General features: G+C 46.3%; 1 protein-coding gene across 1 annotated transcript; it reads left to right on the top strand.

The window, feature by feature from the left end:
• Positions 1–28641: 28641 nt before the first annotated feature.
• On the top strand, positions 28642–71355 carry LOC119159437 (protein Wnt-6). The gene is made up of 6 exons (XM_037412192.2): positions 28642–29089; positions 33026–33981; positions 58269–58361; positions 64697–64917; positions 67006–67265; positions 67826–71355. The coding sequence occupies exons 2-6, from the start codon at positions 33914–33916 to the stop codon at positions 68279–68281; spliced, it is 1098 nt and encodes a 365-aa protein (XP_037268089.1). The 5' UTR covers positions 28642–29089; positions 33026–33913; the 3' UTR covers positions 68282–71355.
• The last annotated feature ends 734 nt before the right edge of the window (positions 71356–72089 follow it).

The raw sequence follows: 72089 nt of genomic DNA, 5'->3' as shown, positions 1-72089 counted from the left end.
CCACTGGGGAAGACAAATTTCCAGAGTCCAATTTAGATGCCATGGTTAGCAAAGCATCTAGGACACTTGGCTTCAATCGGCGAAACCTATGTTTAGCGAACACCACCACTAAACTTCTCGCTTACAACACGATGGTACGTACAAAAATTGCATATGGATCACTAATCTGGAACCCGCATCAGGCATACCTAATTCATAAAATAGAATCTCTACAAAATAAGTCTGCTAAATTCATTGCCAAGAACTACCTACAAACATCAAGTATAACAAAAATTATATCTTCAGCCCAACCGCGGTGGTCTATAGTGGCTAAGGTACTCGGCTGCTGATCCGCAGGTCGCGGGATCAAATGCCGGCTGCGGCGGCTGCATTTCCAATTGAGGCGGAAATGTTGTAGGCCTGTGTGCTCAGATTTGGGTGCACGCTAAAGAACCTCGGGTGGTCGAAATTTCCGGAGCCCTCCACTACGGCATCTCTCATAATCATATGGTGGTTTTGGGACGCTAAACCCCACATATCAGTCAATCAACATTAAATCTTCAATTTATCTTGTTTCTCTGGAAACGCGTATTTGTCACACTTCTTTCCTTTTGTCGTAAAATTTATCACGATCTGCCATCACGTGTTGCTTTCCATATCAAAGATGCTGATCGTGTATCGTCGTGACTTGATCATCAACAAAATGTCGAGTCCATCTTCGCCCATACCAATATTTTTCTTAACTCCACGCTATTACGAGCCATCCATTACTGGAACCAGCTTCTTGGTGACATCGCTGTTATTACTAATTATAATGCCTTTGTAAGCAGTCTGAAATGTGCAGGGGTGCTATCGCCCCTGTAAAGTTGTTTGCGCCTCGTGGCGCACGTGTTTCGTGCATAGGCCACAATTCAGGTTCACGACTATCGAGCGCTAGGCGGCGTTGTGCTCGTGAGCGTTTATCACCACCACCATCATCATCATAATGTTTGTTAGAGTGGTAGCGCCGGTGGGGTCGCCTGGCGGTAAGCCTTGGTGGTGGCAGAGAGTCGCCGTTCTCCTCTTTGGCGGTTGTCTCTCGCGTGGGTCCCCGGTGAACGACACCGCGGGCTGCGCGCCGAGTGCCCTCGTGGTAACACAGGCGTTGGCGAAGCCGCCTTGTGTGTGTTCCTGTGTTTTGTTTTGTTTTTGAGCGTTCTGTAATATTGTGCAAGGCTGTTTTAGCGTGTTGATCACAAGTGTTGCATAATAATGGCAGCATATCCACGGGGTGAATGATGAAGAGTGGGGCGAAGCATCCGTCCGTCCATTCGTTCTTGCTTCCGTCCGTCCATGCCTCCATCCACCCGTCCGTGCGTGCGTCTGTTCGTGCGTCCGCACGTCCATCCGTGCATCCATCCCTGTGTTCATCCATGCATCCGCCCCTGCGTCCATCCATGCGTCCATCCGTCCGTGCAGCCATCCATGCGTCCGTCCATGTATCTGTCTGTGTGCCCGTTCGTCCATCTAGTCAACACTCCAAGTACCACCATCTCGCATATTTTCATCATATATTCCGCATATAGAAGCACCGCCATACAGCGGACATTCCAAGGACTAAACGAGAGGTGGCACACGCACACTTTCTTGCGGCTTGCTCTTTGTGTCTACTTCCCACCTTTAACCACCTCGAGCTCATGGTATATACTAGTTCACTGTATTCATGGCACTGCGGCCCAACGCTCGCTAAACCTTTCTAAAACCAAAGAGGTTACGCCCAGCGAGTATAACCTAGCAACCCTTTCTTGTCAGCCTATAGCGCTCAATGTACATGTCAATGGCTGCTAATTGGGAATGAGAGACAGGAGAATTCGGCTTCTAGTTAACGTGTACGCTGCGAATTTTTGTCATTGTTCAACAACGCACAGGAGAAATCTCCCACCAGCACCACCTTGCAGGTCAAAGCGTAATACTGGTTACGCACTAGGACTACGACAAGGGACGAACGGGTGCTGCTTTAAGGAGCTTTGCCCCTAATAATTTGGCGGGCGATATCGTTGATCTGAAAGTGGGTAAACAAATTGTGCAGTTTGATTCGTTCCAACCACGTCTGCTGTGGCCATTCGCTCCAAGAGCGTGGCTCTCTCTACTTCGAGACCCCACTTCGAGACCCCACAAATTTTCGCATGACAAATTCCGCCCACTTCTCCTTTTCCCCTCTTTTCCCGACACATTGCAGATTTAGGTGCAATTCGTAATTTTTTGTTCCTATTTGTATTTTGGTGTCATATGTATTTTGCTCAAGCATTTGTATAACCTCAGATGTTTGGATTACTGCCATTTTCAATATTTGCACATTTATCTACTTTTAAAAGACATGTTGTTATTGCTGGAACCCAATAATACCGGCACCAACTTTTTCTCCCCGCTTAGCTCTGTTAATAAGCGGTGTCAGTCCTTCTGTGGTTGCTATGCCGCTTTGTTAGAGCGTTTTTAAGCGTCTCACGCGTTTCATTCATTTAGCTTCATAGGACATTGATATTACTGCCACGACGATATTTCTTTACCAGCTTAGATGTCTGTTTTGAACTTGTGATACACTGTATTGTTCATAGCTCCCCCCCCCCCCCCTGATTGATACCTTCGGGCCTTTAGGGTACATAAATAAATAAATAAATAAATAAATAAATAAATAAATGTGAGAACATAAAAAGAACTCGTATAGGGTGCTTGAGCTTCACCTTCAAGAGTGCAACGCAACCATGTAGTGAGGCGCTGTGCGCTTCGCGTTCAACTGTGCTGCAAAGAAAGGAATGTGTACTAAAATTGTCTGTTTCAAAGCAGCTATATAATGCTCCCTGTATCTATAGTTCAGTGCCCACCACGAAATAGTTATTCTTTTTGCAAATCGGCGAAGCACCCCTTGCGCGTTCGTAAGGTGCAAACCATGCACTCATTGCACAATCAGCTTCTCCTGAAGCCCGGTTATATTCCACGATTTTGCCGCGCAATATTGCATGCTGGAAGGATACTGCATGCAGCCATTACAAGACATTCCTATATTGTTTTTTTTTTTTTTTTGAAGAAGCGGTTTCAAGCAATGAAGTGGCTCCATGCTAGAACGCCCGACTGCCAAGCAAACTGGGCGTAGTGTAATTCTTAACCGGATCAAATATTTTATTTATTTAGTTGCATCTATTCCAAATGTTCGCTTGTGCACAGCGCCGAGTTTTCGCTCACAACCAAGGACGCGGACGACGACACTGACCACGGAATCTCCACGAAACGAGCTCTTTAACGCTAACGCGTTAATAGAACAGAAATAATCATGTTAAGCGCAGTACAATGCCGCTTTCATAGATACATAAAGATGTTCATTCGTGAAACTCTAAATGCTACAATATTGACGATGGTCGGGTGTGAGCAACACTTAAGGCGTTTCTCGCTCCGAGTTAATCCACCCAAATTAAGGTAAGGTTTCGATCCAGAGGCGCGTGCAGACGCATCTTTTATCGCCTTGAGATCTGACCCCCGCTACGGTGATTGACAGAAGAATCTATCGGTCGCGAGCGCATGCATAAGCACCGAAAGTGCGCAGGTAAGAACTTGTCAACGCGACAAACAAGTTAAGCTGGACGAAGAGCACGCATGCAGAGCGGAGCGTTTCGAAAACGGCCGCCACAATGCGCGGAATGCTCAAAGAAAAGCCCATTAGGGGAAACGGACGGTTTACAAAAAGAAAAAAAAAAAAACGCCACAACCACACGTTTTGAATAAACACTTTCTTTTTATTCTTTTCTTGAATACCACAACAATCGGCCACGAGTGCAACGGAGGCACCGAAAAGGATTAAAAAAATAAGAAGTAAAGGCAGGTCTACAGGGAGAAGGATAACCAAACCGACTCTTCACAACGACATCGGCAACAACGGGAGGGGAAAAAAGAGATACGTGACGCCCGTATGAAAGTGCTGCTGTACAAAACGGCCCAAGAATGGAAGGTAATAAGGATGCCCATAGGCAAGCTCACAACGGAACCGCCGCGAGCTGTATACCCACAGAAGAAGGGGAAATCTGTTCTTTCCTGCAGTATGCTGCAGAGCTGCCCGGCAGTGCAGCACACGGTGGCGCGACGGACCACCGAAGGTCTGCAAGCCTCCCTTCGTTCGCCGCCGCGGGGGGACGCGTTGTCCACCGACGATCATCGCGGTCATTATACGCACACTGTCCGGAGCGCTTGCTCGCCGAGAGAGGGCAGCAGACGGCGGGAGTAAAAAGCAAGCTCGCAAGTCATGCTTTTCTTGTACACCTCAGCGGGGCCACGGATCGGTGTGAGGTCGGAATCCTCGTGCTATTCCTCTTTTATTTCTTCCCGCTTGTCCCCTTATGTGAAGCCGGTCGGCTGTGCCCTCTGCATAGGTGTTGCGGTGAAGAGTTTGGCAACAGTCGGCAGCGCTTGGCGCCCAGCGGGGGAGCTCGCTTGGCGCTCCGTGACGTCTCAATGCAAAAACGGCCGAGACGGGGGCAGGCGCGAACGAACACGCCTGGGCGACGCCTCTCTCCGATGTTTGCGCCCTCTCTCCGCGATGCCCACACACGGCGAGTGCTTGCTGTTCACCCTTGCTCCTCACCGCTTGCCGAGCTCTCTTTTTGCCAAGCCCGCCCTTGAGTGAACGATTGAGATGGACACCCAACTATGTGACGTGGACTCCCTATTATGGCGCGCACAGAGGAGAGTATCTCTTATCCCCGAGTAGTTAGTTTCTAAGCCCTCTCCACACGGCCTCCCATCGCCGCATGTTAAGCTCGCCTAAACCTGTGTCAAGAGGCCTCTATTACCCGCATGGACTGCGAGTTTTTTGAAGGGGAATACCTCTCATGGTCGAGTAGTTGTCTCTGGTGCTAAGTGGGCTTGGCCAGTGGAGATGGTCGGTAGATGTATTGTGCTCAACCCATTATTACTTTACTTTATCCTTCAATTGAGCCCCGGTTGGATGCAATAAGAAAAAAAAAACATACGTAGATCTTTAAGTTCACTTCACATCGCAGGTGAATGCGCACAAAACCAACGAAGGCTTGACGGGCACGTGCCTGAAAAATGTGACGCATCAGCACAACAGGTGCGTAAATGAATGAATTTCGTGTCTTTGTCTGTATACGAATGAAAGTTTCCCTCAAAACTAAGTGAGCGGTCACAAATTCTTGTTCGGTATATCGAACGCAATCACGTTGACCTTTGCTCATGCTGTTTCGCGCTGAAATTTCTGCCATGCAATCGCGTCATCTAGAACCGCACCGAAGCGTGTATATATACATCTACATAGAGCCCACTAGCCGCGCCACCCATAGCAGAGCGGCTTCTGCTGTGCACGACTGTAATGTACGAAACGTACGCCATGGCAAGGGTATACTCCCTGGGCGTCATGAAGACGGGATCCCCGCCCCTCCTCTCCATCTATAATGCCCCTCTTATTATCATATTCCATATTATAGGGGGTTAGCCGGTTATAACCCAACTTCCTTTGCCGCAAGCATGCGTGACCATCGCTGCAGCAATGTGTGATGGGGTCTATTTGCACGTTTATTTGCTCTTCATTGCTTACATAGTCTTTTGGCCAAACACCTCGCCCTTGCTCTTCAACACACATTTGCCAAAAAAATGTAGGTTCGCAAGTACCGTACTTTCGAGTGTACAAGTTGTACTTGCCTGCATGAGCCGATTAGAATGTTACCGATTTTCCATCTTGTCTATTCAATAAGGTATACCAGACTGGTCGATTCATAGATTGCCAGACATCTTGTTTTCATGATGATCATGATGCCTCTACTAATGGCTCATACCCCACTCAAAAGGATTGGCCAAGAATTGGTTCTCTGATTTTTAGGCCTTTCCCATAATAAATAGCTTTAAGAAAATTAGGGGAAAAAGTACTTAACAACAGAAAGAGTACAATAATTACTTTTTGCCATTCTGACCAGACAGTATAGTCTTTATGCCCCGCCGTGGTGGTCTAGTGGCTAATGTACTCGGCTGCTGACCCGCAGGTCGCGGGATCATTTCCCGGCTGCGACGGCTGCATTTCTGATGGAGGCGGAAATGTTCATAGGCCCGTGTGCTCGAATTTGGGTGCACGTTAAAGAACCCCAGGTGGTCTAAATTTCCGGAGCCCTCCACTACGGCGTCTCTCATAATCATATGGTGGTTTTGGGACGTTAAACCCACACATCAATCATCAGTATAGTCTTTATTTTGACTGTAAATTACGGTAGTATCTAACACGTTTATATTTATGTTTTGAGCTTGCTGATTAATGCTATAATAATACATATATCAATACGAATTTAGGGCCGTATTCGTTTTGTTTGGTGGAGATAACTGCAAACGGCATCAAAGGTGTCCCTGTCGCTGAAGCCCAGAGCCGAAACACCAAAGGTAAGTATATATGTCAATGGTGAAGGTCAGTCGTCCTGTGTTAGCGAATCGGATGAGAAGGAGTTGTTTTCTTAATAATCTGTAACGGCGACATGACAAAGTTGGTGCTCTGTTGATTCCACTTTTGAACAAAGCTACGTAGGGTAGATACGCAGTCCTGTGTGAATATATATTCGACGGAATCAGTTTATTCACACATCTTGTTTTTCGTCTTCATTGTTGCAGTTTTTTCATTGCAAGATACATTCTGCTGCCTCAAGTGTCAATAGGTACCATTCAAAACTGCACATACGTTTCTGGAAACAGGCGATGTTTCACAAAAACTTTCCTCCCGGGACACCTATACCTACGTCTCTTTTTAGTTTCTTTTTTTTTTTCTGGGTTTCATTCTGAGTTGATTTAAGTGCGCCGTAATGTCGCATGCAATAGCAAAACAAGACAAAAAAAGTTGCTCTATATGGCTGCCGCCTTTTATAAAACGAAGAAATGTTATTCACGGTATACAAAGCTGCCCTACATGTCTTCAGCTCGAAATTCGTGTGAAGAATGGCAAAGAACGACACAAAACAATTAGAGTGGGTATGGTGAATTTTAGCCCTACACTCAATCGCTTTGTAAATCTTGGGCCTTCATGCAGTGAAAAAAAAGGGGGAGGGGCACCGATAAAGAAAAAAAAAACATTCAGCCAGTTCCACGGGGTGGCTGACTGTGAAGTAGGAAGAGCGACAGGAGCAGCGTAGTAGTGGAGCGAGTTGCACATATCCGTAGTGGGATTCACCCCCTTTCTGATGGTAAATCGGACAACTATATCTGCGATCTACGGCCGTCACCCGGCATTAAAACATCGACCGAGAACATCTTTGCTGTTAATAAATAAAATGAGTTATTTCGCCCTGTTGAGTTTGGGTGACCAGCAAAGCTGAAGGGCGCACTCCTGGTGCTCCTCGGGCGTCTTCAACATGCGTGGTCGACTGATACATACCACGCACGAACACTCATGTGCAGCGCCCATAGACTGGACTAATGTGGCAGAACATGTATGTACGTGCGAAAGTTGTACCGCTCCACTGAAGTGTTCTGTACCTGCAGCGCTGGCTCGAGGATCGATTCACCCCTGACCAATTGACGATGTGAGTTGATGACGTGATGACGTGATGTCCTCACTTGCTGGGGAGAGGTCAGGTGGATTTCTTGTTGTTGTTCGCGGACAGGCGCCGCACCAAGTGTGTGCCATTTTAGAGTTTTACTGCGACAAATTGTGCGCTACGCATCCTCTTCCACCTACGGTGATCATATTATGCTATTGATTTTCGATTTTCGTAATACTTGAGGAACCACTCCGTGCGCATTGCTATTGCGCCTGCAGAGAATCGCTGGCCCCCGCCGGCTTCAGTGGCGGCCAGTATTTCGCCACGCGCCAACAAACGCCTGTGCTCACTCACACAAGGAAGGGACGGGAGAGTAGGAATGGGGTGGAAAGGGCAATGCGACCGCGGAGGTGCCTCTTGAGCTCTATTTAGCTGTGTCGTTAAAGTGTATGAAATGACGGTTTGTCTTGCGGCCCCCGCAATGCCGAAGCTCCCGCTGCTTCCCGCCGCTGCACACCCGCACAATGACGGCAACTCGAAAGACCGATGCGGTGCATGCGGTGTCGCTGCTGCTGCGTTGTTGGATGCCTGGGCGCGTTCGTGTCACCGAAACCGCGCACCACGCGGCTGAACTTTGTTGTTGTTGTTGTTGTTGTTGTTGTTGTTGTTGTTGTTGTTGTTGTTGTTGTTGTTGTTGTTGTTCTTGTTGTTCTTGTTGTTGTTGTTGTTGTTTGTTGTAGCACAGAACCATGTCCTGTAAGTGCCCGGCCTCTCCTGTGTATTTTATTCCTCGCACGCTCTTCGCGCCTTAATAACTATTTCCGATTGCATACGCCCAAGCTGCAACGAAATTATGCGGAAGCTATCCGCAAGACGTCATTTATGGAACCGCGACTTAGTTTTGTTTTCTCAAATTCAGGTGTGTTCTATTCGTTCATGACTGCCCAGGATGTTTGTCCGGACCTTCTCATTATTAATTCCTTTAGTTGTTATCTTCACCTATTTTCATACACTTTCTGTCTTTCTTGTGCGTGGACGACGTTGAGAACAATGGTCGCGTTGGAATCCGTTTACCAGTAGAAAGTACACCAGCAGCTTGAACAAGGTGGAGACTAAACTGTGGCGCTGAGCGACGAGCCCGACTACTTCATCGAAGGGAGGGATACTACCACTGCATGGTGTGATACTAGGGAATTTCAGAATGCCATACGCAAAGATAGCGCTACGGTTGCGGTTGCCTGCTATTTCAATCACTTCATGGGGGTCCTTCGCAGTAGGACCGCGTACAAGGTATGGGCAAACTTGAACGAAAACTTCTGCATACGCAATTCTAAAGCTGCGTTATCTACAGAAGGTGCTGAGAGACTTGCTGACGTAGCCTCTACATAGAGACGAAAGGATAGAAAGAAAAGTGCTTAAAGCGTACGACGAATACCTCTGACTGCGTTCATACTTGGCAGATTTCCTGAGGTGATCGATTCGTGAGCTGATAAACTCCTATAGTGAGTTCAACTTCATTCAATCATTACTACGACAGTTATTGCAGGGTGCCTTTCAGATGTTTGACTTTGGATCTATAGCATTCGAGCAAATTCGCATTGAAGGTGCAGGTAGCCAATGCGAAAGTTTTATTGCAATTGCGCCATTTAATCAAGATTAACCTGAATACTATATTTGACAAATTTTCACAAATGTTGATGCTCCTGAATTCTGGAACAACGAGCGCCGTTATATCCTACGACAGTCGTGATACGGCACAGGGCACAGTACTTGTAACTGCCGGATTCATACAAGACACAAGCAAAACCACCAACCAATAAAATGAAAGTGCGAGTAACGAGTGGATCTAAGAGGAAGGAGTGGAATTCGATGCAAGAATGCCACCATGACCACCGGAGGGCAGAAAATCTCTCTCTCTCCGCCTCATCCATTGAAGGGGGTGACTGCAGCGGTGGGGGAGTACGAAGATATACGCCGATGTGTATACAGCGCAAGGCGCCGGTGTGGTTGGGACGGGCCTTGCGCGCGGCAGCCCGCCAAGGAAGAATTCACCCGGTTCTCATCGCGGTAGACATCAAAGGCGAGAGTGTGGCGACATCTTGCTGCCGATCCCTGCACTACAGGCGGCATGCAGCTCTACCGGCGGCGGCGAGTCAGCCAGCCAGCCATGCAAGCGGCTGGGGAGAGGAGTCGGTTCCCACGGGGGATTTGCACAAGAGCGAGCTTAGCCGATGTGCTCTCCTGCCGCCGCCGTGTTTTTTGGTTCCGGATCTGCCGACTGCACTTACTTGTTCTTTCCTCCTCCCTCGCCCTTCGTGTGCATGACTGTTTGAAACAGAAAGAAGGAAACAGCCAGGTACACACACACACCTGGCTACGCCCACCACGCCGTGGCGTTTTTGTGGCCTTCTCGGCGGGCTTTCGGTCTAAACGCTCCGTCGGGCAGGAACACGTTGAATGGGACTGCAGCGGCCCCGGCTCTGCTGCGGCGAGTGCTATCACGAAGCATTTATTGAGACAGGAATACAAGTTCGCGGTACTCGGGTTGCTGCTGCTGCCCCCTCTTGTCGTAATCGGCTTTCTCTTCCCCTCTCGCGCGCCGCTCTTATCCGACGGCGAAGTAAAACACGACGATGACGACTCTCCCATATGCCGGCGTCGAATTCAATGTAACCAAGCAGGGCTCGCCCTCTCCCTTTACTTCAACATTCGCGATTTTTTTTTCTCGATCTCTCCTTTCACTCGCAGTTCCATCCCGCATACGGGGGCACCGCGGGAACGATTCCGTTTCGACAGAGGCCCCGAACATCATCTCCACTCGCTGTTATGGGCAAAAAAGCTGGGCGGGCGCGCACGCGCGCGTAGTACATATAAAACGAAGCGACCGCGAGCCCCTCGGAAGCGCATTGCCTTGCAGCGGCATCAGAATTGCCGGCATTGTGGTGGCAGTGATGCTGCATGCAAACGGGGGGAGGACACTCTGAGTGCTTCTGGAGGGGAACGAATGTCTATCGACACTCCCATTGCCCGAGATTACAGGCTCAGAATTTTTTTTTTTTAATGAGGAGCATCTTTTAGTCGCATGATGTCGCGCTTCGGCGTCGGTGGTAGCGCCATCCACTGTGCATGATCGTATCTCGTGCAGAGACACGCATGTTCACGCGCGAGAATGAGAGGTGGAGGAAAGGAAAAGACGCAACTTGCGCAGTCCTAATTGGGAGCACGGCTCAGCGCCTCTAGGGGTGGGGTGAGGGTATTAAAAATGTGGAGAAGACAAAAGAAGAAGAGAAAGGCGTCCATAACAGAGGACGTGGTGGTTGTCCAGCCCAGTGTCCCCAAGGAAGCGAAGAACCGCCTTGAAGACCGGGGTGTGGTGCCGTGCAGGGAAGAGGAGGTCCCTCTATGTAGTCACGGGCAGACCATGTCGACGGTGTGCGGGGAGCAAGACGTCTCGTTGCGTGCGAAGCGCTGGGCGAACACACAACAGGGACTCGATAGTTTCATCTGCCCCGCACGCAGTGCAGGCAGAGGACGAGGCTCTGGCAAGCCGACGACGCCGGGCCACAGGCCAGGAGCAGCCGATGCGTAAGCGAAGTAGAAAGGACATCTCCCTCCTGGTGAAACCCCCAGTCAGACAGCTGGGTCCCCCGTGGCTCTATCCTGGCTACACGATCGTGATGGTGGCAGCGTGGCAACAGCCTCCTCAATGTGAACCTCGAAACGTTTGAGACGACCGCGGCATGGCACAGATGCACTTCTTTCGCCAGGGCGCCTCGTGCCGGCCCAGGAAGGCACCCACAAACGTGCCGATCCCCTGCCACTCTCTCGCCTGGCAAGGACGGCGCAGGCAGCGTCTGTTAGTTTAAAACAAAAACAAAAAAACACGACTGCTCGTGCTGCACAACCGTTCCCTGGCCACCCGTATATATATGCAGGCACTGTATCGTGCATTAAGAATTCATTCAAGGGCGCGTTTACTGGACTTTCACTTGACGTTGAAGGCAAGGCTTCTTCTTCATTCAATAAATAAAAACAATAAAGACGAAACAACAATAATTACAAAACCATACCGCTATTCACACGATGGCCCCACCACTCTGCGACGCTTTTACTCGAGTTCACCCCATGGGAACATGCGGGCGGCTTTTTTTCGTATTCGAAGCCTTTTGCTCCGTTCTCTCCGTGTTCACTAAACACACTCTATGTCGGTGCGTGGAGCCACAATTCATTTCTCGGTTTTTTATTTCTCGTATTAACCCCCTCCCGTCCCCCACTTTTATTATGGCGCTTTTGTTTTGTCCACCATACTACTTTTATTTTGGCTTTTTTTCGTATTCGAAGCCTTTTGCTCCGTTCTCTCCGTGTTCACTAAACACACTAGATGTCGGTGCGTGGAGCCACAATTCATTTCTCGGTTTTTTTATTTCTCGTATCAACTCCCTTCCATCCCCCACTTTTATTATGGCGCTTTTGTTTTGTTCACCATACTACTTTTTTTTTTTGGTGTATCCATCCCTAACGGCCACTCCAATCTTACATCTACCTTTTGTTGCGCTGTGATCTGAGATCCTACGGAACGGAGCAGTGTTTTTTTTTTATGCTGCCTTCTATCTATTTCTATATTACATCGAAAGCTTTTATGAGATCACAACTCGGGTACCGAGCTACCGTAGTTGTCCGCCACCGCCGCCGTTGTCCGTAACCACATCGCGGTGTATTAGAAAAAAATAACCTAGCACAAATGTCCCAGTGCGGCTCGAACCCGGATCTGCTGGGTGCCGACCCAGTATTCTATCACTGAGCCACGCCGGTGGTTGGGGGCAAACTTGCCTTAGACAGGCTTCATGTCAGAGACGCAATGGCGTTAATACGGCTTAAAAGGCGTTTTAAAACCGCTAGCGTAACGAGTGGGTCGTCCTTTGTTCCAACCCATTACAAGGTCTTGTTTTTGTTCAACTGTGGTGCATACCCACTTCGGAATAATTTCTGATCGTCATCAGTCACTGCATGAACAATTGCCACAAAATTCCTCGCAATGGTTAAGCGGATACCACGCTTCTCAGTAGAATGAAGAAAAATAGCATAGCGAATGTAGGCCTACTACCCCCCCAAAAAATATTATTAATGTCCTAGTGGGTATCGAGGAAGTGTGCTTGCAGTAATTACCCAATGAGTGTTTTGAAAAGGCTCTGAAAGGCCGCTCTTCTAGCTTTCGCTGTGACGGTGCGGTGTCTTCCGTGGAAACCGGGCGTTTTTTTTCTTTTCATCCCTCATTCCCCTTTTCCCGTTGTAGGTTAGCAAACCAGACACGCCTGCGGTTGACCTCCCATGCCTTCCCATCTTTTTGCTCTTCCTTCATGGTTGCCTCATCTCTCTGTGCACCAAACCACAGAGCAGGCGTTGCCGCACATTTGTATCGTTCGAAGTATTCTACAGCGATTTCTGGATAGCCACAAGTTTCAACTGGCCCATTTATAGTGCCTTACTGAATGATAGCAATCCGGAGGAACTTCTGATATGGGTGTCCTTTGTATGGTTTAACGCTTTGCGTTGCTAAAGCTTTGTTTCGTCATGAGAGTAGCAGTGTGGGCTTACTCGCATAGCATCTTGACGCTGTTTAACAAGGACATACACGGCGCCGTGGGCGTCTCGATATCATTTCTGTGTATTAGTTTGTTGTCCAGTTCTCCTTCACGCCAATCAAACGTAGTCATCAACTTCCATTGCAAATATGGGGGAAGTATTCCCCCGGAAATTTGAAACCTGTTATGAGCCAATGATATCATTTCTGTGTATTAGTTTGTTGTCCAGTTCTCCTTCACGCCAATCAAACGTAATCATCAACTTCCATTGCAAATATGGGGGAAGTATTCCCCCGGAAACTTGAAGCCCGTTATGAGCCAATAATATCTCATACTAAACTATCAGCCATTATTAGAATGGCTATCCAGTCTTCAACTCTGGTCGCTCTGGAGTCGTTGTTGAAGTTTCTTCGAGAAACCGGACTGAATCATATAATAATAATATTGTCGCGGGAAAATCTGGCAGAGGATGACGTCGACGAAGTGCTGTGCAGAGCCAATGGGCTCGCACCATTGTTTTTGAAGACTAACAACCTAATCTATATTATTTTCCTTCTGTGTCGACATACGCACAAATTTTATTATTTTTTAAAGTTAGGTTTTTATCTAGGTTATTATATTTTGCTATAACAAAAGCTATATAGTTGGTACATTTGAGTGAGCTTCAAAATTTCATTCTAAAGTGTATAACGTTTTCGTTTTATAATTTCCTTTACTATAAAATTGAATAAAACTTCATAAGACTGCTCAATTATTGGCCGATCCCCCACAGTGGGTATGAGCCACAAGAGAAGGTCAACAAGAACAAGAAAAACACATAAAGCACGCCGAGACTGAGGCAGCGTTGTACGTTTTGTTGTTAAATTTACGCTGTTTATACAGTTTCTTTTCCGTAACATCTTTGGTGGAAGATGCGGAATATGACTCGCTGCAGGAACACGGATCTTCACAGTGGACGGCGCGTTGCAGCTACGACGGCCGACCAAGCAACCCAGTGTGTACAAAATCCGTCGGGCCCACAGCCGATCGTTTGAATGCAGCCCCACCACCATCACCCTCTCAACGGCACAAGTGTCATCTACATCGATGACTGGCTGGCTCTGTATGAGCAAATCAGTAACCACTGCTGAAACGTGCTGGCGAATATCCTCTTGGCACGGCAAAACTCTGGTACGAGACGCATGAAGAAGAGTTGAATAGTTGGAATGTGGGTAAGCAGAAATTACGTGATTTACTTGGGAAGCCCATCGGACGACAAGTAACCGCAAAGAAAGAGCTCGCAATCTGTGCCCAGAGGTCCACAGAGCCGTACATCGCTTACATCCAAGACGTATTGGCTTTGAGCCGCAAGGTAGACAAAGAAATTCTTGAAGAGGAGCAAGTCGGGCACACACTAAAAGAAGCTGCCGATGACGCATTTTATTCTCTGTTGTGCAAGGATTGCTTGACTGTGGAGTCGGTCATAGCAAAATGGCGTCGCTTCGAACAGGCCAAATGTAGGCGCATCATTCACCGGCTTGACCAACACGGCAGCTCCCCTGCCATATGACAATAGTTTGGGTTTAACTTCCTAAAACCGCGATATGAATATGAGAGACGCCGTAGCATTGACAGAACCAGCGTACCACGATAACTGCATGACATAGAAACAGGAGCTTTAACGAATGACGATAGAAATCAACGTGAGATATAGTGAAACGTATTATACACCAAGGTATTGCAATAAAACCTGATTATGTCGAACAGGCTATGTTCGTCCCCACCCCGAATGGAATAATAGCAAAATCGATCAATTGGACGAGGTTGAGGTTTCAGTTAGGCACGTTCTGGAAGACAGACTCTGTTTCGCACTTAACAATGAATTTTGCACTGACGCTCTCGCTTATGACAGTGAGAAAGCTGGTTAGTACGCGTAATTTCGGGCGTATGAGCATTTTACACCGTTTACCACAACGATCCCAGTTTCTGGCGCCTGATCTCTTTGTTCTTTTTTATCGCAGTAGCTCAATGTTATGTAAACTAACTCTCAAGCTAGAAGGTGGTTATTTTTAATATTCACACTTATTCTGCGTTTATCAGTATTGTAATAGAGAAGCGAAACTTTTTTATCGCAGTAGCTCAATGTTATGTAAACTAACTCTCAAGCTAGAAGGTGGTTATTTTTAATATTCACACTTATTCTGCGTTTATCAGTATTGTAATAGAGAAGCGAAACCCGTAATATAGACCCCAGTTTCTGGCGCCTGATCTCTTTGTTCTTTTTTATCGCAGTAGCTCAATGTTATGTAAACTAACTCTCAAGCTAGAAGGTGGTTATTTTTAATATTCACACTTATTCTGCGTTTATCAGTATTGTAATAGAGAAGCGAAACTTTTTTATCGCAGTAGCTCAATGTTATGTAAACTAACTCTCAAGCTAGAAGGTGGTTATTTTTAATATTCACACTTATTCTGCGTTTATCAGTATTGTAATAGAGAAGCGAAACCCGTAATATAGACATTTCTATGCAAATAGCTCAAGATTTCTTTAATTTACGTACCTTCATCATGGCACTAACAAAATGAAGACATAGGCCCCAGCTTCGATAAATGTTTCTAGTGAAGAGGTCAGCAACTTCGCCTAAAGTTGCCTTAACGGGCTGCTGCTGGAGGTGGAAACAAGGGACGTGAAGTTCTTCGATATAAGAAGTGTTTCTTTACATAAAAAAAGAGGGGGGGGGGAGTATGAGACCTGCTTAGTCTCTCCATAAAATGTTACTCGTTTCAATACGAGTGCATGACCCCGTGTAGCTGCTCCTGCGTAATAATCAAGGAACGACACACCTTACGAAAAAAGCACCACCCTTCTTTAAGCTGCAAAAACAACCTACATGCTTTGTCATCGCCTGAAGAGGCCCCCGCCAACGCCCTCTCCTTTATTCCAAGTCACGCTTGCAAGGGGCTCTTCGCCTAAGCGCCGGAGAGTTTACAAATCTCGTCGTCGTAATTGCTCCTCCAACGCCTTATGGCCGGCATTAAAGAGGACCCTTTTGCTACCTACGGGGCCACCATGGAAGCTGTGGCGCCAGAGACTGCACCCGCAGACAGTATACACATCGGCGACGTTTACAAGCCGCGATGAAAGAGCGCGCGGATACAAGCAAGCTGCGTGGCATCGACCGCGCACGCCTCCGCCGCGGCGACGTGCAAGAGGTTTTCCCCAAGAGGACCGCTACTCCTCCGAGACTGGCGCGGCGTTTACGACGTGGCGCGCCGTCGGGACGGCCCAGCGAAGATTGAGCAAAAGAGATGACTCAGCGAAAACCAGCAATCCCCCCCCCCCTCAAGGCCCTCCAAAGAAGGAGGGAGGGGGATGTAAAGGACAGCTCGTTAAACGGTGACCGCCTGCGTGTGTGGGGTAAGAAGCTCCAGACACACACGTGCTTCTTCCGGTGGCGGTCAGTGGCTCAAGCACGCGCGTAATTGAAAGCGTCCAAGCACTATCCGTTGGCTGGCTCGTGTTTACGTCCCGCTGAGGGGTGGCAGGTGCACGCGAAGCACACGCCTCGTGCGTGTGGGACGCGCGTGCAAGAGACGAGACAAAAGAGCCTGGGAATTGTTAGCGATCGACGCTGCACAGCGACGAACGTCTGCGACTATATTGATTGAATCCTTGTGTTTCCGAAGAAGGCCTCAATGTGCAGAATATGCACAGCGACGTCCCGCAGGCAAGAGCCTCCGCTACGCGGGAAAACGAATACCGTGTGGGTTGCCATGGACGAGTGCCTAACCTGAAGCAAATGGTATAGCCCCGCGGACAAGGTATACTGCAGGCCAATCGTAGCCTTTCTTTTCTCCGCACAGGACGTGCATATTGGCGACTGCGGTTCGCTGCACCTGCAGGCATTTACGTTCTCTCTTTTTCTAAATGGCAAGCACGTTGCGCAGCCGGTGCAAGAAACATGTGGAGAGGTCTCAAACGAAAGTGCTACAAGATGTGCTGGCGGTGGCATAGTTCGGAGGAAAAAGTCGACGCCATGCACAAAACCTGATGTGCATAAACGAAGGCTCTTTAGTCACGTGCTCATTCGTGCTCGCCGCTTTCGAATGCTCTCTCTGCTTGACGGTGATCGTTCGTTTCTGATACGGTAATCTGGTCTTCTGTTGAGGTCAGTCGTCATTTCCTGCTGCCACCACATTTCAAGGTTACCTTTAATTGTTCCATTTCGGCATTTCATGCGTAGCAGTGGTTGTTGCCTGCCGTAGCAGAAGTGTTTAGATGCTAAGCACGAGGGAGACTGTCAAATTCCAGGCAAGGAAGAAGATTAGAAGAGAGCGTTGCGCAACGTGACAGACAGACAGACAGACAGACAGACAGACAGACAGACAGACAGACAGACAGACAGACAGACAGATGAATAGATAGATAGATAGATAGATAGATAGATAGATATAGATAGATATAGATAGATATAGATAGATATAGATATATATATAGATAGATATAGATATATATATAGATATAGATATAGATATAGATATAGAGATAGATAGATAGATAGATAGATAGATAGATAGATAGATAGATAGATAGATAGATAGATAGATAGATATAGATATAGAGATAGATAGATAGATAGATAGATAGATAGATAGATAGATAGATAGATAGATAGATAGATAGATAGATAGATAGATAGATAGATAGATAGATAGATAGATAGATAGATAGATAGATAGATAGATAGATAGATAGATAGATAGATAGATAGATAGATAGATAGATAGATAGATAGATAGATAGATAGATAGATAGATAGATAGAAAGCTGAGTGAACATGGTTGCCCCCATTTTCCCGTCGGGTGGAGGTCTCTAAATATTTATGTTGTAGAACTGCTGATGGAAGACAACACGTTTGGGGAAAGCATGACATTCCTACAAGCCTCTTTTGCCCATTCTTGTTTGTCAAAAGGAAGGATGTTTAGAACGCTTGAAACCACTTCAGAAGTGCAAGGTCATTTACAATGCGTCATTGTTTTACGCACGAGAAACACGTGACTGATATATTCTCAATTGAAAGTATCCGAAAGTCAGATAAATTAAAAGCAGTCTTGCGTAAAAGCGTATTAAAATTGTTGAGGCATTGGGGAGCACGATTCGCCAGCTCGGACCTGCAGTTGCGCAAGTGACGCTTCTGGGTCGCGTTATAGGCGGGTGGCCAAAGGCAGTCGAGCCCTGGGTCCTACGCAACCTGCTCTGAAATTCCCCTTTTCCAGCCCTTCATTCGAAATGAAGTTCTCTATATAGTGGCGCACGGAAGCTGTACAGCCACGGGGACCAGCCACACTGCGAGTCGCATGAGGCGGATAATCCTACACGTCGACTGCCAATGAAGGCAGTGCCAACTTCCGTGCTTGAGGGAAAGGAAGCCTGACGAGGCCACCGACAGCGGTCGCCCACAACGGAAGCCGTCCTTTAGCGTCTTCGTCGTAACAAGGCGCGTGCAGTAGAAGCAGCTGCCCGCAGCAGCGGCATCATCATTCAGGCGGGGGCTCCCGGTGTATCTCCTCCTTTAATCTGCTTACCGAGCAGCAACGGGAGAGAGAGCGTGCCGTCGGTATGAATCGGCGCGATGCCGAGTGCATGCTTGGGTGGGCGGCCAGGCCATGAGGTTCGCTTCTGTGCTTGGTACGTATGATATACCGAAAACACGCCGAGAGCGATGTCAAAGGCCCGAGATTCCCGAGATTGTGCGCGTTGTATATGGGTGGCGCGATGAATAATTTTTTTTTCTGTGTTCGCAGAGGATAACGTACGTTTTTGTGCCTTACCTGCCTGTGTGTACGAGTTGTGCAACGCGCACTTGTTTCGTCTCGTTGGGACCCGCCTCTCGGCCCCGTCCTTTCCCAACTTCTGCATTATATCGTACTCATAACGCTTTCTTGGTTCGTGGTTTCAATGGAGGTGAAAATGCTGTAGGTCCGGGCGCTCAGATTTGGGTACACGTTTAGGAACCCCCAGGTGGTCAAAATTTTCGTTGCCCTCCACTACGGCGTCTCTCATAATCACATATCAATCAATCAATCAGTCAGTCAATCAATGCTTGCATCGCTTTTTTGTTGCTTTAGTTTAATGATATGGGAGAGCATGTTTAGGAACCCCAAGTGGTCAAAATTTTCGTTGGCCTCCACTACGGCGTCTCTCATAATCATATGATGGTTTTGGGAAGTTAAACCCCACTTATCAATCAATCAGTCAGTCAATCAATCAATCAATGCTTGCATCGCTTTCTCGTTGCTTTAGTTTAACGATATGAGAGATCGAACAGGTTTATAATTCATATATACGCTCTATATTTTGTTTTTGGGGTGGACGTGTCCTTAACGTGTCTTATCGGTCATTGCGTGCTTATATAATGAAAGTGTTGTAAAGCACGCACGCACAGGCCCATGTGGCTGCATACACGTACGCACGCATGAAAACCCCCAGGATCTTCCACACATGCGCATAAGACGGCTTGAAGCCGAAAGCCGTCATCCAAGCTAAATGAGTTACGTAAACTTTTGTACCTCACGACGCCTTTTTTTTTTTTTCAAGGCCAGTAGCTGCTGAGACACTTAAAGGGACACTAAAGGCAACTATTAAGTCGACGTAGAATATTGAAATAGCTGTCCAGAAACCTAGTAAAGTTAGTTTTGTGCCAAGTAAGTGCTTATTTTGAAATAAAATCACGTTTTAGTGGTCCCCATTGCGTTAGAGCACTTCTAATTACCCACCAGACTGTCTCACGTCACTGTCGCCATGCACAACGTTGTCCGGCTTTACTGCACGGTTGCCGACACTAATAGCAGCAGAAGAAAAGCAGTGGTAGCCACAGCAGAAAGAATGGCTGTCATTGACTCCGAGATGAAAGACGTGTTTCGGTTCAACTGGGCCCCTCTAGATGGCATGACCTGTCGAGTTTGAGCAGGCCAAAATTGAATTTTTTAACCACTCGCGTCATTCCCCATAGTAATGTCCGGCGGTTCTTTTTTTTTTTCTTTCGTGTCCCTTTAGGGCTTTCACCCCTACCTCCGCCAACCAACGTGATGCGGTCCCAAAAGACACAGAGGGGAGGAAGATGGCTGTGGAGCCGTCTTTACGGTGCGCCCAGAGAAAGACGACACAAGATTCGATTAAGGATCTGCGCGACAAACACCTACGGCTCATCGCTATGTTGAGGTCGTTGATGAGCGCAATGCGCACAATCCTCCCTAGATTGACGACACCATAAGCTCGAAGCGCCCTGCAACGGTTCTGGATACCTTGGAGCCAGTCCTTGCAAGCCTTTTTTGACATCAGGTGTTGCAGCTGCACCTAAGATAGTCGGAGTGGACTTGCAGTTTTATGACTGAATGTGCGGTATACACACTGCTTTGCGTGTATTACACTTAACTTTTCTTTCATTCACTACTATTTTCCTCCCCTTTCCCGAGTAGAGTAGTGAACCGGGTTCAACCTGGTTAACCTCCCCGCCTTTGGTTTTTTTTCATCTTTCTCACCTTTAAAAAATCACAACATATCCACGAGGTAAATGATAACGAGTCGAGCGAAGAGGACGGACAGACGGAAAGATGGACGCATGGACGGACGGATGGATGCATGAACACACGGAGGAATGCATGGATGGACGCATGAACGAACGCAAGGACGGACACACGGGTGGGCACACGAGGAGACGGATGGACGGACGGACGGACGCCTGGACGGATGCACAGATGGACAGATGGACGCATGGACGAACGCAGGGATAGACGCACAGACAGATGGATGGACGCATAGACGAACGCACGGACGGGTGGATGGATGCATGGATGGATGCACGAGAAAATGGATGAACGCATGAATGGATGCACTAATGGACGGATGCATGGATGACGCGCGGATGGATGGACGGGTGGACGCATGGAAGCAAGAACCAACGCCTCAAAATATAGGAGGCGCTGCAAGACATACGGAAGGACGGAAACGCGGACGGACTGATGGACGCTTCACTTCCCTCATCATCATTCACTCCATGAATATGCTGTGATTTTTTATTATTTGTCATACTACAAGTAACGTCCTCTAGTATCGTACCATTTGCATTTTTCGGCGTATATGAATTTTGTTATATGTACAAGTACCGCCCTCTACGGCCGGTTCAAGAACTAACGAGAGGTGGCTACATACGATTACGACGGAACGCTCAGCCCACGCCTTGAAGAGCTTCGCTCCTAAAAAAAAAAGCCTAAATATGTGTACCACCTCCATGCAACACACGCGATCAGGCTTCGAAGGACTGCTAACCTCTACCAAGAATAAATACAGCGCGGACCATGGTTCCTGGTGTTCATCGCGGAGATTTTTACGACTTCTCCTTCGTATCCGACCTTGTTCATATCTTTCTGCTATTTCGTACTTACCCCAACTAAACTCGCCTCATCTGTCTCGCACCAAAGCAACTTGATACTTCCTCATTCTACGGTCTTATCGTACTATGGGCCACGCAACAGACCATGCTGTTCACACAAAACGGTGACGATATGGAACTTTTATAACCGCTTGTGATCGTGTATACGTCCCTCCAAAACAGCCCACCCGGTTATCTATTCTACACAGCAACATACTGAATCATTTAAAAAAAGAAGTTTCCCCGCATATGTACCTTATATAAGACATCCCCTCTATGTGATACATTACAACATGCAAGTTTTTTTTTTTTTTTGAGTTTTTCATAACTGGGAGATCTGCAAGGACAACGAATGAGGAGCGCCATACAACACGAGCATCTGTGATCATCTGCCGTCTATCTCGTTCTCCACAGTTCCTTTATATCGAATGCATTCTTAATTTCCACCGAGAGACACCCTTTCACTCTAATTTAGTTTTTTTTTTTTTTTACCAGCTGGATCGTCGTGTGTTAATATGAAGTTGTTGAACAAGAATCACTTGCTTTCAAGCTTCAAGGTTCAACCCCGCCCCCCTGTACTTTTTTGTCTTTCTAATAGGGATATTACGGTCGCTAATGGTATACTCCACCGAAATTTCGTCGCATTACCATCACCACCCTATTCAATTATTTCCAACGTTCTCCTTCGTCATGAGCACGAAAAAAAAAACTCATCCAGCACCTCATTTCGAGTTTGAGTGCATATATATATATATATATATATATATATATATATATATATATATATATATATATATATATATATAAGGGAAAGAAGTGTATACACTTCTTTCCCTTATTTCATTGAACGAGGGTCTCGTACTGGCAGACTTGGTGTGTTTAGGTTGTATAAGAGGGACAATTAATCAGCTGCCCGCTCATAATAAGTTCACGTGCTACGTGACGCCAAACATGCGCATAAGAGTGTTTTCACACTCGTTGTTTGGCTTATAGATGGCGCTGACTGTCGCTCCTACTTCTAAATTCACAGATAAACCCAAAAAAGTGGATGGAGGGAGTGCCGCTGTAATAGCTCAGTGGTTAGAGCATCGAACGCGTAATTCGAAGGTCGTAGGTTCGATTCCTGCTTACAGTTGGTAATTTTTTCATTCACTTTTCTTTCTTCTTATTTACATTCCATTAATGTTAATAACTTCCCCTGTACATTCCTTGGCATTACTGTCTGTTATATCTCATATATATATATATATATATATATATATATATATATATATATATATATACATATATATATATATACATATATATATATAGCCGTCCTGTGGCGGGGCGTCACCCATCAATACATTGCAGACGTCAGCTATGTGTGCACGGAAGCTGCGTCATCCAGGTGTTTTTACGTGAAATAAAGTGCACCACGAGGGAAGAGGCAGGAAACGGACGTCTCCGTTTAGTTTTACAGCTCGGCGCAGCCATACAGTTCTCGTTTTTTTTTTTTTTTTTTTTGCTATGTCCATTCTGGGGTGTTTTCTTTAAAAGCTGCTCTCGTGGAGGCATTGACGTCTCATTTCAACAGCCGCCCACGAAGTGGTGCGTCAATATTTAATGCCGCTTGGCGATGTCGCACTTCATAGACATCGAATGCAGCCGAAGAAAAGGCAAAATAAAATAAAGTAAGTTATAGAAAAGTAAAGGAAAATGAAAAAAGACAGAGCTGTGGTTCCTGCGAGGTAAAAAAATGGCCCCTCCCTCAAAGCAAGCTTGGCTGAGTTTGTGTGTGCGACAGCCGAGACTCCGTCTCTATATATGGAGCAGCCTGGGAAAGACATCCAGGTGAAATGGTGTTTAGAGCTCAAACGGGGTGCGCTGCATTAGTTGGTCATATGCATCAGCGTCACCATTGCAGCCTGATTGTTGGAAGTACTTCCTTGCGAGTAAAAGAAGGCATTTCCTTGCTTTCGCGGCGGAGCAACCCGCGACTTGACTGCTGACGTCACGGCATTGAATACCGGCCGCCGAGGCCGCGTTTTCGATGGAGAGGCCCGTGTGCTTACTAAGATTTAGGCGCACGTTAAAGAACACCAGGTGGTCAAGATTTACAGAGTCATCCACTACGGCGTCACTCATAACCATAACGGGGTAGATAACGGGTTACAACAACAATTATTATAGAATTATTATTAGCACCAGAGCTGTTCATGTTTGCCGAAGACCAGTTAGTGGTGAACAGAAATAATCATCATCATAAATTACCACAAGCTCTCTTCGTTCTCTTCTGCTTCGCTTGTTTGATGATTTGTCCCGCGTGTGATGAAATAACTCGGATCAGCGAGAGTACAGAGGGAGAAAGAAAGGGAGCACAAAGGAGACATTAACACGAAAAAAGAGACAGAAAACAGAGAACTCGATGCAACAGAGACAGGAAGCATGCCACAGCCACGTGTGGTATACAAGGAGGCGGAAAAGGAAAGTGTGGGGGGGAGGGGGGAGAAGGGCGAGGCATAGGGCAGTATCAAGGTGGAAAGGGTAGTGACGAAAGGGTGAGGATGCATAGTACAAGAAAAGTGTGAGGATGGAGAGAATACAAAGAAGGAGGGGAACAAAACCAGTGCTTCCTCAGTCGTCGCTCCAACAGGGTGCCTTAATGGGAGTAGTGGGAATCGAGACACTCTAAGCACTGATAGTGCGTAGCGACACCAATTAGTTTTATGTGTATAAGCAAAAAGAAAAAGGAAAGAAAGTTCACATTTTCATCGCTGCCTACGCACCGCATTCTCGGAACAGTTCCTTCTGTTGTACACTGTACGGAAGAGAAAGAAAAGACGTAGGTCAAAAGACAAGGACCGACAACATACGGGGCATGATTAGATAGATAGATAGATAGATAGACAGACAGACAGACAGACAGACAGACAGACAGACAGACAGACAGACAGACAGACAGACAGACAGACAGACAGACAGACAGACAGACAGACAGACAGACAGACAGACAGACAGACAGACAGACAGACAGACAGATAGACAGACAGACAGACAGACAGATAGATAGATAGACAGACAGACAGACAGACAGACAGACAGACAGACAGACAGACAGACAGACAGACAGACAGACAGACAGACAGACAGACAGATAGACAGATAGATAGATAGATAGATAGATAGATAGATAGATAGATAGATAGATAGATAGATAGATAGATAGACAGACAGACAGACAGACAGACAGACAGATAGACAGACAGATAGATAGATAGATAGATAGATAGACAGATAGACAGATAGATAGATAGATAGATAGATAGATAGATAGATAGATAGATAGATAGATAGATAGACAGACAGACAGACAGACAGACAGACAGACAGACAGACAGACAGACAGACAGACAGACAGACAGACAGACAGACAGACAGACAGACAGATAGATAGATAGATAGATAGATAGATAGATAGATAGATAGATAGATAGATAGATAGATAGATAGATAGATAGATAGATAGATAGATAGATAGATAGATAGATAGACAGACAGACAGACAGACAGACAGACAGACAGACAGACAGACAGACAGACAGACAGATAGATAGATAGATAGATAGATAGATAGATAGATAGATAGATAGATAGATAGATAGATAGATAGATAGATAGATAGATAGATAGATAGATAGATAGATAGATAGATAGACAGACAGACAGACAGACAGACAGACAGACAGACAGACAGACAGATAGATAGATAGACAGATAGATAGATAGATAGATAGATAGATAGATAGATAGATAGATAGATAGATAGATAGATAGATAGATAGATAGATAGATAGATAGATAGATAGATAGATAGATAGACAGACAGACAGACAGACAGACAGACAGACAGACAGACAGATAGATAGATAGATAGATAGATAGATAGATAGATAGATAGATAGATAGATAGATAGATAGATAGATAGATAGATAGATAGATAGATAGATAGATAGATAGATAGATAGATAGATAACCTTCTGATCAGGTCTGTTACGCCTCTTTCATCAAACAAAGGGCGTGGCGGCACGCCTAAATGTCTAGAGCAACTTGCGCCTGCAGGGGCGACCACAGCGACGACGACGGCAGCGACAGCAGCAGGGCTCCCCGCGCTTCGACAAAGAAAGGGACGCGCGCTCTCCGCGGCGCCGTTGTCGTTTTCCCTCGTAACTTTTAAATGGAGGCGGCACTGCTTTGGCGAACCGCCGACGCTGCACATCTCACGATGAGCTATGTATACGTGCATGCATACATGCGCGGCCGGACGGGTGCATGCCACGAAGCTCGCGTTGTGAATCATACCTGGGAACGTGGACACGCTTGTGGACGAAGAATGGGGAAAACGCGGTGATATACCGCTGGCGAGCATGAATGTGTACACGACGAGTGTGCTGCTGCGAAAAGGGTGCGAGATGACAGCTTTAGTGCTTAGAGAAATAAAAAAGAAATTCTGTGAAGAGAGTGGAAGCATTGGAGCAAACAAGCACTGCAGGCAAGATGCATGATCGGTGTGACTGAAAGACGGTTACCTTAACAGCCGGGAACACGAACCGCATCGAGTCTTCCGAGCGTGAAAAGCTTTTCTGTTGAGCCGAGAGTACACATCGAAAGTGCGGCATCACGTCATGCGATAGTCGTTGTGCAGGTGAAGAGATGCTCACACATATCTATGGGATGGTCATGTCCCGGCTGGATTCGTGGCGTCAGCAAACATTTATTGTTATCTATTCTTATTCTTTTTAAATAGCAGCTTCCTTATGCAAAGCGTAAGCGTTATTTATGGACTATTCTACAATATTGTTACGGAGATGGAGTGAAAAAAGACGAAGGGCAGAAGAAGCTGACAGGTGTGCGAGTGTGTTAGTCTTCCATAGTGACTCTTGCGTGTGTTTTTCCTAATAAGTACATCTTGTAAATACGCCTTCAACGCCGTGACGTATTGGTGACAGGTACTGTAAATACACAGGTAAGAGTCGATATCGCTGGCTAACACACTCGCACGGCTGTTAGCTTCTTCTGCCTTTCGTGTTCCTTTGCTCCATCTCCGTAATAATATTTTGAAAGTTATATGCCCTAACCTATAGCTCACTCAATAGCGCGCTGCACCTACTATAACTGTGTCCTGCACAATAGATGTATAAACTGCCTGTCAAAATGAACTCACTTATATACGCTGCTGGCCAGCGCCATCGATCCCAAGTTGTTTGGCACCTCTGCCTGAATTACTCGTCCAAATCAATGTATTTTTAAGGGCGATGCTCCTCCTAGTCTAACCTTGTCCTGCGTCCGGCGTAACCGGCAGTGTCATACAGACAGACAGACAGACCGACACACACACACCACACACACACACACAGAGAGAGAGAGAGAGAGAGAGAGAGAGAGAGACGTATGAACGGACGGATGAATGGATGAATGGACAGACGCCTCGCTCCACTCAGCATCATTCACTCCGTGAATATGCTGTTATTTTTTTTCTTTATAGCCTCGCCATTTTTTGGATACATTATCTATCTATCTATCTATCTATCTGTCTATCTATCTATCTATCTATCTATCTATCTATCTATCTATCTATCTATCTATCTATCTATCTATCTATCTATCTGTCTATCTATCTATCTATCTATCCATCTATCTATCTATCTATCTATCTATAACCATGACTATATATGTGTCCTTTTCAGGAGAAGCAGGCATTACTGGAAATATAAGACGGTGCCAACGCCGTTACAATGAAATACTTTTTAGGCCGGACAGATTGAGCAAGCACTGATACGTGTACGGCCAATTTGTGACGATACGCTGTGATGCAGCAAGTTAATCTAGGGTAGACTTACTGATTACCAAGCATCACACCATAACGAATGCTTATAGATACGACTGAGACACATTCATGTCGGCGCTATGGTACGCACCAAGCAGAAAAAAAAATCAGATAAGAAAAGAAAATATAACGCATTTCATTTACGGGGAAACTATATAATCAAACGAGGGCACTGTTTCAAAGGAGGATTCTTGCTGATAACATGCATCCCTGTTAAATGGGTCTAATAAATGTCTATAAGGGGCACTCCCGCTGATATAAGCTAGAGAACTCATGTGGCACAACGAAATTTTGAAAGATTTTCGCATGTTTCTTTCAAGCATGCAGCTCTCACATAGAGCGTTCATCCAACTTTTCGTCAAGTCTCGAAGGTATTCGAGACTTGGCATCGACCCCTTACGAGTTTCCATCGTCATCCATCAGTTCAACGCGTTCCGAGGTTACAACGTTGCCTCGCGGCGTCGTTGGCGAGCAAAAACGCCTGTTTAACAGGCGCTCTGGTGCGGTCACTAAGACAATTCATGGCACATTCTGATGCATCGAGGTTACCATATATCCCATTTTAAAGAGGCGAGCCTAGCTTTTACAGGTAACGTTAAGAAACGTTATACATGAGTAATTGGTGTGAACAAACAAAGCCTTATTGTACACGACTCGGAATGCGTTCGTGCTTTCGAAGTGTCCACTCAAGATCGCATCAGCGCATTGACGCAAATGCGCACAAATACACACATTGGAAAGGAGGGGAGGGATCGAGAAACACAGCATTCTTTCTACTCAAAATGTAAACATTTTGAGCAGTTAGATATGCATTCATTTCATATATACTTCAAGATATGCGTGGATATTTGACATGGGTGCCAATACATCGTTTTGACGGTTGCGCGTGTTCGCAGCGTAATGACGCAAAGAGAAGCCCCGTTGGCGCACGTGTTCTCACGTGCTATAGTCGTTTGGTTTTCACACAAGGCGCGCACTCGGTATCTGCAGGGCGTATATGTTCAAGAGGTTCGTTCTCGATCGAACCAAGAATATGGGAAAGCGTGCATGTTCACGCGTGCAGCCTCAGAGACGTTGTGTGTCCGTGCCCGCCGAGAGAGGGCTCGGAGCTTCCATTGTCTTTCTACACACCTGCGCCAGTGTCTTTCGACCTGTTTACCTTGATAAAAAACAACTCTATCTGGCAGCCCCCAAGAACCGTTCTTTTGTTCGGCCACTCGAGGAGCGATATGATAGCATTCTCGCCCAGCTCCGTCTTCAAGAACGGCGAGGAAAAGCTGATTCTTCGCGTCAGCGATCAGCGTCGAGGGCCCTCTTCGAGAGGTTTCTTTCTCTCTTTCGCTCATTGCTTCTTCGTGAGTACCGTTCTCGAGGTGCCTTTTGTCCTCCTCGTTGTCGAGCCATTGTCGCGGACGCCCCTGATCGAGTTTCAACAGCAGTGTGCTCCGTACCGTGCTTTGCCGTGTCGTATGTTACTGACTATCGTGAGTTTTCGACACCGCTCCTGCAGTGCTTCATCACCGAGTGCTGTATGTGCATCGCGCCGGGCCTTCCCCGCTTTGCGTTCACCAGCGGCTTCAAGGAGCGTTGATCATGGTCCCCATGCTTGGCGAAGTCTGTAGTCTGCAACGAGAAAACCAACGGTCCGGTGCCTTCGACAGACTTTCTCCCTTGCGAGCACCGAGGCACTTGGCTAACCGGAACTGACGTGAGCACCAGCTGTGACGGAAGTTGGAGAGTAAGCTATGCTGGTGAGTTCACGAACACAATGTGTTGATTCAAAAAGAACCATGTGCCTAGATTGCTGAAAGTGTGGGCTTGGCAGCCACCTGCACGTATACTGCCAGGAAGAGAGGGACTGAAATTGAAATGGTCTGTTGCCAGTGAACTGTGCTTAGAGTACGCAGAGCGGTAACGAGACCCCAAGGCAGCCAGATAATTAGCTCAGAAAACAAGGGAACATGCTCATTCAAGTTGTGTCCCTCACAGTCAAACGCATTGAACATACGACCTTAGGACACATCAGAGCAAAGAAGGGTAAAGAAGAGAAACCAAACAAATTGATGTCAAACGCATTTGCAGTGGTTAATTCATCCCACTCTCATACAGACTACAACGCATGTAAGACACTATACTTTCTATGCTGATTGGAATTGTTTTTCAATAAGGAGCTGCCGCTCTCCGTCATCCAATTTCGCGAAGCTGAACTCTGTTTAATACGGATAAATTTTATTACATTATTAGACGGGGCAATGGGGACCCTCATGTCTCGGCTGGCATTCAGCGGCACTTCCTCACTGCAAAAGTACACAACGTCAACGCAGTTACTGAGCTCGTATAATTTTCAGGCGATTTCTGGTGTAAGTGTGCACACAGTGCGACTGTCTGTACCAAGCTGCATGTTGCACTGCCCTATGTCGGAGGAGTGCAGTCCCGTAAGCGGGCTTTTCCACGCACGAAACTTGCCCTAACCAAAATATTCGCATTTCTCCGCGCTGGGACACGTGATTTGTACAGTATATAGCTAAAGGAGGCAGGCAATGATGATGTAACAAGTCGGCGTGTTGACACCTTATGAATATGATTATCCCATCACTGGTTACTTCTTTGCGGTTAGGCAAAACTCGTGCGCGCGGAGAAGCCCGCTTCCAAGCTCTCCATATCAGCAAGTGCTCTGCATAGTCACTGCAGAAAGCGATCCCGGTGCGAGGCACGTGCATGAAGTCGGCCCTGTTCTCTCAGGACGGGGGCGCCACGGCGTCGCTAAACCGAGCAGGTCGCGATAAGATCAAAACAATGGGACCGTGGCCGAGGGGGTACACGGAGACTGACACACAATGCAGCACCGCGAAGACGCCGAGGAGGGAAAGGGGGCTTGTTCAGGCGTGCGGGGAAGATTGACAGAACGGGGACTTGATTCAAACTAGTAAATCAAATAATTGATTCATCAAATGATTGATCGGCCAATCATACCCCTTTATCGGAAGCCTACTAGAGTCAGCCACGCCTCCGCCATATATTAGCACACACAGGCAGATGATTGAGCTATCCTTTAGAAACCAGGAAATTGGTGTTATCTATTGTCTTGTACAGTACTCACGAATCAAATCACACAATTTTCGGGCAACGTAATGCACGCACTTTTCTTTCCAGCGTCTACATTTCGCTTAGTTAACAGCGTCATTGAGGCATCACAAGAAGGGGGTGGAGGTTGTGTCATATCGGCGTATCTTTTACTGAAGCGTTTACATGAGAACCAATGTTACGTTTATCAGCCAGATTTGGAGCTACGGGATGCGGTTACCATGAGCTTATAGCAGTCAACACGTATAAAAAAAGTTGCGTTACATTAGTGAGTACTGTACGCAAAGCTTCCCCTCTCGTATACCTCTCAAGGCATGATGTAGTCACCGCAAAGTATTTTATTTAGTTAGTTCCAAGTAGATTTTACATCTTGCAATCGCTACAGGTATACAAGCAAGCTAGTGGAAATAAGTTTTTTTTTTTCTATTGAAATAGAAAATAAACGAAGGAATTGTTGTCACCGTTACTTGGTGACGGCTATCCCTTTCCACTTGATTGTTAGAAATAGGGAGTAGGAAAAAAAACGAAATAGCATATATACCTATATACATTCCTACATAGGCGAGTGCAAAAATCCTCACATGGGCAGAACAAACACGTTGCCGCCACGCTCACTTTTAACTACAGTCAGCTCAGTAATGGTAAAAAGTATTTGATTTTTCGAAAACGCACTGCGAAAACGCGTTCATTGCTTTGCGATTTATTTTATAGATGTCCATGGGCCTAGTATTTTATTCAACACGAATGGTCGCTCGGGATCTAACCTGTGCAGTTCTTGTTCTAGTCGCCTTCGGTGTGCGTCTTGTTTCGGACAGTCGAGCAAAAGGTGACAGATATCCTCGTCGTCGTGGCCGCGTGAGCATGCTGACGATGTTGCACGCTGAATACGAAGTAGGGAGTGCTTTGTGTAAGCAGTTCTTAAGCGATGTATGAGAGTGCCGATGCACCTTGGGAGATGATGGTCTAATTGGCATTCAAGATTAGGATAAACAGCATTATAGGATCGATTACTTTGTTTTGTCTGTGAACCAGGTAGACAAGCATAATTCACGTTTCGTTGTTATACATCATATTGACCTACAGGAATGAGGCGGGTTTGCGTAAAATGATGAGCGGTTTTCTCCAACTCATCTGCCAATTCATTTCCCTTGATTCCGCAGTGACTGGGAACCCACTGAAATGCCACTCGATGATTCGACTTCATAGCTTCTGAAAGCTCTTTTAAGAGAAGTGGTTATGAGGGAAAAGAAGAGAAAAGTGAGCCCCGTAACTGTCTGCATCAGGGTGCGACACCTCAACAGTAGCTCACAAGGGATGGGGTGAGGAGGGATTAAAAGGATAGGATTAAAGGCATAGAGAGAGAGAGAGAGATGCGCTGGGACAGCAAGCGAGGGCATGTGAGGGGGTAGGAGAGATAGGAAAGATGGAAACACGGTCACAGCAGTCCGAGGATGGGGCACCACTTGCGAGAGCTCTTGTCGGCGTCTTGAGATGGCGTAGGGCAAGTCCAGTTGGTCAGAGGTACGCTGTCGTCGGATATCGGCGTCAGGAGATGACGTAGGGCCAACCCAGTCGGCCAGAGCTACGCTGACGTCGGAGATCGCGAGGGCACAACCAGTCGGCACGGTATCCAGCTTTTTTATTATAGCGTACAGTATATGCACATCAATGTGTCTTGAAGTGGCATTTTCCATGAGTGCCGCCAGAGAAGTGTTGCTTCTGGCTAGCCACAACCTTATGCATGCTTCTGCGTGCAAGTGTAGGAGTGTGCTTGTGTTATTGTGTGTGCGTGCGTGCGTGTGTGTGTGTGTGTGTGTGTGTGCGTGTGTGTGTGTGTGTGTGTGTGTGTGTGTGTGTGTGTGTGTGTGTGTGTGTGTGTGTGTGTGTGTGTGTGTGTGTGTGTGTGTGTGTGTGTGTGTGTGTGTGTGTGTGTGTGTGTGTGTGTGTGTTTATAGTTTGTCCAGACTGTAGAGCATGAAGGCCTATTCGAGCAAAATTTTCATTTGCCTGCGAGGGAAGAAGGAGGAATTATGCTGAAGTGACCACAACAATAACAAGCGCCCCCCCCCCCCCCCCCATGGATTTAGAATACTGCACACGCCTATGACCATGGCCTTTTCACAAATTCAGTGTCAAAAACTGCTCTAAGGGCTGTTATGGACTTTATCAAAAGAACTGTACTGGATAATAAGCTCTAGGGACTATGCTAAGTGACTACTGTACATATACACACCACCTGTCCCCATCATCACCCTTACCTTCTGTGTAGAGTAGCAGGCTAGAGCACACTTGCTGAAGCCGACCTTTCTGCATTTTAATAAATTGTCGCGCTCTCTCTCTCTCTTTCATGTGACTAGTTTAATACAGAAACGCAAACTTAGTCGCATGGTTAGAGAACTATAACGATGTTTTCCTTTCATAATGACAGTGCGCACTTGGAATGACTATTCATGAGCCCCACTCATCTTAGATGTGCGGTTGATAAATAGCGATAGAGTACATTCTCAAGACAGCACATCTGGATGCCCTTGCTACACATATCGTTTAGAATCGCCCAAACGTGGATATTTTATTAGTGATCTTCTATGTCTTTCTTTTTTCAGATTTCAATGTCAGTCAGCTGTTTTTGGAAGTGTGTCAGAACTACGAGCGGGCTGCAGGAATGCATCGAAAGCTACGACATCCTACGAAGGGTAGCTGTTTAGACGAAGCCGAAAGCCACAAGAATTCGCTAGGAAGCCGCAAAGGACGTCTCCTGTCGAGAACTTCGTGCATTTACGGACCCTGTGATTTGACGAGAAAAACATCGCGTGTAGTTCCCGCCGTCAACACTGTTCCTTCTTGTTTTCACAAGGTGATTACGTCAGACAAATTTGTTGACTGAACTACGTGAGGTTGTGTCCATCAGCGTGGCGACGAAGACGTCATGCTCCGACAGTTCTGAAACTTCTGCAAGCCTACTACTCTAAATCTACCTGGATAAAGCTGCCAAGATCATCGAGTCACTGCTCACGACGAACGAAGCCGGTCGTACCACCGGCGAACCGATTCTAGCGGGGCGCATTCGAAAGTCCTCCTCAGGGAGCAACAGCTGACACCATTAAGGTGGCAAAGAAAGCTGCCACAAAGGTCCTGGAAGCACCCGGGGCCTCCCGTGAAGCGCATCACCACTGGACGCACCGAGAGTCACACGGGCGAGAAAATTTACGCGTCGGGTGCAAGAGGGGCCGAGAGAAGCTGCGTCGGGTCCGGCCGGTCGGTCGCGTAGCTGTCCCGTCGGCGGCGCCTTTGGTAGCCGAAAGGTAGAAGGATCCCCCCACACCCGTTCGCCGGAGAGGAGGCGCCTGGCGACTCCGCCCTCCGGACGTCCAGCAGCAGGCCGCGAGAGAGGGTGTCCTCCCCGCGGCGGCGCGCCGAACGAGCACTAGCCATGCCGCCGGCCTACGCGCGGAGCGGCCAGCGCCGTTGCAGTTAGCCCCGCCGAGAGACCCATGGATTACGCGGTGCGCTGGTTCGCCGCTGCCGTGCTCTTCCTCGCCTTGCTCCTGCGCACGGCAACGTGAGTACCTCTCATATGCTACCTGCGCGCTTGTTCGCTTTCTGGGACGTTGTTTCGGTCTGACCAGGTGTGATGATGGGTGTCAACGGTATTCTTTCCCGTTAGAACCGGTACACTTTAAGCGCCACCAAGAGGGGTCATTTGGTTTACAGGACTGTGTAGAAGAATATGAGCATCCACCTCTGTATTTTACAACTGCGCATTTATTTATTTATTTATTATTTAATTGTTAATTAATTTATTTATTTATCTATAATCTTTTCACATTCACCGTTTCCCGCGACAGATCTGCCTCAGACGAGCTTCGTGTTCGATATCGAAGGACGGCCGAACGAACGGCGCAACTTTTGATAACTCCGCAATGCGCGAGCACCCTTCGCCTGAAAGGCGCGTTGAAATTAAGGCAACGAGTGAAGCGAATGAAAAAGCGTCCTAGACGGTCACCGCTTCTCAGAGAACTAGCTGTTATAATTAACCGCTCGTAACAAGAGGGTAAAAAAAGAAGAGAGAACGAATGCTTCTGTTGGTTACGCTTTAATCAGTGGACATGGAACCTCATGGTGCCTGTTCCAAAGAGCTGCGATATTTTCATTACGCCGGTTTTACCGGCAGTCCCGCGATGTCATCGTGTATCGGAAGCGTGACGAACTGTCAGCGACATCATTTCTAAAAAGGGTTCCTTGCTCTGTCAGCTGACTGACTAACTGTAGCAAAACAAAAAAAAGTGCCCTTGTCTGCTGTCTCGCAGATAGCGAGACGGTTTCCTCAAAAGGAACCTCGCTGCAGTTGCTGGAATCTCGTTCTCTTCCGCAGCCTGTCTCCGGTAGCGAATAATAGACAAATAAAGCAATAACGAGGTTATGCGCGCGTTGGCCGAAACTGCAGCGGGTCAAAGCACCCGTCCGAGAAAGACGCGGTGCCTTTGAAACAGAGGTGATTTCTGCCTAACGGGAGAGATGAAATACTGCTCCCCGAGACGGATAAGGCCGTAAACGTCAGGTTTCAGCCCTTTCGTGGGAGAATGGCCTTCCGTCTCGCGCCCCTTGTTGGCGGCTCTCCGCGTGCTTCCTTACATTTTCGCGTCCAAACATCTCGTCCGCGAAGGAATTCCGGGAGCCATTGTGCCGGCAAAAGTGTACAGGGGTTAATACACGGATCGTCCACCCTCTCCTCTCGCTTCCCTCTTCGCGTTCTTCCGACGCGCGCGATCTCGGCATAATGTGGCGAGTCGTGTGCTGCACGGTCAACCATGTCTATAGGAGCGGCTGCGATCGAAGTTCATCAGAATGACAATTTTCAGCCGTTGAATTGGCAGAATTTCACTTAACCGGCTTCAGTTCGTGATGCGCGCATCAAGTCATCAGTTGCAATAAACACTAATACATTGCTTTTTTTTTTGTTGATAGAGTCGGTGATTTTGTATGCACTGGGCACCTTCCGGGTGCGCACAATATAAGCACCAATGAAATATACGATGCCTCGCACACACGCTTATAGATGCATGGTGCGCACACTTTTTCCACGCATTCAAACGAACCAATAATTTCATTTAGGGAAGCACTCTAACAATTATATATCTGAACGGTGACTTAGAAACTAGCGTTCTTACTTTCGGCTATCAACATGTCATCTAGATGCACTTCACCACATGTTTTATAAGACGAGTTTAAGCTCTCACAACTTGAACGCGCGATATATCTACATGCGGAAAGAAATGATGGTCTCGTTCAAGTTAAAGCTTAGACGTCGCTCAAAGTCAACTTCAATCGTGCTTGCATTAGCCGTGTACGCAGGACAATACGTTATTTCCATGCCGCCAATAACTGGGCATGCGAGTCGCGTTCATCAAATCGCGCGCACTAAGAATGAACTCTATAACATAGATCGTATAAGCACGGCGCTTGCGCTGTGGTCACAAATGTTTGTCACGCGTCTCGCCTGTAAACAGCACGCATCCTTGTATGCACGCGCTGCCACTGTTCACACACGCGGCATTTCCTCGAAGCGCAAAAACTTCGCCTTGCGAGACGCGCGCGGAAAGCGTGAATGTTTTGCCCACCGGGTGGTGGCGTTGGCCAACGTCTCGATCCTCGGCTTCGTAATGCGTGCCATTGACCCGCGATCGGGAGACGGCGAGGAAACCGAATGAAGGCAAGAAACGAGGAAATATATCAATCCTCGCTGGTCCTCTGACGTTCGCCTCATTTGCACATTGTTGTTTAGCGTGGCAAGATGCGCGTGTGGCCCGCTCGTTATGCGGCTTTGCTTCCACATGACTCTCGCTCGCCTGTTTATTTTACTTTTTTTTGTTCACCTTCAGCATCTCATCTGGTCTCGTGAGAACTGTGTGGTCTGGTGGAAGCGGCGCAATAGTCTGCGGCACTTATGTATTTAGATAAGTATTTCTTCAACTTTTCATAACTGATGAGTGGGGTTCAACGTCCCAAAACCACCATATGATTATGAGAGACACCAACGTGGAGGGCTCCAGAAATTTCGACCACCTGGGGTTCTTTAACGTGCTCCCAAATCTGAGCACACGGGCCTGCATGTTCAAGTGCCTATTATGTTATACCTACCCTGGTGAGTTTGAAAAACCTGTGATCACAGTTAGTGCACACTTCACAATGAAAAGGTATACATCCTGCTTTGGTCGTTTAACTTAACCAATTTGTATTTTTTGTACAATGCACCGATTCGCAAAAGCGAATGTGGTAAATGTCACTGTATTTGCAGCTTCATTGAAACAAGTAATAATTGCGCAATTCGTACAGCACGTGAAGGTGTAGGAATGTATTGTCTTATGACTTGTGCTTCCTTAAAAGATTTGTTTACACCAGTGATGCGGCATATTTGTTGAAATGCTATTGGTTTTCAAATGATGTTTTTATTCTTGAGCTACACCAAATCACTATTTGCGAGGGCTGTTGTGCAACACGCTCGGCATTGTGCACGCGATGTATCTTGGTTATCTGTATATGTCTTCTCTTATCACGCGCAATCACTCACAAGTGCCTCAACCTCGTGTCTCAACAAACTAAAATCAGAAATGCTTTTTTTTTTACGTTGTGATTTTGTTTTTCGTCCTTGTTCCTTACAGCATTTAACCATGCATCTGGCATTCGCGGACTAAAACGTTCTGAGAACTTGACAACAGACGCCTAATTTTTGTAAAGTTCATTCGATTCCGCGTTTCGCATTGCTTTTCTGTCATGGGTATAATTACGATGACATTTTTCATGTGCAGCATTTCGGTGTCATCAGTCAACCATCGATTTGCACGACCTTATACTACGCGTTTACGCAGTCCAGTTCTGCGTAACATTGTGACCGTAATAACTGCTCTTCGCCTCTCTTTTTGCTTCTCTCTGTTACTCCGCCCGGCACTGTTTATTTTTTCATTGCATGTCAAGTGCTTCGTAGCGCTATCGTAACCGTGGCCCCGGCTAAAGACATCATCACAAAAAGAATATGTATAGTTGTGTAGTGTTGCGCCGGCTCCATTGTCGATTTCGCCGCCATCACTTGAAAACTGAGCTCGTGCACGAGGGGCGAACGCACGCATGCAGTGCCCGGTGTTGTGTTACGCCGACACGTATGCCACCACTGACACCGCTTCGACGCTCGAGACCTTGGCCGTGTTTATTGCTCCTCTATGTCTGGCTACCTGTAATATAGAGAATTGAAAAACGAAACGTAACATACTACCGCTCAAGTTTTCTCTATGCGTGTTTGTGACACGAAGAAAGCGAAGGAATAAGAGAAAAAGCTTAAAGACGTTTTACGGAAGTTATTTGGGCATGCTTTTGCACAGCTAGGCGAGATGGTAAACAGTGAAAGGAAGTCATACAAAAAAATTCACATGCTTGATCCCTCATACACACACGAATGATGTAAAAATGAACTGTAATACTGAAGTCATCCGCACTCCCATTAAGCCTTGTGATTCACAAAAGTAGCGTGACGAGTAATTTATTTGGTCTCAATTCTTATTCCTGACGTTGCCGCAGTCCTAGATCATCTCGCATGCACACGATTTTGAGACATCGCAAAAGGGACGTCTTACGTTTTCTTGGAATGCAGTGTTGACGCTCCCGAGTTCCCACACACCGGAGCCAGACAACGTGTAGGAAGTATTTTACTTTGATTTTAAAGTGTGTGTGTGTTTTTTTTTCACTGACCACGCTGGCCCACTGCGACGAAGATTATCCCGACGGATTAACACAGTCTCTGCATGCAACCGAAATCGCAGAAGATACTCATCGTTCTTTAGGTGCACCACGAGCAGATCTGCCGCTTCGTGAGTCGCTCTCTCTCAATGACGTCACAATGTGATGGTACATCACTGATATTGAAACCGAAAATGATTTCCTAAAGTATGCCGGTACATACTCGATGCTTTCCCAGGCGCCACAATACTCCTGTCGGGGTCCTCGACACTACTCTTTTTATTTGAAGCAACAGCCGGAAAGCGGTTAAAATTAATGTCAGGGCTCTATTAAGCTGTGTTGGCTGCGGCAGCTGCATTTCTGATGGAGGCGGAAATGTTGTAGGCCCGTGTGCTCAGATTTGGGCGCACGTTAAAGAACCCCAGGTGATCGAAATTTCCGGAGCCCTCCACTATGGCGTCTCTCATAATCATATGGTAGTTTAGGAACGTTAAACCCCACAAATCAATCATCTATTATGCTGTGTGTCGCGCAGGGTTGTTAAACAACGCATTTGGGAATAAAGGAGAAAACCAAGAAAGGAGGGAGTTTGCCTGTTAACTATATACCTTCAGCTTGGGGAATAGGAAAGGGAAGCAGAAAGATAGAAGTGGAAAGAGAAGGAAATGGTTAGCAAATGCGCTAACGCAGTGGCGCTATACAAAATTCTCAGGCTTTCACTATAGATCCTAAGTCAAACCATTTAAGACATGATTATAGTAAAGAGCTCGATGTTGCAAATCATAAAAGACAAACTTTATTCACGTCAAAATGGAGATATATACAAGCAAACAAACACGGATGTATTCGTTGGCTTGCGCATTTCAGAAGCATATATAGTTAACGTATTTCAGTTAAACTTAGCGAGAAGAGAAGAGAGAGAGAGAGATGGCATCTTGTATCGACGCAAATCTTGTTGGACTCTCACGACAGCATGGGGCGAACTTCGCGAACACTAGGCTGATATATAGTAATCACAAGCAGCAACAGTTGTTAAGCAATCAAGATGCTCATGATAAAGTGTGTCTGCACTGGTCTTATCCGGCTTTCTCTCAAATAAGTTTTACGGGCCGAATTCTCAACCTCATTGCGAGGCACGCATGTCTTCTATTCGTCGTACAACGAGTTTATGTAAGAGTGCAGCCGAACCCCTCGGACTGTATGCATGTGCCATTGAACTGCCTGCAGTCTCACATAGAGGCGAGCGTTTATTTGCCTCCGTGTGTCCAACGCGGCGTGCTGTAGTGGTTGTGGTGCTCACCTTCCGAGCCGAAGGTCGCGGGTTCGGTATCCGCGGTCGCATTTCGATGGAGGTCGAACGCTAGAGGCCTGTAAGCTGTACCTGTGACGTCAGTACGCGGTCGGCTACCCAGGCAGCATCCGGCGTATTTTAAAAACAAAAGACCCGTCTGAGTAGCCGTCGCGTTATTTGTGCGCCAACAACTCCATACATCATCTCAATAAAAAAAAGAACATGGTCAAATCTTTCGGAGCTCTATACTGCGGCGTTCCTCATAATTACATATATTACTATAATTTGCAACATTTGCAACTTATGCGCGGCAACTGTTTGCTTGATAACTTGAAACAGCTGACTTGTAAACAGCTGACTTGACACGAGGAGAAGAAAAGAAGCGTTTTTATATCGTAACGCTCCAGTGTTGGCTGGTGCGCACCCAACGCCTAGCTTCTTCACAGGGAACCATCGATATGTTCCCATGCATCAGCTCTCTTTCATATCGCTTCACTCAACGCTAAAAGATAAATAATAACCGTATCGGTTAGCCGACCGGTGCTTGTGCCTTGATGCAATCGGGACGGACGACTTCGAGTGCTCTTCGCTATCCGCACTTACTGAGAGAATGGGGAGAAATCAAACGTTCCCAGAAGCTTTTTTCTGGGAGTGCAGCGGTTAATTTCTTGAGAGAGCGCGAAATTCGTCACACATTGTTCTGGATTAGGCTTCCAAGAAGTTCGCGCCACACACAGTGCAACCAGTAAAACGAGCGAGCCACTTCGTTATGTGCCCTTGTGAGTAAAGATACTCGTCATGAGTGTGCATGCATTGTTCGTTGATCACGCAACTTATATAACCTGTAGTATTTCTTAAAGTGTACAACACGAACAGCATCAGTGCAACCTTAGCAGCGTTTTTTTTTCTTCTTCTTGTATACGTGTTGACACATGCGCGTGCTTTTCAGAATGCCATAATTCACAAAGCCAACCCGCTCAATTTTTAGTCTTTGCAAGAAATTATACGAACGTGAATGTCGGCATAACATTTCGTGTCGTTATTTGTGTAATATATAACATCTGCTTTCTTCTTTTTTTTCTTATAGTAAAGGCTGAAACATACAGCGCTGTATGCCTATGTATCATGTATGCGTATTTAGGCTTGTAGCATACTTTCGTAAGATAGTTCGTGGCACTTCGCGACAGGTTAATTATTGTGTCACAATGGTCGGAGCATTGACCACAGCGCTTATCAAAAGGATAATATATATGACAAAATCAGTGTCGGACCTCTTGGATGTGGCTCTTGACAAGCATGCCAATAAGAATTAACACCTCGTGCGCATCAAAGTGATATTTTCATGTGCTTTTTCAAGTCTGAATCCACATAAAGATAGTTGCATGTACAGCATGCCTCCGTCGGATTGAAACAGGACAATTTAGGGCTAAGTCGAATTTTGTCCCAGTGCATTCTACAGGTCACACTGAAAAAAAAATCAAGAAAACACAATGGTCATACATTCTGATCACTGCTCCGCGTTACTCACCGCGGCAGTTCAGCAGGCAAAAATGACGCGGGCTCGATTGCCTGTCGCAGCTTCAGCCTTTCGGGGAAGGCAAAATGCAATGACAATCGTCTGCTTAGATTAGCGTCGGCGCCAAGAAAACCTCGGGTGACGAAAATTACTGCGAAGTTGCTCATCATTTCTGTGCGCCTAACAATCATATCGTGACCCATAGAAGTCGAGAAATTAGTCAAGTGTGCGTAGTTGGAAAGCAAACGAAGCAGTGTAGCCGTAAAAGCAGGAGCGCTGCAGTCAAACTTTCCAGAAAGTCTCTTCTGCAGGCGCGTATTTGCCAATTCGAGACGTTCTGACGTCGACATAAATGCTGCATGACAGCTGTTTGCTTAATATTGGACCCAACAATAATCGCGACCTGTCATTTTACATCTCATCAAGCGCATTAACAAAGGCTCCTGAACTGAAATTTGTTAGCATGTTACTGCACTGTTGCGTCGAAGCCAATTAATCGTATTCTTTCCTCTCGCAGTTACTAACAGCCTTAAATGAATATTCTTATATTTTTTTCAGTGCTGTCCTGTCACTAACTGTCTTTCGCCCCTTGTCCCTTCCTAAAATACTAACCATATAGGCCCGAGCAGATGTCGTCAAAGTCTATATATGGCCTCACCGCAAGCTAGAGCTGCCACCTGCATTTTATGCTTGGATATCATCCGGCTCTCACGGTAATATAGCTTCATTTCTATAGCACATGGGGTAGTAGATGGGTATAATATAATTTTAGCTATTGATACAACTCCGGCGTATCTCGAATAATCGTCCGTGTATCGGTGCCTCGTTTACGCTGCATTTCAGTGGCCCGCTTCTCCCGGCATTTCTTCAGCGCCACCGTTCTACGTCGTTCGTTGTAGCCGCCGGCAATTACCGTCATGCGCTTCTAGAAGGTCCTCTCGCTTCCACTCTGCCCTTTTCATTTGCCCTCCTCTTTGGCACAAGAGGGCGCACCCAGCTTTGATTGTCCAGGTCCGCTATCGGCTGCTGCCCTCCGCGGAGAGACGCGCAGCTCATCAGATAGATTGCTGCCGCAGATCAGCTGGCGCAGCGTTTTTCGTCATAGGCGCTATTCTCTCAATTCTTTTTTTTTTTCTTCAACGCCCGCTTAACATTCATTGTAGGGCACGTATCTCTCACCAGAGAGGTTTACTGACCGCTCGAGAGGTGTCGTCTGTCGGTTTATTTTGGCGCTGCAAACTCGACTAGGCCTTAATCACGTTTAGCGCCACTGATGTTGCACACGTATGGATTGCACACAAGTTAAATTAGAAAAATCTCGCGAGGCGCTAAGCGTGATAGAAAGTTGTACAGAGCACCGTAAAAGCAAACAGCTCTTGCAGAATGGAGTGCATGTCCGGCTCAATTACATTGGCACTCACGTACACCACGCTGGGTTACGGTGTTAGGCTGCCCACCTGAAGGGTTCGATTCCGGTCGTGGCGGTCGCCTTTCGGTGCAGGTGAAATCAGAGAGAGTGCTGCTCGAAGTCGGTGCGCGTTGAATAACGCCAGGTGGCCACGATTTCCGAAGCCGCCTCGTACCGAGGCATAAGAATCAATTAAAACAATGCGTCCCATGACAGTGCTATTAAATGAACATTATATATGGACCTGTGACGTCACGTTGACCATAAGTAGTGCTGCGCACTGCACGTCAGGGCGTGTTGGTGTGTTAAGCGCGCCATCGAGTCGGCTTTTAATGGCCCTACTCCTCTAACTGCACATAACATGTATCGACACGTTTTCTCTGCAGCTTTCTATAGACTCGCAGCAGACAAGTCCACTGTTGTTTTAGCAGGCGAGGAAAGCGCAGGCCAAGCCTGTCGCTGTTTGCAAAGAGGGCGACGTAGGGGAGGGAATAAGTATTATTCGCGAGCGGTATATATGCTTGCTCCTTGAGCTATCAGTGGTGATTGCCTAAAAGCCGATTACCCCTTGTTGCCGTCGACTTTCGCCTTATCCGAGTAAGACTGGTGGCATGTTTGCACTTGGCCTCTTTTTTTCTCTTTCTTTTATTCTTGTGAGGGTTCCTGCATGCCGCACCTGCGTACTCTCTCGAAGCAGCATTTGTACACATGTCTTTGCAATAGCAGAACTGCAAAACAGTCGTACTTATAGAACGTAATCAGGATATAAATACTGACTTGCCACTCTGCGGATTTCAATGCGCTTTTCATGAATGTGTAGTTTTAGTTAAGGAACCGCAGTGCTGCCGGCTCATCTAAACAGAGAAAGCAGTCACGGGAAAATCTTCCAATTATACGTTGGTGAGTCGACTTATCTAAAGAGTAACCAAGTTTTCGTCTGACGAGCAGACATATCTTCCTCTTTCCTTTTTTCTGCGATCTATTACAAACAGACAGGTCTCTGATGAAGTGAGTGAAAATATTTAAGTCCGTGAATTGTGAGTAAGCGCAAACACACATGGATGTAGAAGAGAGATGACATAGAAGGAGAGGAGTGACACGGACAGCTCTCATCTATATATGTACTTCTCTGTTCGCGCTTACTCATAATTCACGGACGCAAACCAACTAGCCGACCAACGTGTTTTAAAGTTTAGGTCGTCTTTTGGGCGTTATCATACTTTGAGAAACTCGAAAGGCTCTTCTGTCACTACCTTGACGTTAACGTAGTGGCGTTCTCTGCCAAAAATTTTATTATTTCTTTTATTCGCAGCATTCTGGATTTTTCGATCCTGGTCAAGGTGATAATTTCTCGCTCACGACAACGAAGCCGGTGCCAGAAATTCTGCGAAACGAGCTCTTTGACGCTCTCGTATTATCATCTGGCGTTTTACGTGCAATAACCAAGCCCTTATTATGAGGCATATCGTAGTGGAGTGCAACGGAAGTTTTGACCATCTTGCGTACATCGCATGGTACACGGTGGGGGGGGGGGGGGGGCACTATCATTTCATCCCCATGAAAATTCGGCCAGAATCAAACCATTAAGGTCGATAAAGCTGCCTCCAATCACGGAGGCCGTTCCAAACTACGTTATGTGCAGGAAACTTTCGGAAGTGAGAAGAAAAAGGAGAGCCACATCGATTTTCGATGACTTTTAAAACAAATCTACTCAAAATGGGGCAATACATGCTTGCAACACAATATTATGAAAGAATTTTTTAAATAAAAATGAGCTAAATTCTGCATCTGTTTCAATCTAAGTGAGCCAGATCCATTAAGCCAGTGTTGCGTCAACAATCGTGACCAAAACAACCAAAATGGTCGCATCCAATTTGTTTCACCTGTGCCCTATAGTTGCTTTACTGTCGTGCTTTCGTTCCTAAATACCTCTTTCCTGGGCAGGTTGCTACTTACTGAACGACGTGATGATGTGGGATAAATCTCGACTATAAAGAGTAAAGTAGCCTGACTTTTGAAGCGATAAAATTAAAGGGCTTGTTTCACAGGAATTCCAGTGCCGGCGTCGTCAGTTGTGAGCGAAAGGTCATCATCTTGTCGCTGACGAATAAATTGAGATAGATATAAATAAAATGAACAATGAAAACTTCCGAGTGATGATGGAACTCGGCCCTGGCAAGCAGGTGCTACACCACATATCTGTTCGGAAGTGCACGGTTAAAATAACTTCCTTTGCTTGAAAATGCAATGAAAATAACTTTCGTGCTTTAAAAACTCGTGCGTCCTGTATACCTTCACACTAAACATGCAATATCGCAGTAATATTGCGTGGTCGTAAATTCCCATCGGGCGTCAGAGCAAGTAATTATCACACCGATTTCGTGATTTAAAGCCGGCCACCAATTACAAAAGGCAAAACCCCTTACTGCGCGCACTTCTTCAATACCACGTGGTGGGTGCATAGCAAGTTCGAAAAGAGTTATTTTTTTTGTTTAAAGCATGTTACCCATTACACATAATGCAGCCATATGCGAAAGCTTCCCTCACACAAGCCGCGTTCAACTTTATTGATTACATCGTAGTAATCCACAATTTAAACTTCTCGAGTAACATCACACAATAAATAGTATTCACTAGGTGGTTGAAGTGCGCAACAGGGACGGGATATCGATATCGCTTCAACTTTTACAGGCGAGGCTTAAAGGTTCCCATATCTTTCTCTGATTTCTCCTGCCATTTAGTGTTTCTTTTCGAGTTCTGCGCTACATTTTCAAGCCCGTCTATTAGTTCAAGACGGCATATATTTCAAATAAAAATAAATGAAACGAAGTTATTGGGCACTGGTCTACTCGCTGAAAAAAAAAGGAGATTCAAAACGATGCGGCATAAAAAAAACTAGGCAGTAGAATAAGAAGAAGATCTGTAGCATTTTGGAACATATTAGATGGTATGCACCACGAGCAACAGGTAAACAAGAGAAAGATGGATCCAGGCCTGTTGCGCCTATTGTTAAATATTGACCCCAAAAAAAGCGATTGGACCTCATAGCATACCGTATATGTTTCTTAAAAGATTTGCAGAGTGGATAGTAAATACTTGTGCCATATCTCTAATAAATCATTAATGACGTGCTCACTTCCAGCTGAGTGGAAAACTGCTAAGGTTATCTCCGTGCATAAGTGTGGTTCCACATGACAGATATCTAACTCCAGGCCCATTTCCTTAAACCTCCACAGTAAACAAACTTCTCCAGCACGCAGTGCTTAAACTTATAAATATATACCTCGAACAGGAATCCATTCTGTCACCCTATCAACATGGCTTTCCGTCGAGACCTTTCAGCAGTCACGCAACTACTGGAACTGACACACGACATATCACAAAGTATAGATATTAGAAAACAAACACATGGCTTTTGATTGTGTGCCACACAAGAAGCTAATCCGGAAGCTCGAATGTAGGATAGATGAAAGCTATATCGTGAAGTGGATAGAAAGATACCGGAGTAACCACTTCAAATTTGTGCACATCATTAACGAAAGTTCTTTTTTAGCGTCTGTTACATAGGGAGTGCCCAGAGCAGTCTACTGGGTCCAGTTCTGTTCCCTATGTACATCAATGATTTACCTTCCAGATTAAATGTTGACCTCCGGCTATTCGCTGATGATTTATATTGTACAGAGAAATTAATTTTGATGATGATCACCATGTACTAAATAATGCACTGTACTCGATGTCTTTTCCTGGTGTGAGGTATGGCAGATGGCTTTAAATGCCGAAAATCTGTAACCCTTACTGTGTGTAGAAAGAAATATCTTGTTTCGCTTACGTTATTAACGACACAACTCTCAGTCGTGTATTCGAGCGTAAGTACTTAGGCGTCACTTTAACACACGATCTTTGATGGGAAACACATATCAACAATATAACCTCAAGTGCCCTAAAGCGCCTTTTCTTTTTCAGAAAGCGCCTTCATCTGGCGCACTCAGATACAAAGCTGCTAGTATGCAAGATTCTTGTTAGACCAGTGTTGGAGTACGCCAATACTGCTTGGTTTCTGTATACAAAGGAACTAATTGCAAGAATCGAAGGGGTGCAGAGGAAGGCAATGAGGTTTGTATATAATAAGTACAACTTAACGAATTCCCCTAGTGAGTTACTAAATAAAGCTGGTCCACTAACACTACAAAGTCGGGTAAAGATAGCAAGAATGAAGTTCTTGTTTCAATTAATTCATGGGGACATAAACATCAACACGTCAAATCTAATCTCTCTCAGTAGTTCAAGATTGACACGTTACAGGCCCTCGTAAACACTTAATGAATACACTTCTAACTCAAATTGCTTTAAATATTAATATTTCCCGCAAACCATAGAGAATGGAACTGACTGCGTCCTGCTGCTACTAACGCCTCATGCTTACATGTGTTCTTAGAAATGATAGAAGCAAATTTACATGCTGTGCAGTCTCTGTGAACATAATTCTTGTTTTTTCTTGTATTTCTGTATTATGTACGCCCTCCCTGCAACGGTCTCCTTGTGTGATCGGCAGTATTGCTAAATAAAATAAAACGCTGCCTACCTAGTCCCGAATAATACGCGTTTTTGCCTGAAAGGGCCACTCATCGTTTACGCGCCTATCACCATTACGCCCACACAACAAAGAATAGCGCCGACAGAAGAACAAGGATGGTGTTTTTCTTGTCGCAAAATGTTTCTATATCGTTCATTCGCTGTGATTTAGACTTCTTTTTTGAGCAGAGTCAAGTCAAAATTAAACGTTCCAACCTTGAAGAGCTTAAAGCATATTGGCAGGCTAGCTGGGTGAGACATTACAGCACATGGCAGCGCACACCAGGTTACACAAAGAAAGAACACGCACGCAATTTCTCGCAATAAAAATCAGTGGATGTTCAGCGCTTGTGACGTCCCTTTGTGTATGTGTTGTTTGTGTAAACTAAGGCCACATGCTGCTGCAAGAGCCACATTCAAATTTTACTCCTCGATTTCAGCGATAGTGGGCTATCTAATCCGCGACAGAGGTATTTTGGCGAGATGAGCACACTGGCAAAAAGTTGTTGAAGCAGGCCTAATCATATTAGTAGCAAATGATAATAATAATAATAATAATAATAATAATAATAATAATAATTTGTTTACGGTGCCCAAGAACAACCATAAGGACTTTGTGCAGCCACCAAAACAATAATAATAAACACTACAATGCACGCAGTCTACCAAAAAAAATCAAATAAAAAGACCAAGAACGCACAGACAAAAATGAATTAGCGCTAAGTCTGAAGAATAAATGACAAGACGATAATCATGTAATGGCAGTCAAAAATAAAGGGAGTATACAAAACTATCTGGAAGGCTATCTGAAAAACGGAAAATGGAAGAATCTTTACATTGTGAAAAACTATCTTAAGACAGTGCAAAGCTGAGATAAAAAACAACGAAAGAGGACTGTGAAAAAAAAAAATCAAGACCATGAAGGTTAACATTACATAAACTTTGTATTCTGTGAGTACTAAAGTGTTGAAATAAGTTGGCAGGCACATGAAAGGATCGATTCTCTCTGGTTAACTTACGTGGAATCCCAATATTTACACATATCAAAAGCAAAGGGCCAGATATCGTACCGTGAACTAGTTTGTAGAAAAATAAGAGGTCAGCACAATTTCGTTGGCAGTGATGCTGTGGCAACGATAATAATCTAGCAGTGTTAGAATGAGATCCAGAGTAATTTCTGGCACAACGATAGTTGTGAATGCTTAGGGAGTTTTTCTGGGCTCGCTCAATGGCGTTACTGCCAGATTTAGCCATGTCATTCCAGATTACGGAAGCATATTCCAGTAGGGTAAGAGATATTGTGGTGTGCAATTTCTGGAAAGCTACAAAAGAACTGAATTCTCGAGAGATTCTGCAAACACAACCGACGAAACGAAGGCCTCGCGTGACAGTACGTTTAGTGTGAGCGAAAAAATTGAGCATGCTATCAAACAGAACACCAAGATCACTGAACTAACATAACGACACGGTACTGACAGAGTATAGAAATGACAGGATGGATGTTTTGCGAGATACACTCATGAACTTGGTCCTTGACGTATTCAGGGAAAAGTTATTGTTGTCACACCATTTTGAGGAAGAACACAAACCTGACTGCAGCAAGCGACAGTCGTTAACTGAATGAATTTCCTTAAATATTTTGATGTCATTGACATACAAGAGAAAAAAAGAGTAATGAAATGCAAAATAAACATCGTTAACAAAAAATTAAAATAAGAGTGGGCCTAATACCGACCCTTGAGGAACCCCACTAGTAACTTTCTACAAGGAAGACGTTTGGACAATTACGGCAACATAACATGATCTTGTAAGCAGATACCTGTGCAAGAGATTCACAACAGATGATTCAACATCAAAGTTTGCAAGTTCAACCAAAAACAGTGAGTTGCTGACTACGTCAAAAGCATTGCTCAGGTCACGGTACACTACGTCAACCTGTCCTCTCGGATAGATAGGTGGGGCGATTTGCGCCATGATTTGCGTCAACTATAACGTCATGCATATAGCCTATTCTCCTGAGAAACCAGCTTCAACTAAAGCACAGCATCATCCTTGGTCTTGAACCGTGATGCTTGTTATTATTTGCAGGTCTGTTCTCTCTCCAACTTCACTTAGGCGACATGCAGCTAAGGAGATAAGCACAATATACAGTACATAATATGTCACGACATTCTACAGTTCAACAAAATATTTTTGGTTGAATGTTCTTTGGGCATAATAAACATAACACACTACGACTCTAGTATAGCTCCGATCGTTTGACTTCAATAGTTCTGGTTTAGTTTTGTAGTTTTGTACATTTTATCCGAGAGAATACTGCAACGACTTAAATTGTTCGTGGCTATCCATAGCATGCGAAGTCGTCTCACAGCTCGACAGCGTGAAAACCACAGGTCGTGTCGTCCATGCAGGAAAAACGGCGTTTTCACTGCTTGCCACTAATCAGCCGGTAATCTATTAATGGGACCAACGCCGAGGGTTAAGGGTGGGCAATTCCCGCAGCACTCAACAGGTCTTTGTCACTGCTTGGCTAGTGTGATCTTTCCTTACAGGAGTTAACGATCTGAAGCATAGTTTAGCGATTAGTTCGGGTTAAACGCATATCTGACGATTACATGCATGGGCGAGTGCATTAGAGGTGTTCATCTCAGCCCTCCTACTTTCCACTCCCTTCCCGATCAGTGCTCTCGAACGCGTTCTTCGATATCTGCAGGTTGGGATCCTGCCGGTAGAAAGCTATATTTCGTTCATTTTTCTTTCTTCACATTTACGTTGTATACGATTACTTCCAATAACATCTCCTGTACCTTCCTTGGCATCATTGTCAGTTAGTTCTCATTACTGTTGTGTCTAACAAAGAAAACGGACCCTTAAATTTACACTTCTTAACTACAGTTGAGATATGTTAACTGACGCCTAACAGGTGGTAAGACATGCGAGAAAATAGTGTTGTAAGCTGTACGTGCGACTAAAGCTGCCACAGGTTGCAGAGCAGGAAGTTTTCCATCGTCCATGCTTCGCTTTTTCTTTTTCCCCGGGAGTTCTCTACGCCTTCTCTTTATCACGTACCGTATGAAGACGTGAATCATACACTTCGCATTCCATAGAGAGACGACGCTCCCCCGGGATATAAGCGCGCTGGGAAAACGCGACCTGTTTCTGTTCCGCATTCGATAACCATATTCCATCTGCTCTTTAAATTTTGCTGTTTTTCAAGACTACCGCTCCGTTTCTTCTTCTTCCTCGAGCCGCCTGTTGTATGTCTACACGCCTCTCCTCTCAGGAGCAAAGACAACAGATCACGATCGAAGCGAACACTCGAGTTTTCTTTTATTGCCACTGTTCCTCCGCTATCTCCGCTCGTCTCATTCTCAAGCCCCGTCGGGGCGTGAGAATAAGACGTAGCAGCAGAGTATACGCCGGAGAAAACGTGCTCTCCATAGAGCTCTTCGTGGCCAACAAGCAAACAGAGCGTTCGATCCCAGACTCCGGGTACATATACTCGGGCGCGTGCTACCGAACGTCCCAGATTCATCGAGTGGAGACAGGGACGAGAGAGGGGCTCTTCTTCTTCCTCTGGGAAGGGTCAGAGATTAACAAAACGTGGACAACCTTCGAGTCCTCGTTCCCATGTAGGACGCTCTTTCAAAATCTCCTCTTCCTCACCTTTATATTCGTCGACTTCATCGCTCGTTTACGACCGTTCTCGAGAGTATTTCGTTTTGCTTAGTTTTTCTAGTGCTCGTTTCTTTATTTTCCTGTGGCACAGGGTAAATGAGTTTTGGCCGAGAAAAGGATCAGTTGCGTCGTATATCAATATTTCATATCCGCAGCGACGCCCCAGGAAAATCCATGTACGGCGGCTCGCTCGCCGGTGCGGGCAGATAAACAAAGACGAGAGGAGATGAGAGAAGCATAAGCCTCGCTCGGTGTTGTGGATGGGCCCGCTCTGAATCTTAATAGCGGCCAACCGGCCTTCGCTCGGCACTCTTTCGCTCAATCGGCGGGATTGTGTGAAGCGATTGCACATTTCGAGGTGGTTCCCAAGGTACACAAACTGTACACATAGGCTGCGGCTTAGTTATAAATCAAGCACTGGCGAGACGGTGCGCGCCCACGGCATAAAGCGAGGCTTCAGTCAGGAGTAAGTATCAGCAGCCCCGTTTCATCGGGCATGCCGTGTGCACGTGGCCTATTCGCGTTGCGGAAACGTAAGGTAAGATCGTGGTGGGGGAAAATGATAACAAGGAAACGTTTGGGACACACACGCGAGTTAGGTGTCTTCCGTCAGGACTTTATCATCACCTTCGACTTGGCAGAGACTTGGAGCGTACGAGTTCCGGATCGTGGTTTGTATATCTTAGTTCTCCGAAGAAAGATACGAGGCTGTTTACCGAAGGATTTTATGCGCAAAGCGGTTACACTAGTTTATGAGATAGGATGCGTGTAGTTTAATCCGTCAAACGAAAGTGAGTTTTGGCACCGGCTTCAAGTTACTGTCGGCGCCGCTTTGTGTCGTTCTGACGAAGGCCGCGAAACATGGCTCGTGAAATATTAATTTGCAGAGCGGAGAAACGAAAAATAATAACGCTGAGTGTTGAAAATAGCGGTGTATACGTTAAGCCGGATAACATTCTATCGCTCGTGTTGTAAAGCGTTAAAATATAGGTCAGACGCACTTGAGAATACTCGAAAGCGTGCGGCTATGCTAGACGTATACTTGTGTATATTTAGGTAGTCAACCAGCCAACAGCGCACAGTTTCGCTCAGCACAGAACTTGCGTGGTTCCGTCTTTGTGTGCACCAAGCATGCACATACATATCACCCGCAGACACGCGAGACAACTGTTTGCTTAGTTGTTTTAGTTCACACAAAATAACGTGCTGTATAATGTTAACAAAAACCAACGCACACGTCACCTCACATGTCGCCGACAACGCTGAGATTCTTGTAAATTCTTTCACTTTTGTAGTACACCAAGTATTAAATTTCTTGCTTCACTGTCCTTACACTTGTCTCGCTCCAGCCATATTGGCAAAGCGTGTGTACAAAAAAAAAAAAGCTGCAAGAGTCTGTAAATGTATTAAGTCAAGGTGACATGGTTTGTAGATATGGGCGAGAAAAAAAAAGCGGTTGGTAACAATTCAACTCGCAGAAGGGCGAAGCAAACATGTTTTGTACTTGCCTATTCAGACAGGTGACCTTCAACTGGTACAACAGCACTTCGGCGTACGCAAAGTTCACGGATCGTTGTAGCAACCAACTGAAGACAAGCCTTGACGCGCCCCGTAGTTTGTAGCTATCTTCTATGAAATGAAAAAGAAACACTCCCCCTTACAGGGCGACGATAAGCATCGACGGAAAGACATCGGCCACGGCATGTTAAAGACAGCACGAGTCGGACGTGCCAGCGAGGCTGCAGGACGGCCGTTCGCGTGTGTGCGTGTGACTGCTGTGGCCGCTTCGTTTGAAAAGCGCCCGCATCAATCTACGCGCCGAGTGACACGGCGTAACAGCGCTTATTGCAATGGCGCGGCTCGCTGCAGATCTGGGCACCCACGTGTTTACGTCAGGTAGTAATGCCGGCCATAAGCAAAAATAATAATAAGCGTCCACCGTCGAAGAAAGGAGGAGTGACGGCAAGAGTGTAGACGAAGACTGGTACTCTGTGGCTGTACACAAGTCGTCGCGCCATTCTAGCTGGAGGACATGCAAGGACCTGCGAAATATTCGAGGTTATGAGGGGCGTTGTTGAACGGAGTGGACGTAGTCCGCTGTGCACTTTGTTTCGACGGAAGCGTTAGATGCCTCAACAAACGCGATAATTCACCGTCGGCGTCGTCCCGCAGCGTCGGCGTCAACAAGAATGACGAAAAAAAAAATCATTTCAAGTAAAGTCGCAAATCGGGCTAGTTGAAACATAATTAGTCATGACGGTCAGCGCACACAAGACACGGAGCGCTAGAAAGAACATGTTACGAGCACTGTCTGTCAGCCGAAAGTTTAACGGAAAGAAAGCTGACATGTTTAGGCAGAAGGGAAGGCACAGACGAAATATCATTACCCCCAAGCAAGCTTCTTGTCGCGTGTGTTGTAGATAACGAAACCTCAGAATCTGTGTAAGGTATTCATGGCTGGCTTACGAAGTTGCCTTTCGCTTTTATCATTTTTTTTATTTCGAGCTCTTCTGTCACTTCACGTATGCGTTGGTCCTTATTAATGACAAAAAAAATTATCGCGTGATGAGATTACCACATGACGTAATCGCAATCCCACACATATCGCCTAAATTTGAGACGTCATCAGCGCGTCACTGTGACTTCACATTGCGACGTCATCACAAGGCATCTTCAATCGGTGAAAGGTCACGAGGGCAATGCAAAACAAGATGAGGCGCTTGCAGAAAGCATTCGGAGGCTGGATCGACTGCGATGCAAAAAAGAAAGCGGCTTTCTGATGCAAGTCCGAAAAATCACAGAGAACGAGTATTTAGGGAAGACAGACATTGCTACTCCATACCCCTGGCGTTATTGGTGCACTCAAAAATTATTTTTGTTTTAAACAAGTTTTGCAGAAATATAATTTTTCACGTAAAAAGAAAAGGCATTGGATCACATAATAAACTGTCTCGTGCATCTTTAGCACACCGGCCTCTGAGCTTAATTTACTATAGAATATCCCCCAAAAGTCACTTTTTGTCAGTTTACCAACGCTTTTACTCCATAAATATTTGCTTATAGACATTTAAAATATTTTTTCACAGATAGTACGTCAACTGGTAAAAAAGTTTTAAAAAATTGCGGCTGGAACATTGCCGCAGTTACACAAGACATTATATTTCGCATCGAACTATATACGTCAGTAACAGTGTAAAAACGCAGCAAATACAAGGAGTGTATACAGCAATTGAATGCATTGAAATAATATAACAATAAATTAAAAAATTATTTCATATGGAAGAAAATCCCCGCCCCTCATCAAGCCAACTCACGCCTAGTCTCAAAGGCGAGCTATAGCGAAAAAAAATGCCCCCGCCTCCCCGAATGGAATCGTGAGGAAATGGGAAGGAAATGTTTGCGCCGAGAGTACACGCGAAGTAATTTTAGTAGCGTAAATTAATGGCGAGACGAGGATTTGTGCCGTTACACATTTATCAGCACCTCTTTTTGCTGTCATTGTTTTAGTCATTGTACCTGGCGGCCATAATGTCAGCTTCTTATCAACCCAAACACTAGACACGCGTTTCAAACGCACTGCATTGAGGCGGTGGCAAGTCACGTTTCAAGTCAAGGACGGGGAGGCTACGCTTGCAAGGGGCGAGGATAAGCGCGCGCGCCACAGCTGTTCCTATGGGAGAGGGTGGTGGACGGATCCCGACGGACGCCTGACATAGCCCGACTAAGAAACGCATTCGCATTTAAAACGACGAGGCTGTCCATTCACACCGCACGCGCCCCGCCATGCACAGCGCCGCCGCATTTCGCCTGGCGAACGATTGACAGCGCGAGGCGGAAAGATGGAGAAGGCGAGGAGAGAACCAAGTGACAGGACAACTTCCACGGCACCAAGAGAGCGATGCTGCTAAATCGAATATACTTTCTCTTTTTGTGCTTCGAGGTGAGGAATTCGGAAGGAAGGCGAGTTGTTTAGCACGTCGGGCCACACAAAGGAGGAGAATATCACCGTCCAGGACGCCTGGCAGGCTGTAATTTGGGGCGTGAGAAATGGCGTCTTTGTTTCCCTAAAATTGCGCCCTCGACACGCGAGGTGGAGCCAAATGATGAGCGAGCCATTGGCACTCGCTCAGCGGGAATCTTTGCGCTGCGCTTTCCTGGCGAAACGCCGTCCTCTCTCTCTCCCCGCTCTCCTCTTGGCCCTCAGCGCAGATAGAACCCGCAGTGGACCGACGGCTGCATCGTTCGTCGCCGGCTTCCCCCTCGTGAGTCCCGGCCTTCTCGACTGTTGCGCGCGGACGCAATGCCGAGTGCGTGGCGGATGCCACCGGAGACGAGAACACGGTAAACGGTGAGGGAGAAGCGTCGGCTGAGACGCGGCTAATGGTTCGCACCTTTTCAGCTGAAAAGAATCTCGCGCGCCGGTTCCGGGAATCACCGGAACCTCGGCCCATGCTCCGCTTACCTTTACTTTTGTGTGCATTTTTCTAGCCTTCGTTTATCCCACCGCCAGACTTATTCTTAGTCGTTATTATCACTGAATTCTGGTCAGTGGTCATTTTTCGAGGGCGTCGTCGGTTTTCGGGAGTTCACCGTCCACTGCGAGAGTGTCCGTTGTGGATTTTGTCTTAAGTGGTGCAAACCCGTGTTTCGCTGCGGCGGGATCGCTGGTGCAGCTTGGGCAGCTTGCACCCACCCTGCCGACTCCCATGCATGGTTCTTTGCGTGCCTGCAGAAATCAGACGCGCACGTGTACACTCCCACACGCTCAACGGAAAGTTTTCTCATCCGAAAGAAGCTGATAAATTTATTTGACGCCAAATGAATCATATTCGAATTATATATAGTACACCGATTTTCGTAATCGGCACAATCGCCATGTCATGTGTATTTCCATTACGTGAACATGCGACACACTCGGCAAGATCGTCGTGAACGCATCGCGATCATTTCCATACTACGTAAGTTCTTTAAGCCGAACACGAAGCCAGATGCCTGCCAAAGTGCATGGAAGGAGTTTATCTACACCTATAGTTTTCGTTATCTATAGAAAGCATCATACTGAATGTTTTCAATGTAATTACTAAGCAGCGTAGAACACATTGCGGCAGCTGCGTTTTCGTAACGGAATAGTATATAAGTAGCGTGTTATTGAAGCCATGCGCCACGCGGGCACCCAACCTCCTTCACTAGAAAGGCTCGCAATATACTTCGTTTTATACCATCCCTTTAACGGCAAAGCAATATTTTACCTTTCCTAATTTCCAGCATTTTATTAAACCATGTCTTTTTCTCCTTTTACTTTTCCTGGACCATTTCATTCTGCATAAGCTCACTTTTGAGGTATCCCTATACGCCAGAGGGAATGTGACGAGAAGATGTCCACGCACGTGTAAGTCGACACCGAACGCCTTCCACTTGCTCTGTTTCGATGCACGAGTACATATGCTCAAAATCTAAGCCCAGACTGGATTCGACTGTCAACGCTTATTTCTGCTCTCATTCTCCTCACGTAAGCCATTGTACGCAGGAGAAAGGGAGGCAACCTTGACAAAAAAAATACAAAAATGGGGCTCTCTAATTACTGTGGGTGTGCGGGCGACCATCCTTTATAGTTCTCATTTATTTCTCATAGGTTGACACCCACATTCTCCGCTTTCACTCGTTGTGTAGTGTAATCCCAAAACCGTCGACATCGGGAAGTCACCGAAGGGCATGCGGACGACGCGAATAGACAAAGAAAAAAAGAAGAAACGAAATACTTGGAGGTGCAGCGAAAGAGGCGTCACGTGCGTCGGATAAAACAGCCGCGTATCCGGCTGCCCCGCAGACACCTTCTCTGGCGGCGCCCTTTTCAGGCATCTCGCGCCGAAGCTGCTGCTGCCTTTTAGCGGCACGCTCGAAAGGAGCGAAATGTGCGGAGGGAGCTCGCCGCGCAGTACGGGGTCCACACATCGCACGACGGCGGCCGTGTCTCTACTTGTCGCGTTTCGCCCGTAAGCGCCCACACGATCGAAAAAGAACAGACGCAAAGTGGAAAGAAACAGACAAAAAAAAAACCCTTACAAGCACGCACTCCTATTTAGTCTCCACGGTAACCGCCCGCCATCAGCCTTCATATCTCGGGCGCGCTGTTTTCGTCAACACATCTGTTCGCATATGCGCAAGATAAACGAGCAGCTCGCGTGCTTTCAGGTCGGGTCCGGAATCAATCGACGGGTAGCCCCACCTAATGCCCCTCTTCCCCTGACAACCACAAGAGGCACCCGCTTATCCTCAACACTTCATACATCTATCTATACTATAATATCCACTTGCCTGCGCCCACAGCCTCTGTCTTCAACGCTTGTTGCAATCTGCGTGCGTCGACGTGTATGTACACACGTGCCTTTGTTGCAAAAACTCATCACTCAGTAATTTCATTTTGCGCTGCTTCTATCCGGATCTGCGGCTGAGCCATAATGCTCTTAATGCTCCCTCTGAGGCGCAGGCGGAAGCCAACGATCTACAACACGACTTGTTCATAAATTTCAGGCACGCACTCTTCACAGGCGTGGCAATGCTGATCGCATAATCTCTGGTAAGCGCGTCCTGCAGCGGAGGTGGGTGCCTCGTCCACTCCTCGTTTAATGAGCTTCGCGCCGCGTTTTGCTCTCCGTTTCCTCTCTTTGTGAGAGCAACCTTTTTTTTTTTTTTTGCTTGATCCTCTTTCTGTCTTACAGCAAGACGTCAAACAGAGTTTGTGCTTGCTTACAACCAGTGAGTTCAAGCGCCGGCTGGGTGCGTTTGGGGATGAAGCAGCTGAGAAGTTAGACAACTGTTTACACACATTCCATGTCGCTAACAAATGTCGAGAGTAAACAAATCGTACTTCATTATAAACTATGCTGAAGTGATACGCATCCCAATTAGTGTATATGAAAGCTGAAGATCATGACGGTCATGCAAGCTATAACGTGAGTCACGGCTGTGTGTGTATATGACTGATGGGCTGTGGATCTCCAGTCGGCTAAAGTGTTAATCCTATCATAATGATTGTTTTGTTTATACGTCCCTAGACCAGGGTATTATTACGAGAAAGGCTGTAATAGAGAGCCCCGAAATTTCAACTATGGGATTGTTTAACATGCACATACACAGCTTCAAGCATTTTTGCCTACACCAAAAATATGGCCGTGGTAGCCAAACTTCAAACCCATAACATTAGCGTCAGCAGTCGCTCCCCATAACCACCGTGGTGGGTGAATAAGGTGTTGGTTAAGACAATGAATGAGGTATCTGGTTAATGGGGCATCATCCTGCACAATTGTGCCGTGTAACACACATACACAGACGAACCCAAACAAAGCTCATTTGCTTCTGTCTAGCAAAAGTACAATGGAAATCGACATTTAGAAAAGCCTAAGCAACTTGGAAGCCACGCAGAGGCTGACCAATCGTCAGATACGCTGTGGGAGACGTGGGAAATTCGCGGCGGAAATTCGAGGAGTGGTGTTGAATCGCTCGACCACAAAGTTGTGAGCGGGTCATTAATCCACTATTTTCTCTTGCTGCGTACGCCATACGCTACAGCGATGTTCGTTATTTCTTCTGTTCTCACGTGAGCTATTCCATACCATGCGCCACGTGGCCTTATTTCTCGTCATTTTGGTGCAGGACAGTGAAGGTGTCCGAAGGCGTGAACGGCATCAGCCATTTCAACAGGCGGCGGCTCATCGACCCCAAGATGGAGGCGTATCGGGAATCCATGTGAGTTCGGTGCATCCAGCAACTACATGGACGAATCGTTCAAAGCTGTGTTTCGTCGCACAAAGTTCGGCGTAACACATTTTTCCCCCGCAAAAGTTAATAGTATCATAAATAAACAGGTACGAATCGCGTGCACTTATCATCGTGTGTTGTTTGCTAGACAAGACAGGCGTCGGGGCAATACAAATTGACGCTATGCCACGTCACTACTTTCGTAAAAAGTTTCATTCTTCCTTTCTAATATATTTTTACATCTCTCTATCTCCATCCTCTTTCCGACCCTTTTCCCCACTCCTGTACAGGGTAGCAAACCAGTTCTTCTCGATTAACCTTCCTGTCTCTTCCTTTTGTTTATTCCTCTCTCTCTCTGTACTTGGCTTTTGCCACGAAATATAAATAGTTTTGTCCTTACCTTTTCATCTGCTATTCTACTTCATTATGCTAGCCGTAGATGTAATTAAGAGTATACGTATATCTGACTCACGACCGCAGATCGCTTTCTGTGTATGTTTACCAGAGTTTTAATTACTATTCCAAAACGCCAACGAAACACGACACAGCCTTAAAGGCAGTGGCAGTCTATTCTTTAGCGGTCATAACGCTTTTCACGTTTAAATTTCATGCACGAGAGCCGCCCGAGGCGTATACACTCCACGTAACATTTAGTGGCCAATGAGGTCGCGAAACAGGGGCGAGCAACTCGCAAGTAGATGGAGAACGTCAAACCAGGAGCGCTATGCCGCTCAAGATCAGCGAAACTCCGCGGCACTGCGGGCTCTTTGAAGCCAACAATATCGAAATTGAGCGAGACAGGAAGAAGCTGGGAGAGAATAAACGCGTGAAAAGTTCGAAGCCTTTTTTATATAACAAATATAAGAAAATATAGATAGATATGTGGGGTTTAACGCCCCAAAACCACCATATGATTGTGAGAGACGCCGTAGTGGAGGGCTCCGGAAATTTCGACCACCTGGGGTTCTTTAACGTGCACCCAAATCTGAGCACACGGGCCTACAACATTTCCGCCTCCATCGGAAATGCAGCCGCAGCAGCCGGGATTTGAACCCGCGACCTGCGGGTCAGCAGCCGAGTACCTTGGCCACTAGACCACCGTGGCGGGGCTATAAGAAAATATCAAATATAACAAAAATATATTATAACAAATGTCACAAAAGTTTCAAACAGTTGAGAAAAGGCCATGCGAGCTATACGAGGGTACTGTGAAGGGGAGAACTGATAGGTGGTCAGCTGGTATTCTGCAGTACTAAGAAAGTGCAACAGAACCCTGTATACTTTGAGATAGCGCACCAGTCTATAGCGTGCAATGACAAAATTTGGTTCGAAAGCCGATGCCGGACCATTTCCAGTTGTATATGTATTTACTTAAAGCGTGGGATGAAGGAATCGCTAAAAAAAAGGTCTAAGGTGTGGCCTCATCTGTTGACCACCTGCCAGTAATGCACTCTTTCATCATACCATGATTGGCCCCCCTGGTGCAGCCTTCGGTCTCCAGCGGCTGCTAAGCAACTGTCCAAGGCGGCAGTCAGGCCTGCGACGCAGCGGAGTGTGCTAAGAATCTCTGGGTCCGGACTAGCCGCCATTGGAATCTGAACTTGGCTACCTTCAACGCTAGAACGCTATCTGTAGAGAAGCTAATCTAACCAAGTTCGAGAAATTAGAAGGTGTTAAATGGGATGTAATAGGGCTCAGCGAAGTTAATAGGAGGACACGTGAGGCTTATACAGTGTTGAAAAACGGACACGTCCTATGCTACCGCGGATTAGCTGAGAAAAAAGAACTAAGGGTGAGGTTTCTTATACACAATAATATTGCTGCCAACATAGAGGAATAGAATAGCATCGGTGAACGGCTGGCAAGTATCGTGATTAGGCTTAACAAAAAGTACAAGATGAAGGTAGTACAGGCCTACGCGCCCACATCGAGCCATGATGATCATTTGGTTGAACGCTTCTATGGAGACGTAGAGTCAGCAATCATTAAAGGCACGGTATACTATTCTGATAGGAGACTTTATTAAGCAGCGCCTTTGGGAATATTGGTGCCAACGTTCTTTTTTTTACTTACTTTTCAGACGTTTCAACACTTCTTGCTTATGGCCTTCCAAGTGCCACATCATACTGTTTCTTTTGCCCTAATCTGTTGGGAAATCCTACTCCCCCGTCGAGGCCAGCGTGGCACATACACACAGGGCCACGCGGGAATATTATTTACAGGACATGCCGCGTGATTCGTGAATGGATGCAGGCGGCCGGGCCATAATAGAAGGACGCGCGGGTTAATGATGTGCCCGGCGTCATTTGTCTGTGGCTGCCGTCAAGAGACGTGACGCCGAAGCCGTATCCCGTTTACATCGGCGTCCTTCACGTTCGACAGCCCCCCCGTATAACGAGGGCTTGCGGGATCTTCGCCAGCACTGGAGAGGCCGTGTCAACCGAGAGAAAAACAACCATGGAGCAGAGATCGGCTCCGTTTGCACAAAACCACGGCGTAATAAAAATAAAAAAAAACAAATAAACGTCGTTCTTTCCCCATAAGAAGAAAAGAAATCCTATACTGCGTATCTAATAGTCCCACGTAAACATTGGACGGACGCATGTTTCCACATGAGACTTGCCCAACGTCCCTCGCAAAAACTGACACGTATGAATGGGCAGCTTTTATGTATGCACTTATATTCGTATATCTATATGTGGATCGTCACTCACCAATTGAGCCTATGCATTTCACTCAATCTGCGGCAATCACTTCTGGATAATTTGAGGATGCTTCGAAACAAATGAGGCGAACAAGACCAAGCTTTAACTATACAATGCCAAAATGAAATACATATATATACACAGTAAATTTACATAATGAAGAAAGAGGCCTCTCAGTAAAAACTGGCAGGTGGGTCTTTTTTTGTGTATGTGAAAGAAAGGTAAAACAAAATATCAGTAAATAATGCGAAAACAGAGCAGCTAGTGAATGAAAAAATGAACATAATTAATGTCCTTGTTACAGCTTTGGGTAGCATAAAACAATATGTGCGCCCCACCGCGGTGGTCTAGTGGCTAAGGCACTCGGCTGCTGACCCGCAGGTCGTGGGATCAAATCCCGGCTGCGGCGACTGCATTTCCGATGGAGGCGGAAATGCTGTAGGCCCGTGTGCTCAGGTTTGGGTGCACGTTAAAGAACCCCACGTGGTCGAAATTTGCGGAGCCCCTCCACTACGGCGTCTCTCATAATCATATGGTGGTTTTGGGACATTAAACCCCACCACATATCAATCAAATCAAATCAAAACAATATGTGCCAGCAAGAAACAGCAAGATTATTATTAATTACGTACTATATATATATATATATATATATATATATATATATATATATATATATATATATATATATATATATATAAGTTACGCTTCTTTTTACGCGCTTGTCCCAATTGATTGTTATCTGCCCGTGGGTATCCCTCTATCTATCCACGTGTGTCGAGAGGTTAAAATGCACCGTCTATAACGCTTATCAATTTTATATATGTATTGTTGCCTTCTTCTTCGCCTAAATATAAGAAAAAATAGCTAAACGAACATTTCATGCTTGTAAGTGTCTGCTTAGTAGGTTAGTTTATTTATAGCGATTAAACGAACAATTATTGCGGCGCCAAACTTGTATTGTTTGAGCATCATGGGTCCTATGTTCAAACAACGATTTGTTTAATGCATACAAAACGTGGGTCCGACACTGATTATTTAACTGTGGCAAATTGAGCCTGCACGTATACAGTCCACGCATTTGTCTTAACGAATGTTCTGGTTGCATTATCAGTTTTTTCATCATCCTAATAGATATGTCTGCAACTTTTCGTACGTCAGCTGATAGGTTACCAGTTTCGGCTCCCCACGGTCAGAGAAAAGAAAAACAGAGTGTGGTAGCGAGATCACACTGTCATTGCTAATTCCCAGTCGCACGTCTCTCGCTTCAGTGTGGAATAAAACGCTAGAAGCGTGGGTCTATTATGAGACTTGCCCAGTTTCACATAGAAGGGAGCTCACAGGCACACGGGCATGGCCCGAAATGTTTACGCTACGGGGGCGTGTGTTTGCATATGTGCGTTCGTTTGTATGTGCTGCGTCTACACACGCACACAAAATTTTAAAATCTCGAGTAGTAGGTGAGAGCCCCTTTCAGCTGACTATATATGCTCACAAGGTATCACACGCCGCTTACGGCGCCCGGTGCAAAAAACTCGCCTTGACGTGTAAGCCTCGAGCAATGACTTCACACAAATGCGCGTACTTCCTCTCCCTTACTGACGTCGTCGTGTACGTGCCCTGTTATCGGCCCATAACCGGGCGGGCCTCGCAAGGGCTGCGTACGTGTGTGTGTCTGTGTGGCGACGCGCATACGGCGGCGTCGTGTGGATGGGAACGTTATGGCCCCCTTTATGCCTCGCGGCGTAAACAGACAAGCTTGGCACAGGGCCCGGGGGTCCGCTGAACCTCCGCAAAAGAAGAGAGCTGTAGGACGCTGGCTGAAGCGCCAAGGGTGGGGAGAAAAGGGACGTGGAAGAGAACGCCGCGTTCGCCGCAAACGTCATCGCGTGTAAACGGTCCTCGAGCGGCACAGCTGCCCATGTAAAAACGCTCCGCCGCTCTTTGCCCCCGCTCTTCTTTCATTCCCTGCCCTCCTGCGTGTTCATGCCCCTCACGGTATGATGGCCGCAGATGTCGTGACCCCGGGGCTACGTCATCCAGGATTTCTATGTTCTGCCCCGAAAACACCCCTGCAGCGTGCCGGGTGATAGGCCCAAATCTTTAACGACGGATATTACTTCCCCGTAACTGCCCAAAAGACTGGATTTGGTGCGCATTGTCATAACAACACCGACAGGCACCGCTGTGCATTTCGTTTTCAGATCCGTTCAGGATTAGTGCAATAGAAAAGATGCATAAATACGTAAACACGTATTTCTTCTTCTTCTATCTATCTATCTATCTATCTAGCTATCTATCTACATATCTATCTATCTATCTATCTATCTATCTATCTATCTATCTATCTATCACTCTATCTATCTATCTATCCATCTATCTATATACATATCTATCTATCTATCTATCTATCTATCTACATATCTATCTATCTATCTATCTATCTGCGGTATAGGTCATAGAGTTGCCTAAAATTAACTAGAGGGGACTCTGGCGCTGCGATCATTCAGCGACCATGGGAATGATGGGTAGTACACAAATTTGCCTAGTCTTTCTTTTTGCGGGCGGCGAATCGTACTTGTGGCTTCGTTTATTGCTGTGTTTCGGTTTTGCATTGAAGGAAAGAGCGAGCCCTTTTTAGGGCCCGATTTAAAAAGGTAAGCCTAAAAAAGTAAGGTGGTGAAGCGCAACCACTGAACATTTGGTCATTTTTGTTCCGTGACAAAACAGCTGGAGCCAGAAGTACGAAGATTAGGCAAATCTGTGTACTACCATAGGTACTGCCCATCATTTCTATGCTCGCTGAAGCGCCTTGCGTTGCAGCTCCCATAGACACTAGTGCCAGAGTTCTCTTTAGTGTGTATTGGGAAACTCTATGGTATAGGTAACGGCTCAATGATAAGTCACCTTTCCTGCTTGAACGCGCCGGTGTCCCTACCATTTTTAATGGCAAACATGCTAACATGTAGCTTTGCTTAGGGGGGCCTCTCTCCGAAGAATTCTTACGATGGTTATCTGAAAAGCAGCGAAGATGCAGAGGGTGAATGAACACATACGTCTTGTTGTTTTTTATGTATTAATGCATTCGAAACAATACGTCGATACCCCGCACCTTATTAATAGGACTCGTGGGCAGCCCTTGTGCCTACCCCTCAGCAATTCATCTGCAACAGGTCCGGTGTTTTCGGCGTGGCAAAATGCATCGTACGCAGTCCTTGAAAACAGAGTTGCCTGCAACGCCTTGACAGAGGTATATACATGAAATTATATTTTACAGCTACCGCATCTTTCAACGTCCCACTGCAAGAACGGTGAAAAAGTATGAGTGAAACTATACTTTGTGTGTATGAGTGAAACTATACGGTGAAAAAGTATGAGTGAAACTATCTTTGTGTGTTGATGCTTTGCTTGTAGTTAAGGGCAAAGACGTCTCGGTAGTGCACAGTTGGCGTAGAAGTGACTGTATTCGGTCGTACTGCACAGTAGATATAGTTGGCGCATTTTAAGACCGGCCGAAAACCAAGCCTGAAGTAGGTAGACTATCTTTTTCTAGTGGTCCCCAAACCTATGACTGTACACAGAAAGTGCCTACGTCACAGTAACGAGCAGTCATTGCAGGGCGATGCGGTGGCAACTCATCATGGAGCCAGCGCGCGTGTGCAAGAAGAAGCGGCTGCTGCGCGGCCGCAAGGCGCGCATTTGCCGCAAGGAGCCCAAGGTGGTGCGCGAGATCGCGCGGGGAGTCGACCTGGGAATTCGGGAGTGCCAGAATCAGTTCCGCTTCCATCGGTGGAACTGCTCGACGCTCCGGTCGTCCATGAAGAAAGTGCTCATGAAAGGTGCGTAGCATAGAATAGCCACCACTAATGTGTCGATTATAACGAACCCTCGTCGAATGTCCGGAGAAAGAAATCTCTCAGCGGCGTCGGGGCATTTATCAAGTTACTACGGTACAGAAAATCAAAGCCCAGAAAAAAATTACGTCCTCTCTCTAGTTATTGTTCTTAACAAATATCTTCGCCTGTGTATCATTTATGACGGAAACGATGGGACCATAAAATGTTTTGGGGTTCCGTTGCGGTTACGGTATAGAACCATTGCTATAGTTAAGCCGGCGGCTGCTCTATTTTTTCAGTGCCCGAGCGAAGTAGCGGATTTCAATGGAAAGCGGCCGTCGGTGTTAGTGCGGCGTTTCGCCGCCAGGCGCCGCAACCGGAGTAGATATGCCACCGCGTCGTCTCTCGTGCAAACGAATGCCGTGGCTGCATTCGAAGTTGCTATATTGTTCAATTTTCGGCTGTATTTGCATTGTTTAAGGTACAGCGTGCAATAAACTGAAAAAAAAAAATGAGGCGCTGGTCGAAACATGCGTGACACACACACACACACACACACACACACACACACACACACAAATGTTACAATAGACTCCTACGTAGACATACGCTAATTATACGGTAAGATATCGTTGTTCCCGGCCAAAATAATCTATTCGAGAAACCTGTAACACCCACGTCGAACACTATATGTCCGAACAAATTACCTGTATAAAAACCGTATTTTGCCACAGGTGAAACTGAATTCACACGTAAAACTCGTGTCTAAAATTGAGGTATTTGTGCTCTCCCATAGTAGAGCACCAAGTACTCTGAATCGTTAAAACATTTTTTTCTAAACACACGAAATCGCGATGCGAGCCTGCGCATTGCGTACTGCGTCACCCTACGTCAGCCGTTTCCTCTTCGGTCCGCACGAAGCGATTCGTGAAACGACGGAGCCCCAAATGAAAGCGGGTATCCTCGGGGAGCAATGCTGAAATTCTCGCTTGTAGCGTGAAGTCTCCCCTGTCGTGTGAATGCTAGTTGCGGGGGGATCCGAATCACGTCACATGTCACGTGGCTAATTATTCGTCCGTGATCACGTCCGTCGAGTGAATACTGCATTCACTTTCGAAGCATATCCTCCACTTCTGGAATTTTCTGAATCCTCCTTGAATTGCCTAAGACGACAGGAAGTAAATTCTCGTTTTTGCATACCATTTAAATTATATGGGACAACAATCGGGTAACGTACTCACCGATACAGAGATTCGCCCACTCGTAATGATCCCCTTCATGAATATGCGTGTGCTTTTTTTGTTTCACATTTTTTGTTGGCGAGTTTCATTGTGTATTATACGTACTTCTTATAATGAACTTACTTGAGCTTTCAAGCTTGCTCGCAGTTACCATAGGTCCGACTGTACCCATCCGTAGCCGTGCGTATTCAAGCTTACAGTTCCCAAACATGAAGGTTCCCAAACTGGGATGGCCACCTGCTATTTCCGACGTGACGCGTACCACCCTTCGTGAACTGCCTATACTCTGTAGGGAGGGTACATTAATTTGCGTTATGTAATTTGTTGCGAGGAACGCCGCCCTTTAAGCTTAAAAGAAAAGCGAACGAAACGCGTTTTTTAGACATTATATATCAAAAGTTGGTACATGGTTTGTTGGTTAAACAGAACTGCTTAAATGGCGGGAGAGCTAACCGTTCTAAATTATCTGCAAGCAAGGTGTGGGCACGTGGTTCCCTCTTCGAGTTCCTCGTAGTGCGAGTTTCGTAAAAGCACAAATTGTATTCGTGCGGTCAAGTACAAATAAAGAACAACCGTCGAATGTATAAACTTAAGGCAGCCTTCAGCCAAGGAGGACATTTGTCAAATTGATTGATTGATTGATTGATTGATTGATTGATTGATTGATTGATTGATTGATTGATTGATTGATTGATTGGACACAGCGTATAGAGGAGAGCATGACTTCCTGCTTGGACATCTATACCATTGTAATCGCGAAGCTTTTAGAGAAGGTCTCTTTAATCCTGCCCAACAGTAGCGCACGCTACCATCCGCTCAGGTTGATCGTGCATCATGTGCGTTTGTGCAGACACTCGCGAGGCGGCGTTCGTGGACGCCATCGTGGCGGCGGGTGTGGTGTACGCGCTGACAGAGGCGTGCGCCCAGGGTCGCCTGCTCGATTGCCAATGCAGGCGGCGGCACAACGCCGTGAACCACCTGCAGGGCCGCACTGGCTGCGACCACTTCGTCGACTTCGGATATCACAAGTCGCGCGACTTCATGAACCGGAAGCGCGTCGGTGACCTGCGTGCCACCATCTTGTCGCACAACTACGAGGCCGGACGACAGGTGAGTATGCCACGTCGGCCTCTGCAGCACTTCTCAAGCAGCTTAATGCATGACGTGTATTCAGACACATTGGCAGTCGTGGCCGTATCCCGTATGTATAATGTCTTCACTGGCAGCTATTTATGTAAAAGACAAGGAAAGAGACATGTGCGCTCCGCTGGTGTCCATGTTGATTTGTTTACGCCGTCACGAAACACATATGTACCATGTTCTGCCGTCAAAACCAGAAATGTCGTACACAATGAATGAGCAAGGACCAAATTTAAACACGCTGCGCCTGGCATCTTTTATTGGGAAAGTGCATGCATTCATGCGAAGCATATATTCGCGGCCATCCTTGCCAAAGCTGCGCGGCATAGAGATTCTGGAGCCAATTCGACTTTCCTGGCTACAATGGCAACACTATGGAATGGATAATTTGTCGAATCTACTCCCATTCTATTTCGCACAACGCCGAGCGGCGCTTTTTCTAAGGGACAGGGAGCCATGAGTTGCAGGTTGAAAGGACTGTAGGTTGCTACGAAAGAAATCGTGCACGTTTGCTTTTGCACACCACGCAGGCCGTGCGACTGCACCTGGAGCGCGTGTGCCGCTGCCACGGCATGTCCGGCACCTGCTCGCTGAAGACGTGCTGGCGCAAGCTGCCCACCTTCAGCAAGGTGGGGCTGCGGCTGAAGCAGCGCTTCCAGGGCGCGGTGCGCGTCACGGCCGGCAACTCGGGCAAGGGCTTCGTACCGGAGACGGTGAGGCCGCCGGGACGCGAGGACATCGTTTTTTCCGAAGAGTCGCCCGACTACTGCGAAGCCGACCGGCGCACCGGATCCCTGGGCACCAGGGGGCGCCTCTGCAAGCTGGGCTCGCAGGGTCCCGACGACTGCCGGACCCTGTGCTGCGGTCGCAAGGTGCGCAGCCGGCAGACAGTGGTGAGCGTGGCGTGCAACTGCACCTTCCAGTACTGCTGCAACGTCACGTGCCAGACGTGTCTCGAGACTCTGCACGAGACCACGTGCCTATAGGGGGTCAACGTTCAATGTGTGGGGACCACCAAAGAGCGCTCTTCTGGAAGTGTGCCGCTGTGCTGCGCCTTAGCTTTGCTCTGAACGCTACGAGGAACTAGTGTGTGGCTTAGTGATCGAATGGTGTGACTGTGAGAGACTTTCTCGAATGCCCTGAACATCGACGCTGCTTCCAAACGACGTATGCACGCGACTGACAGAGAACTGCTTCCTTCTTCTTCATTCGACCGCTGCAGTTAGCTTCGTCCTCGATTAGTAGCTCACTCGCGCTTGCTTCACAACTTCGACAACGCCGGTAACGAAGATTCGAAGCACCATGGGAGAATCGTGGTTCGAGACAGCGCTTAGACAGATGGGTCCACAAGGGGCAGGCTTCTGCCGGGACACGTCAATGGCGCGGGCTCGCCAGACTTAAGAACAGAAACAAAGAGAACAAAAGTGCTTCTTCATTTTCGACAAGGTCTGTGATATAGTAAACTGTGGGCTCCGTGAGCTCGTGCTTTGAACGACCGGCGGCCTGTGTCTGTGCGTGTGTGTGTTCGTATTCTGCGTGTATACATGTGTGGACTAAAAAGCCGGTATTTCGGGCAAAGTGTGCCAACCGTTCGTTGTGTATCGCGTCCATGGCACTGGCGGCTTTCAGAGCCGGGGAAGCTGTGTGCGCGCGCTTGAGGACAATCTTATGTATCGAACGCGCGACGTGTGTTGACGGTAAATTGAGTGTAGGTGTTTTTTTTTCTTTAGCTGTTGTTGCTATTTTTTTGGCAATTTGAAGATGAGGACAGTCGTTTGCTGCTCCTTGGCCTTCGCGGCTGATGGCATTTAAGACCTGGTATAGTCAAGCTTCCACGTTTTTGTGTTCTTCCTGTGGGTTTCTTTCTTTTCAGTCAGGAGCAAACGATGAGATGGCTGTTTATGGTACTGTGGCGCCCCACGAGGCCGTGCATTCGATGCTTGCAGGCTATGAGAAATTTTTCTTAATATGCGCGGCTATTTGATGTATAGTTTAAGGCATTTTACTAACCTGCGTGCATCAGTGCAATTTACATGACGGCTTTTTATGTCGTGTTAGTTTGTGTCGTAGTATTGTTGTTAGCGACATACGTGTGCGTGATATATGTTTCTTTCTTTCTTTTTTGGGGGGGAGGGGCGGTGAGACGTCAGAGACTTTATTGCGGCTGGTATGCAGTGTTGATCGTGCTTGTCTGTCACAATAAGCCTTCCTGCTTTTTCTTTCTATAGGCCAAACAAAACGAGAATGATGTTTTTTTTTATTATTGAGAATGGGAGGGCGGATGTAGTTTAAAACTCATGATTGAGTCATTGAGCAGGAGAATTTCAGAACAGCGGTATTTGTTTTGTTCACTAAAAGCCCACAATTTCTTTGAGAAAAGCTTCGTTCTTCACAACTGTGATCGGCGCTATTGTGTTGTACCGCTTTGAATGGTAGGTGTTTGCATTCAAGAATTTTTCTTCGTAAGCTTTTTTTTTTTTTTTTTGACCGCTAGCTCTTGGGGTATTTTTGCTTTTTTTGTTTTTCAACGTGAAAGCTCGTTGTTTTAGAACAACAAAACAAAACAATTTATATAGAACATGGAATTTCAACACTCACCTAAGTCAGCATGCCCAGTCAACTTGGCTAGCTAACTGCCTGCACCTCAATATTTACAGAATACACGAAAAAATGCACCGACGTGTCGTGCCAAAGATTATAATGCGAAGTGAACGAGCTACTTGCACGCTTGCTTGCAGGAAGGTTTTCATTGTCGTAAAAAGTGCCACTTTCATGCGACATTAGGCTTAGATAAGTAATATTTTGAACATTTCTTATCTACTTGCCACATTACATTTTTGTTTTGTTCCGAGGAGAGTGATTATAGCTGCTGTAAGACCACAGTCAATGTTGTGGGCTCTTATTATTTAATTACCACCGTAACAGCAGCACTTAAGAAGGCAGTGGTTTACGGAAGAATAACATGGTCACGAATAATTGTAGTACCAGCCAAAGGACGCTCATTGCAGCTCTGCTAATGTTCGCTTCGCTATTTATTGTGTTGTGAGAAGCATTTATGGCATTATTCGCGTAGCTCTTACGCCGTTCATAACACGAAAATGAGCGAACACTATACGTTAGATGCGTCTGTATTATAACGAGCATTCAGCGTATATAAACACAACTGTTTATTAACTTTGTCGCGGAGAGACAAAATCTTCATCAGGGCTGTTGAAACCATGCAATAACCGCCGTAATCATTAAGTCATTTGCCGCAAACGTAATTGGCGATTTTGTAAACTTTGTGCTGCACAGTGGAAAGAAACCGGTATAACAATGAGCTCATCTTCGTCGCTAAAAGATTCAGCGCTGCGCCTTTACAGAATCTGCTGCCGGATTGTCCATACTGCAATTGACGTTGGTAGCGTGAGTAATGACTGCCCTACCTAATGAAACCACCAGCATCACACTATCAAAATTTATTTCATCCCGCATGCGTTGTTTAGATGATGATATCATAACGCGCAGAGATTTTAACAGCCTAATCTTCGATGAAGTTCATTTGCTGAAAACGTGACAACGTTATAGAACAAAATTTCACACGCGAAGTGTGGCAGCTTGGGCTAGTTGGTTTGGCATGACGATAGTTATAGCGCGAGAACAAAACGACGACACAGAGACAAGAAGGATTCGTGTCCTTCTTGTCTCTGTGTCGTCGTTTTGTTCTCGCGCTATAACTATCTTCACACGCGAGTGCTGAAAGACGCCATCACTTCCGCGGTGTCAGTACGAAGTCGCGTAATGTCCGCGTTTTTTTTTAATCGCATCATTTTCAATAAATCCGCCCCTTTGTAACAGAGTCGCAAGTTTTGGTTTCCAGCAACAGCTACGTCGTCTACGTTTTGAGCTTACTTGACAGATTTAACTTATTTTATTACGCAACACGAGCGTTATGTTTTATCTCTACGTGGGCCTCATTGCGACTTTTGTTTACCACCAGCGTGCCTTCAGTGCCATCAGAAAGATTTTTTTTTTTTTGCCTTCAGTCTTCGTGTGCCCTATAAAGATGTTGTTTCGTAAACTACTGCTGTATTTGTGTTGCTTCAGTTTCGCAATTGCGAAACCAAGAGAGACACTTTGAGTGTCGTGTTATTACTCTTTGCACCTGGAGAACCTCATTTGGTGTATTATACACGCCCGGTTTATGCTTGAAGAGAACATCCTGAGTCATATGCAAAGCCGATTATTGGAAGCTTACTTGCGGGTTACGTATACCTATGTGACGCTATACCTATAGTACTTGAGCGTGAAAACATCGCTCCTTTGTGAAACTGCAAGGAATGAACCTAAGCTTCTGAAGGCGTTCACAGAGTGGTAGACAAGACGCAGTCCAAAGTGGGTAAGGTGTGCGCATAAGCCGTGACATATTTCGCAAATGTACTCGTCTTGTTCTGCGCATGTGTGGAAATCATTATGGCAGAATATCGCTAAATACGGCACAATTAACACACAGGACGCAGCGCTATGCCACTCACTCGTATTTCGTGCTGTTCTGCCATAATGTTCACGAACCAACCAGTCCACCTAAGATCGATCCTTTGAGCTGCAATCTTGGACTTTCGACTGCTGATAGCCTGCCATTTTCGACATGTTCTAAGCAAAAATAGTGTACAGGGCAACTGGGCCGCCTGGCATTCGAACATCTTCTCAAACCGATTTCCTCATTTCCGCCTGCGTTCTCGGGGCACCAATGCATCAATCAATCTGCAGCCGCGCTTAAAATGCCACTCCATATTTCCCCTGGCTGCCTCTCGC

The sequence above is a fragment of the Rhipicephalus microplus genome, chromosome 1 (genome assembly GCF_043290135.1).
Source record: "Rhipicephalus microplus isolate Deutch F79 chromosome 1, USDA_Rmic, whole genome shotgun sequence".
Taxonomy (NCBI): Eukaryota; Metazoa; Arthropoda; class Arachnida; order Ixodida; family Ixodidae; genus Rhipicephalus; species Rhipicephalus microplus.
The sequence above is the reverse complement of the archived record's forward strand: the minus strand, read 5'-3'. Positions and strand labels throughout refer to the sequence as shown.

Coding starts and splice junctions, on each gene's coding strand:
- LOC119159437 (XM_037412192.2), top strand. CDS start 33,914: ATGGATTACGCGGTGCGCTGGTTCGCCGCTGCCGTGCTCTTCCTCGCC. Junction 33,982..58,268: donor TTGCTCCTGCGCACGGCAAC/GTGAGTACCTCT, acceptor ATTTTGGTGCAG/GACAGTGAAGGTGTCCGAAG. Junction 58,362..64,696: donor GAGGCGTATCGGGAATCCAT/GTGAGTTCGGTG, acceptor CAGTCATTGCAG/GGCGATGCGGTGGCAACTCA.